Raw genomic sequence first — 66039 nt, 5'->3', positions numbered from 1 at the left:
TTCATCTCTTCTTAGAACCTATGTTGTGCAGTTTCCCACTCAAGAACTCCTTCACCCATTGATTTTCTTTTAAAAGAGTGCACTGGAGGCACAGTGGTGAACAAAACTGTTTCTATTCAAGAAAAGAGAATATTTTAAGAGAATAAAGCAACATTCCCAGGATTTAACAATGAGGATTGAAGGTGAGATGAAAGTCTTAGTTGGTCTATTTCATTTTTTTCTACCTAAGTGGTTCTATGGCTATGAAACAAATGCCATCGTCTTCTAACACAGACCTGTAGATGCAGAACCTGGATATTCATTTCTGAAACATGTAACTATAATGTATACTCTGTGGGCTTTTGTCACATCTAGAGTGTGTACTCATGAAGAAAAAAAAAAGGCTGCCAGGATGAAATCTGACCCAGGTTTGGGGATAGCTGTAACAACATAATGTCTCGGTTACAGAAGTTATAGAAGAAAGTCTGACCACCTTCTAGATCCACATATTTCTCTGTTTACTCCATAAAGGAAATGAAACAAGAAGATCAGAAGTTGCACCAAAGAAAATAAAGTTTCACGGCACCTCATTGCTTAAGACAGAATTTTGAGCAACTTTAGTGCCATAGTGAGGAAGGAGGAGGCAAAAGAAGAAACAATCTGAAGAGTAGCACCGACTACACATTCCAAAAAGCATCCTACTAACCCTGGAGAATTTCATATAAGGCTCTTTGATAATGATCATCCTCCTCCCAACATCTCCCAGATCTACCCTCTTCTCTAGTCACACAACATTGTGTCCTCCTTTTTGTTGTTGTTTGATTTTTATATGTGTCAATTTCAATTTTTGCTACCTATATATTTTGGATGCATGGCCTCCAACTAGAGCATGGTCAGCTTACCATGGGATTCACACAAATAAAACTGGCTTTCCAAACTCTCTCCTTCAGTTAGGTTTTCTCTGGCTGTGATAACACACTATAGCCAAAGTCACTTAGGAAGGAAGGGATTTCTTTCAGCTCATAATTCTGCATAGTTTACATTATAGTTCCCACTCAAGCATGGTGGCAGCTCTTAGAATGGCAACCTCCTAATTTGACAAAATTCAAATTCACAATATTTCTTTTAATTTCAGCTCCACTGTCTCTGTGCTAATTCAGACCCATATTATTTCTTATCTATGTTACTGTAATAACTACCTTCTCTTCCAAAGATGTTTATATATTTAAAATATTTTTAATAGTATAATTTCTTAGAACAATAAATAATTATATTATTTTCATGAAGATTATTTTATAAAAGTAATTTTGTTACTCTGTATAAGGTAAAAGCATATAGATTAATTAATGACTAATATGAAAAGTATATCATATAATTTCAAACATTTTATGCAACTTTTTGTCTCTCAATTCATTAAATTGGTAAAATGAAAATAATGGCAAAGATATTACTGGATGTGCATACTTGCAGAAAATGAGAACTGAGTTTTTGCTGATGTCTCTGGAGGGAAAAGGGACACTATAATATCATGAAAAACACACCTCATACAAGAAAGTCAGTGGAAGAGAAATGAAAGTCAGATTAGTTTATATATGAAAACAGCTGGAAGGTTTCAAACTTGAATGACTCCAATAGCTTTTTTGTTTATTCCAAGATATATGTATATGTAGTTAAGGTCATTTTAGACTGCCTCAAACACAAAGCAGAACTATATATATATTGAGTATTTTTACAATTAAATTGTTTATATCCATAGTCAAGAAGAAACTGTTGTTTTTCAAAATTAAAAGTATGCATTGCATTGAAAACACCTCATTGTAGTTAGGTTTATTTATTTATATTTTAATGAGGGCTTTTTATTTTATTTTCTCAGACAGAGTTGCTCTATGTAGCTCTGACTGGCCTAGAACTTGCTATGTAGACCAGCCTGGCCTCAACCCACCGAGATTAATAACTGCCTATCTCTGCTTCCCAGGTCATGAGATATAAGTCAAATGCCACCATTATACTAGAGGAAGTGGCAGTGGGATAGTAGCTACAGGCCTAAAAGTTTTGCTGTGACTAATCAGTCCCTTAAAGAGTGCTTAGAGAACCCTCCTTGACTGTGTGGTCTGGGGAAATGACCACATTTCTAACATTTAACGTTTTCAGGACAGTAACGAATATCCCAGAAATTTTTATTTTGCTGTTTTGAGGCTATCTAAATTAATGGGATACATTAATCCAATACAGCGACTGTCATTATTTTATCTTCATTACTGTTATTTGTCCTCCCAAAGCTAATTTTTTTTTAGAGGGTTGGTCCCTAGCTGATGGTACTGTATCATACGACAGTTGCTTTAGTCGATGACATCTAGTTGAAGAAAGGAGGTCACTGGTGTCCTGTACCTAAACAGAATGTTGGGACAAAAACCTCTTTCTCTTTTCCACTGTTACCTGGTCCCAAAAAAGAAGGAGAGTGGGCTGTCCACTGTATGGTCTGTCTCCAATGGGTACAAAGTGGCAGAGCAAGGAGACCCTTAACTACTACTTCTTAAACCAAGGCATAAAATAATTCTTTCTCCTTTCTAAGTTAAACAACTTTCATCTTTTAGCAGAAAGATGACTAACATGGTCATCACCATCATTTCTCACGTGGTTAGATGTTGGTCAGTCTTACAGAGTATGTGCTATGCTTTCTATTTTGTAGGCATTCTTAGATATTAAAAATTTACAAAGAATATTTCTATTATGGTATGTGGGAAACAAAACTTATTTGCACTATTACAGAGATATCCACAGAAGAGTACTCACTATACCTATATTTCATTGCCTAACATTTCTTTATCAGCATGGAACTAAAATAAGTCTATAATAGGTGCCACAAGTAAACATTTTCCAGATAAAACAGAACAATCAGGAATTTGAACATCATGTCATCAACAAATTCATGCACATAAGCATGTGTGCCGTCAGTGAGTCCCAAATAGCATGTAGATAATAATGTTAAAAATGCATTATTTATATGAAATTCGGTGCTTAGTAGGTGTCATATATTCCCATTTGATAAATATGTACCTCAAATCAGTGTTTAAAAATTTATAGGATTATTTTTTTTTCAATCTGGAATTGTCATGAGCTCTTACATTTTCTTGATGTTCCTATTCTTTTTTATTTGTGAGACATTCTAGATCATTCCTTACTCTTTATCTTTATTCAGAACACAAATGTTCCATTTGTTCCAACTATGCTAACAGGCTTTACCAGATACAGGCTTATTATGTATCCTTGTCACTTCCTATGGGTCCCATTCAGTGTATTGTGTTTCTATTTTGTCAGCACATATTAGAGAGTCCTTACATAATACAAAAAAAACCCACAGAGGAATCTAATTTTTACCAAATATTATATATATGCTTGTCTTATTTTATTACCTATACCATAATTAATTTAGAAGACAAATACATCTGATTTACCTTTTGGGGACAACCCCCTCTACTTCAGCCTCATCCAGGTATTGAAACTGCAGTTCGCAAGGAAGATGCAGCCTCACCAAGCTTAGGCCCATACCTGCAGAAACTGAAAATAAAGAATTAAAATGAAAGACAGAAGGCCACCAGCTCAGCAAGCTTTTGTTCCCTCCAGATCCTTGACATGCAATTCTCACCCTAAAACACTTCAATGAAAGATAATCAATTAACTCATTGTAGGAGAAACAGATGTACTTGAGGTAGCGTACACATTATGAAGAGGATATTTTTACAGGACCTCAAAGATACAATTCAAGATAGATACTTTCCCTATGTTTAATTTCTGATGTATTTTTTAAGCCCCACACTACCGTATACTTTATCATACACACTATTTTAATCTGGAAGAAGCTTTATCTTTTGTGACCTCAACAATATTCCAGGGACTATGAGCAACAGCCTGTATTAATTAATGTAAGAGGCTCCTGCAGACTTGGTGTGAACGCATGGGAAATCTAAAGGAGAAGGAAACCCATTTTTCACTGGCCCCAACAATAACCAACACAAATTGGATTTAGTGTCTATTTTATGAAATAATCAGCATATGCTGACACACCACTTAATGAGTCCCTTGATTAAGCAAAGAATGTATTTACTGTATCTAAGGCAAATTATTGTGTTTATGACTAACTGCAACCTGCAGTAATTATAACATTACAATAGAACTGTAATATTTAGCCAGGGAATCACAGATATGTACATACATTCACATAGGAATTATAGCTGAAGCAAATTAACAGTTTTTAATTTAAAGTTTTGTCATACACAAAATTTGTAGATAAGTACAATTAAAGGTTAGGTGGGAATAATTGTTCCTTAAAATAAAATTTTCTGAGTATTTCAGTTTCAAAAGAGTTTGCTGTTATCCGTTAAAATGTTACTTTTATGCTGAGCTTTTATATAACTATTTTGATATGGCAGAATTAATATAATATGTAAGGTGAACAGAACAACTTTTCCCCTTTAAGAAGTGAACTTGCTAAGGGGGGGAGGGGAGTTATAGCACGTGCTCAGATGGTTTTGATAAATATTTATCAACTTGCTGAATTTGAATTAACCTAAAAAAGAAAACCCTTACAAGTTTTCTAATATGACCTTCTCATAAATCAACCCAGGAAAAAACAGAGAACAGCCATTAACCTAACAATGTAAAAGAAGACAAAAAGGCAACCTACTGACTGGGAGAAGATCTTCACCAACCCCGCAACAGACAAAGGTCTGATCTCCAAAATATATAGAGAACTCAAGAAACTAGACTTTAAAATGCTAATTAACCTACTTAAAAAATGGGGCACTGAACTGAACAGAGAATTCTCAACAGAAGAAGTTCAAATGGCCAAAAGACACCTAAGGTCATGCTCAACCTCCTTAGCAATCAGGGAAATGCAAATCAAAACAACTTTGAGATATCATCTTACACCTGTCAGAATGGCTAAAATCAAAAACACCAATGATAGCCTTTGCTGGAGAGGCTGTGGAGGAAGGGGTACCCTCATCCATTGCTGGTGGGAATGCAATCTTGTGCAACCACTCTGGAAATCAGTGTTTCGGTTTCTCAGGAAATTCGGGATCAACCTACCCCTAGACCCAGCAATACCACTCCTGGGAATATACCCAAGAGATGCCCTATCATATGACAAAAGCATTTGTTCAACTATGTTCATAGCAGTATTATTTGTAATAGCCAGAACCTGGAAACAACCTAGATGTCCTTCAATGGAAGAATTGATGAAGAAAGTGTGGAATATATACACATTAGAGTACTAAGCTGCGGAAAAAACAATGACTTCTCGAATTTTGATGCAAATGGATGGAAATAGAAAACACTATCCTGAGTGAGGTAACCCAGACCCAAAAAGATGAATATGGAATGTACTCACTCATAATTGGTTTCTAGCCATAAATAAGGGTCACGGAGTCTACAATAGGTGAACTTAAAGAAGCTAAATAAGAAGGTGAACCCAAGGAAAAACATATAGTTATCCTCTTGGCTATGGGAAGTAGACAAAATTGCCGAGGAGAAAATTGGGATCTTGGGGGGGGGGGGGTAAGGGGAGATGGGGAGAGGAAAGTGAGAAGGGGAGGGTGGGGAGAACTTGGGGAAACAGGATGATTGGGATATAGGAAGGTTGGATAGGGGAGCACGGAAGCACAATTCTTAGTTAAGGGAGCCACCTTAGGGTTGGCAAGAGACTTGAACCTAGAGTGGCTCCCAGGAGCCCAAGGCGATGTCCCCAGTTAGTTCCTTGGGCAGCTGAGGATAGGGAACCTGAAATGACCCTAGCCTATAGTAATACTGACGAATATCTTGCATATCACCATAGAACCTTCATCTGGTGATGGATGGAGATAGAGACAGAGACCCACACTGGAGCACTGGACTGAGCTCCCAATGTCCCAATGAGGAACAGGAGGGAGAACATGAGCAAGGAAGTCAAGACCACGAGGGGTGCACCCACCCACTGAGACAGTGGGGCTGATCTATTAGGAGCTCACCAAGGCCAGCAGGACTGTGACTGAAAAAGCATGGGATAAAACCGGACTCTCTGAACATGGCGAACAAGGAGGGCTGATGAGAAGCCAAGGACAATGGCACGGGGTTTTGATCCTACTTCATGTTCTGGCTTTGTGGGAGCCTAGCCAGTTTGTATGCTCACCTTCCTAGACATGGACGGAGGGGGGAGGACCTTGGACTTTCCACAGGGCAGGGAACCCTGACTGCTCTTTGGACTGGAGAGGGAGGGAGAGAGGAGTAGGGGGAGGGGAAGAAGGGTGGGAGGAGGGGGAGGGAAATGGGAGGCTGGAAGGAAGCTGAAACTTTTTTTTCCTTTTCTCAATAAAAAAAAAAATAGATCTACTTTAAAACTGCAAAGTTATAAACTTCACCCTAGGTAAAGTGTTATTTTTATAATTAAGTCTACTTGTTATACGGCTTCAAATCACTGTGTAACATTCCTCTCTCTCTCCCAGAATTAGAATTGTTCTTTAATCAGAACAACTGAGGGTTCACAGTCTCTGTGCAGGAGTAGAGACTGTGGTCATGTGTCCTGGGGGCTGGATGATTTTATAGTGTGGAAAGGGCCTTTGGGGATGAAGACCTGGCCTGCAGGTCAGGTTCTCAGCAGTTTCAGAATGGTAAATAACACTCAACGTGGTACATTGATCCTCTTATCAGAAAATTCCTGGAAACTGACAGCCCACAGGTGTTACAGTGACTTCTACTTTTCTGTCCAACAATTCTCCATTCAACCTTCATTCCATACCCCAAAGATAGATAAAATAGGAAGGTGTAATGTACTATCATATTGCTTTGCTTCCTGCAGGGCACTAAGAAGGGGGAGCTAGCCTCTGTTCCCAGCATTTCAGGGAGCGTCAAAGGTCAGATTGTTTTTCACTTGATTGACTGTAGGGGATCTTCTATTGCCATAGTGCACTCCTAGAGAAACATTTTGAACGAGATAGTTAGACAGGGGACTACAGGAACAGGAGACTGAAGATTAGGGAACCTAACCACTATCCTATTGAAGACCTAGTGACAGCAGTGATTAATCCAGGAGGAAATTCTGTAAAAAATTTAAAAGATAGAAAATTTGAGTGTGAGGGTAAGGACGAATGGATTGATCAAAGGGAGGGGCCAGAGCATGTAAGAACATAAGCGCGTTCATAAGAAGCCTGTTATTGAATTGTTGTCTGGTCACTGTGTCTTTGAGCCCATCTCGAACCCATTTGGAATTGTTGGTATGGAAATAACATGTTCAGCCTGTTCCTGAAAATGAAACAAACCCCGTCCTTAGCAGTAGTCAGAGGCAACCTCTTTCTTTTTTAGAGTACCACAATAGCCAAAGAATCAATTTAGTCCCAAAGGATGCTAAGCTGACCGGAAATTTCTTTAAGATTTTCTAAGAGCTGGGGAGGAGAGCAAGGTTCATCAATGAAAAAAAAAATATATCCTTCACTGCAACTGTTTTAGTTCTGAGTCCTGAAAAAAAAAAAATGTCCAGAGTAGCAAAAAAGGATAATGAGTTAGATAACCCACTAGTCCCCTTTTCGGAGGTCACCTGAACTGTTTTAGGAGTTGGGGTAGGGCCCAGAGCTCTCTTTACTGCTTCAAGTTGACAAAGGGGTGATGTAGAAAGGGCAGCAGTTAGAGTGCTTCAGAGGATGGACCATCTCAGATCCACAATAAAACTTAACAGATGTCAGAGATCCAGAGCATACAACAGCCATTTAATGACAGTATGCATCCCTGGAGTATGTCATGGGAGGGAGGAGCATCTGTGACATACAAATGTGTGAGAATAGTAGAAATACTATCAATCCTTCTGAGGGTGTAGTTAAGAAAATAGTTGGAACATCTTTACTCCTATTGGAGTAAAAAAAAGAAAGATCTAAAACCACTTAGCAGGTTTTGCCATCGCTGTTAGAAAAATGATGATATTTGCCGCTTTTGTGCTTTACAAGATGTAAATCCATTTGGTTTGGCAGGAATTTGGGGATGCTCTTCACCGGCCAATCTAAGCTCAGAATCAGGCTTTTGTTGTAATTGGAGTGGGCTCTGTTGTGGTGCTAGTGGTGGGCTGTGTCCCGCCACCCGGCTAGCTTTACCAGAAATAATTACACGGAAACTGTATTCTTTTAAACACTGTTTGTCCCATTAGTTTTAACCTCTTATTGGCTAGCTCTTACGTATTGATCTAACCCATTTTTAATATTTTGTGTAGCACCACGAGTTGGCTTACCAGGAAAGATCTTAACCTGCATCTGTTTGGAGTGGGAGAATTATGGCGACTGCCTGACTCGGCTTCTTTCTCCCAGCATTCTCTTCTGTTTACTCCACCCACCTAAGGGTTGGCCTATCAAATGGGCCAAGGCAGTTCTTTATTAATTAACCAATGAAAGCAACAGATTAGAAAGAAATCACTCCCACATCAGGCTTTGGGTCTCCTTGATTATAATTTTGTAGAGAACATTAAGAATTTTAACATAAGTTTGCTTAGCAAGGTGCAATGTAATGTGCAGCTAGCTGGACCTTGTCCCACAGCCATAGAAGGAAGGATGAGGCAACTGTGTTATCAGCTGTGCATTACAACAGACTCAAGCATACAGAGCAAGTACCTGAAAGCTTTGTAAGAGAAGTAAGTTAGCTATGGATATTAGAATAGATTGCACCTAAGGCCTAGGCGAGTAAGCCCAAAGAAGCAAAATAAAGAAACTATGGAAAGAATTTCACTGTCTCCACTCAAGAAAACTGGATCCATAAGCAGCTGATAGAAGCCAGGATCACAGCAGGAGGAAGCTCTCAAAGCTGCAGAAGAGTTAAGAGGCAAACAGGAAAGATCTCTGAAGATCAAGTTCCTAAGGAACTTTCCCAGCCCTGTTCCAGGATGGAGAAAGCTTAGGGAACTGTGTGTAGAGGTTTGAGCAGGTAAAACCTGAAGTTCATAAATGGAGGCCTATCAAAGGATAGGAGTGAAAAGAGACCAGAAGGTAAGGGGCTTTAGACCCTTTGAAATTTTGTCTAAACTGAGAAGGATTTGGAAATTCAAAGTACTGAATTCAGGCCAGGTGTGGTCATTCTCTCACTGATGCTGGGGTGGGATCTGAATGGAGAGCCCCATAAGAAAAAATGAGAAATGGATTCAGCATGTAAATAAGGAAAGATAGTTTTTTAAAAGAATAAATTAAAATAAAAAATGAGTGATGGGTCTGAGCTTCCAAGACCCAAAGTTCTGGGGTATAATTTTAGGCATACCAAGGGAGTGTTCTTGGGTACAGGCAGTTTGGAACCCATCTCAGATGGCAGGGTAGAGGGAAACTACAATCATTTTCAAGTCATCACCTGGGCTTGGGGATGACAATCCTGATTTAGAGAGGAGAGTATCCCCTGCCTACGAAAATGGAGTGACGAAAGCAGAGGGCAAAAAACAAGGAACTCCCAGAGACCTAAACTTAAGCATAGATGATTGTGGTGATATTATGATTGTGTTCTAACAAATAAAGCTTGCCTAAAGATCAGAGAGTGGAGCTAGCCACTAATTAACCACAGAGACCAGCCAGTGATGGCACACACCTTTGATCCCAGTACTTGGGAGGTGGAGACAGGAATATGAAGTGGGTGAAAAAAGGTTCTCGCCCTTTTCAGTCTGAGGATTTCGTAGAGGCTGCTTTGCTTCTCTGATCTTTCAGCTTCCACCCCTCCCCACAACATCTGATTCCAGGTTTTTACTGATTAAGACTAATTAGATTCACACCTACATCTGGTGTCCAACTTTGGGGTATGAATTCACAAAAAGGCCTCTTGCTTGTGGCATTTGCAGCCACCAGCACAGACCAGAGCTACAGGTACTTGGAGTCACTGCCCCACCAACTAGATTTTCCTTTCTTTTCCCCAAGCCCTCTGAGCAGGTCTGTGATTTATCTGATGCAACCTCTCTGCAGGAAACTCCACACATGTTTGACACCACAGGAGTTAGCCGCTTTTGCATATTCCCCGTGCAGACAGCTGGCTCTTGGCTTCTTTACTGCAGGTAGGTTGTGGGTTTTCTCTGGACCTCTTTCTCTGGCTGCTGCCAAACAAGGTAGCTGCACTGAAATCCCCTCGGGCTTCTACTGTTCTGTGCAGCAGCAGACTGCCTCACACTTCACAGGCATCTGATTCGTCATCCTCAGAAGATTTGGCGAGACTATTGGGAATTCTTAAACCGAAGAGTTCATTGAAAAAGAGAGGTTTTTCCCACAGTAAAAAAAAAAAAATGAGAAACACTGTTATGATGGAAAGAATTGGGTCTCTGTATGATTATGCAATGCATGGTTTTAAAATGAAGCAATTAAATGAAGGGATAATCAACTTAACCATGATTGACATAATATTAATTATCATTTCTCTAATCTTGATTGTTGGTTTAATAATTCTTCATTTGCTTAATAATTCTTCATTTATCTCTAAAAAGTTGGTTGATAAGAGTGCCAAGATATAGGCCTTAGAAAAACAGATCATAAAGATATTCAGATCCAGACAGAAGAATTTAAAGAAGAACCAATTCCAGCATTGCATTATAAGGTTAGAGAGGAACAGCCTAAGATTTTTCAAACAGCCAATTTTAATTTATCCAGTAATCTTAAAGATATTGCCAAATGGTAGATATCCCCATGGCTGTATAAGAGCTGAATGAATTCATGTGGAAATGTTAGATTTAAGGAAATTCAAGGAAGTGATATTCTTATATGTTTGCATTCACCTTTTGTGAAGCAGATGTTAAATTCATGGTCAATTTATAATAGAATCATCCCTCAAGACTGGAGAGACTTGATTACAGCAGTCTTGGAGCTTCACCCGCAATTACAATGGAGGACCTGGTGGAAAGAAAAGACTAAGACCAATAAACAATGAAGTAGGGCTAGAGGTATGGAAATCTCAGAGCAGGAGATTAAGCTAATGTACAAAGGAAATCTTTATATGATAACCACATCCTGGTTTTATGTAGTGTAGCAACTTTGAATGCTTGGGACAGAACTGAAGAAGTAAGAAAGAAAATTAAGTCATTTACTAAAGTTATACAGGGTACAAGAGAAACCTTCATGGATTTCTTACATAGACTGAATTCAGCAGTAAATAGAATGATACCAAATTCAGAAGCTAGAAAATAAGCATTGAATCTCTGACTTTTGAAAATGCTAATGTGCAATGAAAAGGATAATTAGGGCACTAAAGGAAAGGTCAGTACCCTTGGAGAAATGGATCAGAGATACAATCAATATCAAATTTCATAGCCATGATGATACTTGTTTAGGAGTTGTGATTTCCAGAGGTTTGAAGAAAAATTAAAATGTCAAGTGTTAGAATTGCAGTAAACAGGTCACCTACAAAAGGACTGTAAACAGGGTGTTCAGAGAAACAATATTTTTTAAGTATATTCCAAACATGTCCTTCCTTCTGGATTATGCAGACAGCGTGGCAAGGGCAGGAATTAGGCTTATGAATGCAGTTCAACAAGGGACAGACAAGGTAACCCTTTGCCATTTTGAAACACTTTGAGGAGCCCTCATGCAGACAGCCCTGTCAAATTTGGTTCAGCCATTCTCTGTGGGGAAACTTCTTCCCCAATGCAAATTATTAAAAAAAAATACTTCTCTGGATGATATAATACCTACAGAAAATTTAAAAAATCAGGAGAAACCATAAAGTAAATATTATAGAGATCAGATTTGAACAAGAGAGAGTGCATCAACCAACATGACCATTCAATCTAGACTAATTTATAAGACTAACAAATACTTTACATTTGATCAGATATAACTTGCCAAAAGGGAAACTCCCTGAAGTTATTTTGGATCAGGGTTTTGTTTTTGTCTTTACAGGAAAATAAAAACAGCCACCTTGAGGAATTTAAAGACCTTTGGACAAATAAACATCCAAAGAATGAAGAACTACCTGGAAAAAATAACCAAGAAAAGGAATAATCTGACCTAATGTGATCTCTGAGGTCTCCAAAAAGAAAATGGGATCCCACAATGACGATCCCACCAGGACTATGATAACACCATTAAGCTGGAAAATGTCACCCAAAGATTGGCTATGGAGTACAAACTTCTCAGAACAATTTCAAGGTGGCTAGCTGAGATGATTCAGCCTCACAGACTACTTTAGCCAGGATTTGAGACAAGCCCTGCACTTTCCCATTACACAGAGACTGAACAACTAATGATACAGCCACTTCTCCCAGGACTTGACAAATTAATCCAAATTTTTCTTTTCAGGATCCCCTAAAGATACTGTTGCCCCCAGACAGCAGGAAGAGCAGAAAAGTCTGTCAGATATGCTAGACTGGAAAGTCGGATATGGATGCCCCAGTGTTACCCTTGGGTGACTGTCCAGGCAGCCAACTGTTTTTTCATTTCTCACATTTTTTGGAAGTCACATGCTTGTGCTTCCTGCTTACTCAGGTAATATTATTTCCTTCTCAAGTCTCTGATGGAATTGAAGACTTTATACTTATAAATTTTCATATTACCAGATTCAGAAAAGAAAATCAATAAAGAAATATAAAGTGTATAAGGTTGAGAGGCATAAAAAGATAGTTTTGGTAATGCAGGTTAGAGTAGAAAGTGAATAAGGTACAACACTTTGGACTCACCAAAATAGGATAGATAATGGAGTATTTTCTCTGAATTTGTCAAAGGTCAAATGAACTAGATATTGTTAATGTTTTCATTGCCTATATATATTATATATACTTATTGCACTTATTGTATATAGTTTTTCTTATATTAACTATAACCTTTTTTATTTTAGGCAAAAGGGGGGAAATATGATATTTTGTTTGTGCTCTAACAGATAAAGCTTGCCTGGAGATCAAAGGGTGGGACTAGTCATTAGTTAACCATAGAGGCCAGGTAGTGGTGGCACACACCTTTGATCCCAAAACTCGGGATCTTATGCCTTTGATCCCAGCACTTGGGAGCCACACACATTTGATCCCAGTATGAGGGAGGTAAAGACAGGAATATAAGCCATTTGGACACAGGATCTCCCCCTTTTTGGTCTGAGGATTTCGTAGCAGTTAGAACTAGTAACTGGCTACTCTGCTTCTCTGATCTTTCAGCTTTCACCCCCTACCATATGAATCCAGGTTTTTATTGATTAAGACTAATTAGATTCATGCTACATATGATGCTCTCCTGGAGTAAAAATAATCTAATTGAATCAAGAAGGCTGCTTTAAACTGGAAATTCTGCCTTTCAAGGGACAATAATGAATAAGATGCCTCATGGTATAAAAATGACCAAAGTTTCTAAATTATGTGTAGAGCCAAGCATAGTCAAACTTTGTCAGCTTCAGTTGCTGAGATTCTTTACATTTTTCTAGACTTGTCTGCCTAAGACATAAGGTAGAAACTGAATATCATTAAAATTTATTCACCAGCTCACACTAAATGTTCACACTGTGTTTAATTCTAATCTTTGGTAAAAACTTTTTGGTGGGTTTTTGTTTGCTTGCTTGTTTGTTTGTTTAGTTTTTACACAATTTCAAAAGGTCCCTGCATGTTTTCAGAGAGTTTTCTATTTTCTGTAAATAAAGAATACAAGGAAATAAAGAAAACTATGAGTATTTAGTGGAAACTATGTCATGAAAATCCATAATAGTAGTATTCAAATTTCTTGAACAGTAAACAAATTTTGCAAACTTCCCATTTGTTTTCAAAATTAAGGTGATCATTACAAATAAGCAGAAAGAATTAATAAAATAAACACCACCCACATGATATGAACACCAGCTGAGGAGAGAGAGGGCAAAAGTCACACACACTACCACCACCATCACTACCACCAGAGACACAGAGACTGGAAGAACTTGCAGCAAAAATTCAGGGAAAATGTATCATAGTTATGAGATTGATTTCTGAGACCTCTGGCTGTCAGGAAGATGACACTGGTACAAGTTTCCTAGCTGCCAACAGTTTCAGTGACTTGGTGACACTTCATGATGGTACTGGCATTGTTCCATTGACACCTTGTAAAAAAAAATTAATGTTGTAAGCAACCCATCACTTGGATTTAGGAACAGAATAATAAAATAAAATGTGCTCTGTATTTTTCTTGATCCACACCAAACAGATCTTGAAAACACTCATTTTAATGTTTAAAATTAATGGTGTAGGAATGACCCTCAACAACACTAATAATAAATCTCTGGAAGAGGATAACCAAGCAACAGTGTGAGCAAGTAGGCATGTATATGCACACATCTGCATTAGAATGGGACAGAGAAATGGATGACAAAGGCCCAGGATAACAGGCAAAACAATAAGCTCTAAAAAACAAAGGTCCAATTCAATCCCAAGTTTTTGCTAAACACTGTGGTGCATGGAAAAGCAGGTCTTTGAAAGGAAATATGGTAAACAACAAGAAAATACAAGGGAGAACAGAAACGAAATTGGGTCTGTAATTGACCAAGAAAAATCACATCTTAAGATAAAATGGGATTGTTGTCCAATAAAATTCATTTTAAAAGTCAAGCATTGAGTGGTTTGAGTCTGTAAATTGGGAGTTTTATGTGATGTTTGTGTCTTTGAAATAAACCTCCAATAATAAAAGTAAAATGAACATTTCAAAAAATGATTTCAAAGAGTTATTTTAGCTTTAAGCTGTCTTCAGATCACAGATGATTCCCTTGTTAAATAATTGGTAGTAATTTGAAGCTATCATCATTAGAAGCTTCATAAATGAATATAAACAGGGTATTACCCCTGAAGAATGTTTTTTTAAACCTGTCAAATGTTCTTTCTCTCCAGTCTTTTCACTGAGTGAGTTATTTCCGCAATGAGCAATTTATGCATTCTGTATCTTCATTTTTCAGGCTCTATAAGGGCAATAATTTTCTGATTTCAGATCTTTTGAAGAGGTATACTTAATGTGTCAGGTATAAAAGAGATTGATAAGCATTAACAGTTCTGGGTTATAATTATTAGAATATGATCATAGAATCATTGAATCTTAGAGTTGGAAAAGTATTCATCATGATCATTTCCACCTGAGAAACAATGCAGTCGAACAGCTTTAAACAGGAGCAAGAGACCTAGAAAAATGAGCATTTCTTAGGGTTTTTATTGCTGGGAAAAGACACCATGGCCACAGCAACTCTAATAAAGGAAACATTTAATTGGCATGGCTGGCTTACAGTTTTGGAGGTTCACTCCATTATCATCATGGCAGGGAGCATGGCAGTATACAGGCAGACTTGCTGTGCTGGAGGAACTGAGAGCCCTACATCTTGCAGGCAACAAGAAGTCAATAAACTGTCACACTGAGGGCACCAGCAAAAGAGACCTGAAATCCGATCCCCACAGTGACACACTTCCACCAACAAGGCCACAACCCCTAATAGTGCCACTCCTTTTGGATGTCATTTTTTTTCAAACCACCACAGTGTTCTACAAGCTTAAGTTAATAGTATTTACTATAAAATTAACTATAAGAAAGAAACTGCTTAGCTTCGTTTAGTTTAGCCTTTAAGCCCAGCACTTAGGAGGCAGAAGCAGGTATATCTCTGAGTTCAAGGCCATCCTGGTCTACAGGGGAAGTTCCAAGATAGCCAGGGCTACACAGAGAAACCTTGTCTTAAAAAATAGGAAAAAGAAAAGAAAAACATTTTATGAGTATATTATGTTATGGTAACAGCCCTACAAGCTTAGTCATGTTTTAACAAGCTGATTATCACCCAGATAAGCAATAGCAATTTCAAGGGACAACATCCTTAGCAATGTTTTTTGTGCATTACACAGTGCTACTACTCTGTCAGGGTTATGGTTCAACTATAGAACCTCAGGATCCCTACTAAAAATGAATACATCAGCAACTAATGATTCAGCATTTAATTCATATCCAGCAGCTCTGCTTTCAATCCAGAGTTCTAGAAATCTGAGTCACCTGAGAACCAAACATCATAGAAATACAGTTCTCTTCTTTGGCTGCATTGAAATAATATGTTTTAGGCATAATTAATATAAATGATACAATGGATAGTGAAGAATTAACTTAAGTCAGATTGAAAATAGGGATATGAAATACTAGAAACTTCTCATTGGTACTGAACTTTTGTTAATTTAAGATGCTAGCTGTTTAGTTGCTGAGGAATCCCATCAGGACGGGTGAGTGTGTGCTCTCCAGGGGCAGACCGTCCCGGAAGAGAGCACAAACCCCCTCCCCCAGCTCCTTCTGCAGGGCTGTCTTTCTTTTGCACGACCCAGCCCCCCCAGCACCCCTCCCCAACCCTGCCCTGCTGTATGCTAGGACCAGTGCTCAAGTTCAGTTTTAAGCTCCTAAACTAAGGCGACCCACCCAGAGTGGGGAGTGCCTGCCTACCAGGCAGGCCTAAGGGTCCCCTGTAAGGAAGCCGGGCACCTTCAGCTCAGGCGCGCCAGGCTTCCTGTGCGTTCCTGGATACCACCCCCCCTCCCCCCCTCCCGTTTCTCCATTCATCCTGTTGGCCCTGGATCATTGGGCTACTGGCGGCCCTGTTTAGTTGCTGAGGAATCCCATCAGGACGGGTGAGTGTGTGCTTTCCAGGGGCAGACCCTCCCGGAAGAGAGCACAAACCCCCTCCCCCAGCTCCTTCTGCAGGGCTGTCTTTCTTTTGCACGACCCAGCCCCCCCAGCACCCCTCCCCAACCCTGCCCTGCTGTATGCTAGGACCAGTGCTCAAGTTCAGTTTTAAGCTCCTAAACTAAGGCGACCCACCCAGAGTGGGGAGTGCCTGCCTACCAGGCAGGCCTAAGGGTCCCCTGTAAGGGAGCCGGGCACCTTCAGCTCTGGCACCAGGCTTCCTGCGTGCTCCTGGATACCATCCCCCCTTGCTCCATTCATCCTGTTGGCCCTGGAGCATAGGGCTACTGGCGGCCCTGCTTAGTTGCTGAGGAATCCCATCAGGACGGGTGAGTGTGCTCTATCCAGGGGCAGACTGTCCCCGGAAGAGAGCACAAACCCCCTCCCCCAGCTCCTTCTGCAGGGCTGTCTTTCTTTTGCACGACCCAGCCCCCCCAGCACCCCTCCCCTGCTGTATGCTAGGACCAGTGCTCAAGTACAGTTTTAAGCTCCTAAACTAAGGCGACCCACCCAGAGCGGTGAATGCCTGCCTACTGGGCAGGCCTCAGGGTCCCCTGTAAGGGAGCCGGGCACCTTCAGCTCTGGCACCAGGCTTCCTGCAAGCTCCTGGTTACCACCCCCCCCTTGCTCCATTCATCCTGTTGGCCCTGGATCATTGAGCTACTGGCGGCCCTGTTTAGTTGCTGAGTAATCCCATCGGGTCGGGAACGGTTCCTACTTCTACACTGAAGAGATATACCCAGAGAGTCAATCACAGCAAAGACTGGACCAAGAGACCAGGCCTCTCCTGGCTCCAGTTGAAGGAAGAGATGGGAAGGCGCCAATACAAGAATTCCTCCAACAACCTGAAAGGCAACATGACATCACCAGAAACCAGGGATCCCGAAATAAGAAGAATTGTACACCCTACTCTTGAAGAAATAGAAGAAATCGACTCAAAAGTTAACTATATGAAAATAATAGAGGACCTTAAACAGGAGGTGAAAAGCTGCCATAAACAATTAGAGATTACAAACAAAAAGGTAGAGGAAATGAATAAATCGCTCAAAGACACGCAAGAAAAACAAGAAAAACAAGAAAAAGCAATCGAACAGGTTAGGGAAGCGGTTCAAGACATGAAGAATGAAATGGAAGCAATGAAGAAAGCACAAACCGAGGGAAGAATGGAGATGGAAAATCTGGGTAAACGAACAGGAACGACAGAGACAGGTACTAACAACAGATTACAAGAGATAGAAGAGAGAATATCAGACACTGAAGATACCATAGAAAAAATAAACACACTGATCAAAGAAAACAGCAAAACCAACAAATTCTCATCACAAAACATTCAGGAAATTTGGGACACAATAAAAAGACCAAACCTAAGAATAATTGGAGTAGAAGAAGGAGAAGAAGTGCAGCTCAACGGTACAGAAAATATACTTAATAAAATTATAGAAGAAAACTTTCCCAACCTGAAGAAAGAGGTACCTATGAAGGTTCAAGAAGCATACAGAACACCAAATAGGCTGGATCAAAAGAAAACATCCTCTCGCCATATAATAATCAAAACACAAAATATACAGAATAAAGAAAGAATATTAAGAGCCGCAAAGGAAAAAGGCCAAGTTACTTATAAAGGTAAACCTATCAGACTTACACCTGACTTCTCTATGGAAACCATGAAAGCCAGAAGGTCCTGGATAGATGTACTGCAAAAACTAAGAGATCATGGATGCAAGCCCAGACTACTATATCCAGCCAAGCTTTCGTTCACTATAAATGGAGAAAACAAAATTTTCCAGGATAAAAACAAATTTAAACAATACGTAGCCACAAATCCAGCCTTACAGAAGGAAATCACTAACCAAGGAGTCCAACAATGCCCACAATAACTCAGTCATCTAGAGACCTTTCACCAGCGCATCTCAAAGAAGGGAAACACACAAACCCTACTACTAAAAAAGTGACCGGAGTTAACAACCACTGGTCATTAATATCACTTAATGTCAATGGGCTCAACTCACCTATAAAAAGGCACAGACTAAGGGATTGGATACGAAAACAGGATCCAACATTCTGCTGTCTACAAGAAACACACCTCAACCACAAAGACAGGCACCTACTCAGAGTAAAGGGCTGGGAAAAGGCCTATCAAGCAAATGGACCTAAGAAACAAGCAGGTGTGGCCATACTAATTTCTAACAAAGTTGACTTCAAACTTAAATCAATCAGAAGAGATGGAGAGGGACATTTTATACTCATAACAGGAACAATTCATCAGGATGAAGTCTCAATTCTGAATATCTACGCCCCTAATGTAAAAGCACCCACGTATGTAAAAGAAACATTACTAAAACTCAAGGCAGCCATCAAACCACACACACTAATAGTAGGAGACTTCAACACTCCTCTCTCACCAATGGACAGGTCAATCAAACAGAAACCTAACAGAGAAATTAGAGAATTAATGGAGGTAATGAAGCAAATGGACTTAACAGACATCTATAGATTATTCCACCCGAACAGGAAAGAATATACCTTCTTCTCTGCAGCTCATGGAACCTTCTCGAAAATTGACCACATACTCGGTAGCAAAGCTAACTTACACAATTACAAAAAAATATTAGTAACCACCTGCGTCTTATCAGATCACCATGGATTAAAGTTAGAATTCAACAACAATGCTACCCCCAGAAAGCCTACAAACTCATGGAAACTGAACAGTCAACTACTGAACCATACCTGGATTAAGGAAGAAATAAAGAAAGAAATTAAAGTCTTCCTTGAATTCAATGAAAATAAAGAAACAACATACTCAAACTTATGGGACACTATGAAAGCAGTGCTAAGAGGAAAGTTCATCGCACTAAGTGCCCACTTAAAGAAAACAGAGAAAGCACATATTGAAGACTTAACAGCCCACCTGAAAGCTCTAGAAAAAAAGAAGCAGACTCACCTAGGAGGAGTAGAAGATTGGAAATAATCAAACTGAGGGCTGAAATCAACAAAATAGAAACACAGAAAACAATACAAAGAATCAATGAAACAAAAAGCTGGTTCCTGGAGAAAATCAACAAGATTGATAAACCCCTATCCAAACTAATCAAACAGCAGAGAGAGAACACGCAAATTAATAGGATCAGGAATGAAAAGGGGGACATAACCACAAACACAGAGGAAATTCAGAGAGTCATTAGATCTTACTACAAAAGCCTGTATGCCACTAAACTGGAAAATGTAAAAGAAATGGACACTTTTTTAGATAAATACCATTTACCAAAATTAAACCAGGACCAGGTGAACAATCTAAACAGACCTGTAAGTCGCGAAGAATTAGAAGCTGTTATCAAAAACCTCCCTACCAAAAAAAGCCCAGGGCCAGATGGGTTCAATGCGGAATTCTACCAGAACTTCCAAGAAGACCTAATTCCTATACTCCTCAATGTATTCCACAATATAGAAACGGAAGGGTCATTACCAAATTCCTTTTATGAAGCTACAGTTACTCTGATACCAAAACCACACAAAGACTCAACCAGGAAAGAGAATTACAGGCCGATCTCACTCATGAATATCGACGCAAAAATCCTCAACAAAATACTGGCAAACCGAATCCAAGAACACATCCGAAATATTATACATTATGATCAAGTAGGCTTCATTCCTGAGATGCAGGGCTGGTTCAACATACGAAAATCTATCAATGTAATCCAGCATATAAATAAACTGAAAGAAAAAAACCATATGATCATTTCATTAGATGCTGAAAAAGCATTTGACAAAATTCAACATCCATTTATGTTAAAAGTCTTGGAGAGATTAGGGATACAAGGGTCATACCTAAATATAATAAAAGCTATATACAGCAAACCGACAGCTAACATCAAATTAAACGGAGAGAAACTCAAAGCCATCCCGCTTAACTCAGGAACACGACAAGGCTGTCCACTTTCGCCATACCTCTTCAATATAGTGCTGGAAGTTTTAGCAATAGCAATAAGACAACATAATGGGATCAAGGGGATTCGAATTGGAAAGGAAGAAGTTAAACTTTCGTTATTCGCAGATGATATGATAGTGTACATAAGCGACCCCCAAAACTCCACCAAAGAACTTTTACAGCTGATAAACATCTTTAGTAATGTGGCAGGATACAAGATCAACTCCAAAAAATCAGTCACCCTCTTATACACAAAGGATATGGAAACAGAGAGAGAAATCAGAGAAGCTTCTCCATTCACGATAGCCACAAACAGCATAAAATATCTTGGGGTAAATCTAACCAAGGAAGTGAAAGATCTATTTGACAAGAACTTTAAGGCATTGAAGAAAGAAATCGAGGAGGATACCAAAAAATGGATGGACATCCCTTGCTCTTGGATTGGGAGGATCAACATAGTAAAAATGGCAATTCTACCAAAGGCAATTTATAGATTCAACGCAATCCCCATCAAGATCCCATCAAAATTCTTCACAGATCTGGAGAGGACAATAATCAACTTTATATGGAAAAACAAAAAACCCAGGATAGCCAAAACAATCCTATACAATAAAGGATTGTCTGGAGGCATTACCATCCCTGACTTCAAACTCTATTACAGAGCCTCAGTAATGAAAACAGGGTGGTACTGGCATAAAAACAGAGAAGTCGACCAATGGAATCGTATAGAAGACCCGGATTTAATCCCACAAACCTATGAACACCTCATTTTCGATAAAGGAGCTAAAAGTATACAATGGAAGAAAGAAAGCATCTTCAACAAATGGTGCTGGCACAACTGGATGTCAACCTGTAGAAGAATGAAAATAGACCCATATCTATCACCGTGCACAAAACTCAAGTCCAAATGGATTAAAGACCTCAATATCAGCCCGAAAACACTGAACCTGATAGAAGAGAAAGTGGGAAATACCCTACAACAGATGGGCACAGGTGATCGCTTCTTAGGTATAACCCCAGAAGCACAGACATTAAGGGCAACATTGAATAAATGGGACCTACTAAAACTGAGAAGCTTCTGTAAAGCAAAGGACACTGTCACTAAGACACAAAGGCAACCTACTGACTGGGAGAAGATCTTCACCAACCCCACAACAGACAAAGGTCTGATCTCCAAAATATATAGAGAATTCAAGAAACTAGACTTTAAAAGGCTAATTAACCCAATTAAAAAATGGGGCACTGAACTGAACAGAGAATTCTCAACAGAAGAAGTTCAAATGGCCAAAAGACACTTAAGGTCGTGCTCAATCTCCTTAGCAATCAGGGAAATGCAAATCAAAACAACTTTGAGATATCATCTTACACCTGTCAGAATGGCTAAAGTCAAAAACACCAAGGATAGCCTTTGCTGGAGAGGCTGTGGAGGAAGGGGTACACTCATCCATTGCTGGTGGGAATGCAATCTTGTGCAACCACTGTGGAAGTCAGTGTTTCGGTTTCTCAGGAAATTCGGGATCAACCTACCCCTGGACCCAGCAATACCACTCTTGGGAATTTACCCAAGAGATGCTCTATCATATGTCAAAAGCATTTGTTCAACTATGTTCATAGCAGTATTATTTGTAATAGCCAGAACCTGGAAACAACCTAGATGCCCTTCAATGGAAGAATGGATGAAGAAAGTATGGAATATATACACATTAGAGTACTACGCTGCGGTAAAAAACAATGACTTCTCGAATTTTGCATGCAAATGGATGGAAATAGAAAACACTATCCTGAGTGAGGTATCCCAGACCCAAAAAGATGAACATGGGATGTACTCACTCATAATTGGTTTCTAGCCATAAATAAGGGTCACGGAGTCTACAATTGGCGAACCTAAAGAAGCTAAATAAGAAGGTGAACACAAGGAAAAACATATCGTTATCCTCTTGGATAAGGGAAGTAGACAAAATTGCCGGGGAGAAAAGTGGGATCTTGGGGGTGGGGTGGCAAGGGGGTAAGGGGAGATGGGGAGAGAAAAGGTAGAAGGGAAGGAGGGGGGACTTGGGGAAACAGGAGGATCGGGATAAAGGAAGGTTGGATAGGGGAGCACGGAACCACAATTCTTAGTTAAGGGACCCACTTTAGGGTGGGCAGGAGAATTCACCCTAGAGGGGCTCCCAGGTGCCCAAGCTGAGGTCCCCAGTTAGTTCCTTGGGCAGCTGAGGATAGGGAACCTGAAATGACCCCATCCTAGCGCAATACTGACGAATATCTTGCATATCATCCTAGAACTTTCATCTGGTGATGGATGGAGATAGAGACAGAGACCCACACTGGAGCAATGGACTGAGCTCCCAAGGTCCCAATGAGGAGCAGAAGGAGGGAGAACATGAGCAAAGAAGTCGGGACCACGAGGGGTGCACCCACCCACTGAGACAGTGGAGCTGATCTACTGGGAGCTCACCAAGGCCAGCTGGACTATTACCAAAAAAAGCATGGGATAAAATTGAACTCTCTGATCATGACGAACAATGTGGGCTGATGAGACGCCAAGGACAATGGCACGCAGTTTTGATCCTACGCAATCTGCTTGCTTGGTGGGAGCCTAGCCAGTTTGGATGTTCACCTTCCTAGATATGGACGGAGGGGGGAGGACCTAGGACTTACCACAGGGCAGGGAACCCTGACTGCTCTTTGGACTGGAGAGGGAGGGGGAGAGGAGTGGGGGGAAGGGGAGAGGGGTGGGAGGAGGGGGAGAAGAGTGGGAGGAGGGGGAGAAGAGTGGGAGGAGGGGGAGGGAAAGGGGAGGCTGGGAGGAGGTGGAAATTTGTTTTTTTTCTTTATTCTTCTTTTATCAATAAAAAAAAAATTAAAAAAAAAAGATGCTAGTCCAGCACTAAAGGAGATAAGCTACAGTCTTATCTGTGCCATCCAAACCATTTGGAAGATTATTTTTCCATATAAATATGGCAACTGGCTCCCACTAGAGTGAGAAAAAGAGACAGAGTTAGCATTAAAACTAGGACAGAGCTGACACTTGAGACTGCACCACTAATAAGATTTTATTTCCATTGAAGAGATAGCAAAACAAAACTGTATCTTAAAAGGCAATACAAAGGTTTTCTTAAAAATATAAGTAATCAGTTGTACTGTTAGCTAAGCTATGTAATAACAAAGTGTAACACTCCAAACTGCTCAGTCTAAGAAAGAACTCATGTTGAATAACATCTGACACCAAGAGCTGCTAGAGACACTGCTTGCATGTGGGGACTCCATAGCGGCTTTTGTGTTCACAGTTAGAGAGATTCTTGAAAAGAGGGCTAACCATAGACACGGATTATTTTATTCTACTTACAATATCTTGTCCATATGTGCTAATTGTTCCTAAGTACCAGAAGGAATGTAAAATATGCGTACCCCAGGTACTCAGATGGGGACACACTTTTGATGAGTCCGTTTGTGGTTGCCAGATGATTCCTGGATATCAGGGTCCTCTTTGGGGTTCTTGGTCTCAATAATAAAATAACTTAAAAACAGATTCAAACAGAGGCTGAACAACAATTTTATTAGTTTATCAAGGATAGAAAATAGAGCAGGCCAAGTTGTAAATCTCAGCAACTATGTAAAGGAAGAGACTAAAGGAGAGAAGTGGGGGAAGTCATGCCATTTGATTTATGGTGTCCTGCAGAGAGGCAACAACGTGACAGGGAAAGGTTCTTTAGAACAAGGAATCCCAAAATGCTGGAGAAGCATTCTTAGATGCAGACAGAAAAGAGGCATGGGGTTTTGATCCTACTTCATGTTCGGGCTTTGTGGGAGCCTAGCCAGTTTGGATGTTCACCTTCCTAGACATGGACGGAGTGGGGAGGACCTTGGACTTTCCACAGGGCAGGGAACCCTGACTGCTCTTTGGACTGGAGAGGGAGGAGGAGAAAAGTCAGGGGAGGGGGAGGAGGGTGGGAAATGGGAGGCTGGGAGGAGGGGGAAACTTTTCTTTTCCTTTTCTCAATAAAAAAAAATTAAAAAAAATAAAAAAGAAAAGAAAAAGGAGGGGAACATGCACATTTCTAAACCAGGAGTCAGAAGGATGAGCAGCCCCCATGAACCTTGACTACACTATGGGACCAGGATTCTATAAAGAAAAGACACATCGTCTCACTAAAGGAATCATTTATTCTGCCTGTCATTTTAGCACACTTTAAGGTAAGCCTGCATTCCTAGAGGTGGCCCTGCCTTCCTGAGCGATGGTCCTATCATGTGACTCACTTCCAGTCCTTCTGAAAATTAGGTCACCCAGGCCTGTCTCTTGAGGAGAAAGAAGTAATTTTCCCTGAATTCCTTTTAGTAAAAATATGTCAATTTGTGTAAATACAGCTGCTTTTCTTGCTTTAAATATCTCTGCCCATCATATCCCCTAGTATGACTCTTACACTATCAAGATAAAACATGTCTTAGTTAATCTTGGCTTCTTACATAAAGACAATGATTAATAGCAAAAATCAATTGTGGGTCTAGCAGTCACCAATGGGATTTCATGGAGGGAAGTGACTTGTGATGATAAACCTAGCTGAAACTTAGGTTACCAGATATGAAGCATTGGAAAAAGTAAGTAAATCTACCATATAAATATTTTGTGAGTTCCAAATGAATATGAAATAGGTCAGAGCCACCTCACCAAGCACAAGTTCTTACTTTTTGGTAGGACTCTCAGAAGTTGTGTTGGCCTGTGTTTAAGGAAGCAGAGAGGTTCAATTCCCAGCCCCCACAGAGCAGCTCACAACCACCTATAACTGCAGTCACAGAGATCTGATACCATGTCCTGACATTTGGGAACACTAGGTATGCAAGCGGTACACAGAAAATGTTGTTTTATCACTCAGTTCAGTGGCTGCCTCTTCAACAATTGCTGTCCTAATCAGCAACTGCAACTCCACAGCTATCAACAGCGGTTTGGCTACAAGGGCTGCAGCCAGCAAAAATTCTGTTCCCTCACACACCCGCTCTCTCAGAGACACTAAGGGAAACTTTATCTAGATCTCTACTCCTCTGTAGAACTCAGGATTCAATACTGCTAATGAATCAAAGCTCCTGCCTCTGTAACCACATATGGTCTAATACTCAACCACTTGAAATTATGATTTTGAGATCATTCTTTGATTCTTTCATCCATGAGGAAATACATAATTTGAACTTTAGAAAATGGAAAGACTGTGTCTTTCTAGTACTTACTTGCCTAATTTTTATGACAAATACCAAATGAAAAAGGAAGATCTTACTTTGGCTGACAGATTGAGGGGTAGTCTATCATGATGACAAAGTCGCACTAGCAAAAACAAGAGCCAATTGTTCATATTGCCAGAGCCAGACTGCTTGTGATCAGTTAACTTTTGCTATTCTATGGCAGTTTGGGACCCCAGATTAGTTAGCTTTCTCTATTCTATGCAAGTCTGGAAGCCCAGATCAGTTAACTTTCTCCATTCTACAGCTGAAAAAGTTGCCATTCACTTTTAATGTGAGTCTTCCTACCTCAATTAACCTAACATCACAGGCATGCCTAGAGACTTGCCTCCAAAATACTAGGTCCAGTTAAGCTGAAACACAAGTCATCACAAATCCACTCCTTGCCATCTTCACACCGCAACATATCACTTTTAAGCCCCAGCTTTCCAGTCATTGTCCCCACAGACTGAAGAAAACCCTCAATGCAAAACGCATGCATTAAGTCCAACTTGAAATATCCCCATAATTTTAACAGTTTTAACATTGTTCAAAGGTGTTAATTCCAAATAGAGTCTCTCATAATACTCAAGTAATATCTGGAACACCAGCCCCTGAACACCTATAACACCAAAATAGTTCATATGTTTTTAATATACAGTAGAACAGAACACACACTCCCATTCCAAAAAGGAGGACAAGAGGCATAGAAAATAAATATCAAACCAATGCAAGTGCAAAGTCCAGGAAGAAAAAAAAGCAAAATGGAATCTCTATGACTAACATGAAAACCTTATGATGTAATTGTCTAAGTTCAAAGGGTTGAAGCAGCACGGACCTTGCAGTTCTGCCTCTTGCAGCGTACTATCTTGAACCAGTCTACTATGTGACTACAGCTTTCCTCCACAGATTTCCACAAGCCTGATATCTCCAGTGTCTTTGGGTGTCTATAATAACTTATGCTTCACCTTCATGGCTTCATATTGGAGCCCTCAGAGTCTCTTTCAAGGACTCCAACTGTCTTAGTTAGGGTTTTATTGCTGTGGAAAGACACCATAACTATGGTAATTCTTAAAAAGAAAACCATTTAATTGGGACTGGCTTATAGTTCAGATGTTTCGTCCATTATCATCATTGTAGGAAGCATGGCAGCACATTAGCAGACATGGTGGTGAAGAGGGAGCTACAAGTTCTACATCTGTATTCCCAGGATACATGTAGGAAGATTGCTCATTTGTTCCCGGCTTCCCAGACCCAAAATAATCACACAGAAAACTGTATTATTACAACACTGCATGGCCTATTAGCTCACGCTTCTTATTGGATAGCTCTTATATCTTAAATTAATCCATTCCTATTATTTTATATTTTACCATGAGGCTCATGGTTTACTGGCAAGGTTCAGGCCTGTCTGCCTCCTGCAGCAGTTATATGCCATCTCCCTGAATCCTCCTGCTCTCTCCTCCTCTCTCTACTTGAAATTCCTGCCTTACCCTATTCTGCTCTGCAATAGATCCAAAGCGGCTTCTTTATTAACCACTGGTATTCACAGGATACAGAGGGGAATCCCATATCAGCAGCAGAAAGAGACAGTGCCATACTAGGCCTTACTTGAGTTTCTGAGACCTCAAAGCCTACCCCCAATGACACATTTCCTCCAACAAGATCACACCTACTCCAATAAGGCCACACCTCCGAATAGTGCCACTCCCTATGAGCCTAAGGATGCCATCTTCATTCAAACATATTGCCTGGCATCAGAAGCATTCTAAGACCATGGATCAATACTCTATGATTAACTCAATCTTGCACTTTTTTTTAAATTTATTTATTTATTAAGGATTTCTGCCTCCTCCCCGCAACCGCCTCCCATTTCCCTCCCCCTCCCCCGATCAAGTCCCCCTCCCTCATCTGCTGGAAGAGCAATCAGGATTCCCTGACCTGTGGGAAGCCCAAGGACTGCCCACCTCTATCCAGGTCTCGTAAGGTGAGCATCCAAACTGCCTAGGCTCCCCCAAAGCCAGTACGTGCAGTAGGATCAAAAACCCACTGCGATTGTTCTTGAGTTCTCAGTATTCCTCAATGTCCGCTATGTTCAGCTAGTCCAGATTTATCCCATGCTTTTTCAGACCCAGGCCAGCTGGCCTTGGTGAGTTCCCGATAGAACATCCCCATTGTTATGTCTGCAAAACCAATGCCTCTTGGATGACCAAGTTCTGTCAGCCATATAAGTTGTAGACCACCTATCCTAGATTATAGTTTTTACATTGTCTTTCTGATTTGGTGGTTGGATCTGAAAAATCTCTTTCTTAGCTAGTCTTTGGAGGAGGGAGCCATTTCTGTGTCATTCTTAGTTTGAATTTTTTTCATTTAAAATAATAAGTGTCCCCAAGTTACAGCTGATGAGTGATATCTTTCCTTTAGTATTTCCTTACCTATGGTACCAATGCTGGTGTTTTTTCTTTAACAATTATAACAATCTCTTTCAGATTCTCAGGGCACAGGTAGAAGGCAGCTAGATTATTCTCAGAATATAACTTGAGTGACTCTTAGACCCGTTTCTGATGGTGTCTTTGTTTCTCCGTGAAACTTAATGAACTGAGCGTTACTTGTCTACATTTTTCTCCAATCTTCTGGTCTTCTAAATCCCATGTGATTCGTCCATTAAACTCGGCTTCCATCACCCAAGAATTTTCCTAACTTTAAGTGCTGAGCTCTGCGGCATTCTTCCCACAAACCAGGTCCGAAGGCCTAAGAACAATACAGTCAGGTTTATCACATCAACGGCCCCACTTCCAGGTTCAGTTTTCCATATCAGTTATTTCTTTTGTTTCTGCAATAAAATCCCTGACAATGTAATGAAAGAACGGTTCATTTTGGTTTACAGTTTGTGGGGAAGTATTTTGTGGCAGGGAAGATGATAACAAGATCATGAATCTGCTGGGCATAGTGCATGTATAGTCAGGAAACAGTGATGAATTCTTGTGTTGAACTAGATTCTTTATATTTATGTAATATGGAACCCCAGTCTATGGAATGGCATCATCCACATTTAGGATGAGTTTTTCCACATCCATTAGCCTAGATTAGATAATCCTCACGGACACGCAGAGAGATTTGTATTCAAGCTGATTCTAGTTCCAGTCAAACCAGCAATCGATATAAATCATAACACCACTTTCTGGGTGACACCTTAAACAGCTAAGACATGGCAGAAACAGGATTAAGCATCCTGAGTATAGAGCTCTGGATGAATCTTTACTTTTCCTCTTCTGTCAACTAGTTAAGAGTTTGAGTAATATGCTTAATTTCTCTGCTCTCTAACCTTGTGTATCTCCAGCCTTTGGGGCTGAAGGGAAAATTGTCTGTAATAAAACTTTAATCAGGCTTAACATAGTGAGCCTTGAATGAATAATTAGGAAGCACTATTCATCACTACTATCAAGTCATATGGTTGCATTAATAGCACCTAATGTCTATCTTATACATCTAAGGTTTTTTATAAATATCTTCTTCTAATCTATGATACACTTGAATGAAAACTTATATTGACAAAAAAAACTTAAAAATGAAATTATTGTGAAATTACTATTAATTAAAAATGAATTGTAATTTGTAGAACTATAATTGTAAAATTCCTTTTGGGATCCCTTAATCATCTGTAAACCCTGACCTTAATATTATGCTTGCTACACCACAGAAATATTGAAATTATAATGAACAAAATAAGGCATGTGTGAGGTCAGACTATAAAAGGTCTAGTTTTTAATCTACTATGTCATGTGTCAGCTGTGATATTTTTCATAAATTACTCAACTATGAAATAAACATAGGTAAAGACATAGATGGATAATAATATCTTTTTTGTAGAAGTGATGTGGGAATTAGAGATGTTTCTAAAGATTCTAACATAGAGAATAGATGTAACAAATGACAGCTATTAATAGTAGGCCTTGAAGAATTGTAAGGCTATAAGCAATAAGCCATCCCCTCAGGGCATTTTAATCTAGATAGAAAATAAGAACATATGCCCTTGTCTTCATTATTTTCATACATACAACTCTTGATGTATAAAACCATGGGAGAATTATGGCCCTCTAGTCTAAAACAGGAAATAAACGGCTTCGTGCTCATAGCTCTTCATTAACACTTGTAACTATCAGTAACAGTAATGGTGTCCTCTGCTTCACTAGATCATCTCTGGGTGGTTCAAAGAAAAGTTCAGATGGAAAGGTAAATGGTTCCATTCAGGATGAAATGGAATTCCAAACAATTGATAATTAAAGTATAATTGAAACAGAAGTTTTAATGAGATATGAATCAAGTCATGAACTATTTAGTGCATTCAAGATGCATCATTTTGATCCTATTTGGGCCTCCGTGGCATGTATTTCTAACTTGTCTCATTGCAGAAAATATTGGAGTGAGGACTGGATGTGTTATAAAAATCAGAAATATTTTCTATTGGCTAGCTGTATACATCTTCAAAGGGTCACTCCCCCTCTCTGGGATGACTGCTGGGACGGTACTTCCCACTCCCTACACACAGGTGACGCTGCCATTCTAATCGGGTCTTCAGAGTCATCTTAGCAACTCTAATACAAATGGAAATTGTAATCAAATTGAATAATAATATCAGAAATGTGTAGTTAGAATAGTCTTTGTTTTTTAATTTTTTTAAACTTTTTAAAATTTTTAGTCGGTGTTGTTAAATGTGTCTTTAGTTCTGAACCTCTAAAACAATGACTCAATATGCCAGAGCCCTCCTGTTGCCCACGGTAAGAATCCTGTTTCCACATAAATATTGTGGAGATGATGAAACTTCAAAGCCAGGGGACAGAGTTCACAGGAGATTTCTTCATCACCCTTTCTCTCTTTTCCTCTAGAATCCTGTTTGCTAAAAACCAGACTCAGTGTGTTTCTAAATGGGGACTGAGTTCACTCCAAAGCAGGGTGCATTGCATTGTGTTGCCTATTTTCTCAATTCCAGTAATGTTGGTAGTGCTAGCTTGTAGCTTGGTTCTTCATCCCAAGGGACATACATAGTTCACTGCTCCACAAAACATTTTATGATTTATGGTAGTTGTTTAAACTAAAAATGTAAACATTTCAACAATCTCTTAAATATAAGGGAAGAACAACACCACACTGTAATTTGTTTTACAGGTCAAGGGTTTCCATGGTTACCAAAACTGTGATGATGATACATAGCAAACTCACCTAATTAGAGCAAGACAAGGTTTAAAAATGAATTTTACCAACCCATATGCATGAGACTTTATTGTGAACTAGTTAGTTGCCCTCAGTTATTAGTGATATTTCCTACATGTCGTCAGCAATCAGTTTTAGCCTTTGTTTTCCTTATTAGACTTACCCTAACTCTCTGTGCTAGAAGAGAAGATTGGGGGGTGTATGGTGTGCATGTGTAGAGGCTGGGGGAGATGGTGAATGCTGAGCTCATAGTAAATAGGCTCATAAATTAAACGTAAGTCCCTTCACCAGCTTTGGTAACACACTTTTATTTAGTTCAATTCCCTGGACATATGTTGGGATTCCTATAATAGTGATATATGTCACCATAATTACTTTACTCTTATCTTGATTTTCAAATATGAATAAATGAGTTGGTGACTGTAAGCATCACAACATGACTAGGTTTCAAGTGATTTTATCCTTTCCTTCTGTTTTGTTTTGTTCAACCTGTAGGGTTCAAGTTTCTCCAACACCGTTGTCAGCTTATTTTCAGTGTGAGTGAAACAGTTAAAATACCAGAGTTCCCAAAATACCCTAAGAAGCTTTGGTAAGAGGATTCTGGGAGGTTTCATTTTCATTCAGTGGTATTCCCTTTATCATTGACTTTTTTAGACTCCTCACTTGATGCTGTGTGTTAATTACACTATATTAGTCATCTGTACCCTGGAGTTTTACACAAGCTCATACAGTATTTACAATCGCAGACCTTCCTTTCCTGAACAAACAAGAATATTTCCACTGTTAGGCTGTATGAGACATGCATGCAGTTCAGAAAAGGAAGGTAATTTCAAATAGTAAAATGCAAAGAAAGGATTAAAGACACGACTTAATGACTTCAACAGTAGTTCCGGTGAGTGTCTTTTTGTTTTACTTATTTCCACCTTAACAGCTTTTTTCAAATTTGTTTGTAAGATGTGGAAGAGGTCTGTTTTAGTTTTGATATTTTATAATCAGCTCTCATAGAGAAATGTAAAGAAAGAACAAAGTAGAGCAATAGATGAATTTGTTTAAAGGAACCCAAATTGTGGTCATGGTTTCTTGATTTTAATTCTTCTTAGGAAAGTTGACTTTCCTGAGCTTGAGATTCAGAATCAAATCCAGCCCATCCTCATTTAGTAAGCGGTACCTATGCCCAATAGCCTGATATTTGTTTTACCTTATTCTCATTAACTTCTGCCTTCTCCAGCTAATCAAGCTCCAGAGAAATTGACTCTGTTCTCTACATGACATACGCGCATCAGGAAGCTTTAGGCTCTAGCCCGTTGGGGCTGTGTTTGACGAGCCTGTTGATTTTACTTTAATGTCTCCTGAGCCACAGCTCTCCCCTTCACTTTCCCAGTTATCACTTGGGAAGTTGCACTGAAGGCGAACACTGTGAGTTCCAAAGTGTCTCCTTATGTCATAGGACACGCATTTCTTCAGGGTGGCCAGTACCACAGATGGGGAATGTCCACAGCAATGTGCACGTGTACGTAATAATAAATGCTCCCCGTGATTCTCCTAGTCAGAGGCAAGGGTCTTCCTCAAGATTCTCTGTATGAATGAATAACTCTCATAGCTCTCGCACAGTTTTCCAACACTTTACTCCAGGTTCAAAACCCAGGTCAAAGGTCTGATTTTGCATATTCTCTTGACTTTGGGTAATTTTGTAACCGTCTTCTATGGCTTTGATGGCTAAACGCTGGCTCTGCCTGAAGAAATAGTGTCTAAGAAAGTGGATTAATCCTCAGATGGATTAGAACACAGGAGGTTTGAGGACTAGAATTTTCACCACCTTAATCAGGCGTTACAGCTTTTGATACACCTCAGCTCCTAGATTGAAGCCATAGACATTAAAGAACAAATAAGAACATAATAGAAAAACATGCGGAATGTAATAATAAGTGTCACCTTCTAGCTTATTCTCATTCTGAGCCCTCACAAAACCCACTTTTTAGTGGTGGAGGGTGGTAGCGATGAATCCACGGGTCTCATGCAAGACATCATGTGTCAATCAATGAGCTCAGTACCAGTTCCTCTCAGAAACCTTTGACACAGGATCTCAGTGTCACTATGATTTTTTAAATTAATGACAGGGAAAACATGTGGATGATCTGGGTCAGAGTCACCTGAAGGACAGATTAACATACAGACTCTGTTCCTCACTCTGTCCCTTTACCAACTGAACCTTAGCCTTTCAAGGGAATGTTCTCAACTGGAGTCTTTCCTGAACTCTGACCCTTCCATAGTCTTTTTTTCAAGTGTCAAGAAAAATAATACGCTTTCCTGAGAACAGAGGTGTAACTCTTAAAGCAAACCTTATAAAGGGATAATTTGCCCAGGATTAATTTAAACCTACATAGAAGGTGAAAGAGTCCACAATGATATCTTTGGATTTTTCTTGAGGGAAACTTACTCGATGAAAGCCATCTTTTGTCATAAAAGAATTTCTAACTAATCCTTTTTTATGTTTTGTTTCCTCTAGAAGAAAGCTTCCCTATGAGTTTCTACATGATTCTGTGAGAAATTAGCAGACTGCTATATTCTGCATTATCATGTCTTAGACAATAAAAAGCTACAAAATCATAGCTATAATAGTATACAGAGCTTTCCAGGGATAAGGGAACTCCTCTTTAGTGAAACTATTTCTATCATTCATCTTCATTTGATTACTCCAAAGACTAAAATTAATCTCTCTTCAATACCATAGCCCTAAAAATATCCAGAAATATTGTTAGACTTAAACTTGCTCACTCAGAATCTCTTCTAGTTCATCCTCAGAGAGGTCTCCCAATGGCCTTGCTGGACACACTGCTATTTCCTGGAGAGATTTCAACTCTCAAAATCCACTCCAACTTCTGGGTGTACATCAGCTATAAAGAAGAATAAGAGAAAGTGGTGACTCGATTTAAGTAGCCAGATCTCTTTTTATATATTAAGACCATTCTTTCTTTTTGTAGAACCATCTTGGTATAACTAAAGAGCACAGACATTTGTCAAAGTAAAAACAGATACTTAGATTCCTCTTCATGTTGGTGTTTGAAAAATCACCAACTAAAGAACCTTTTAAAATAGGTACATAGGGACATAGACTAATACACTAATTTGTATGGCACAAAATTTAAAAGAAAAGTAAAAAGGGGAATGAATTACTACCACCAGAAGTAGATTTAGTATATAAATTCTGCAAAATCCACATAGTAATATGCTACACAGGACTTAAGGGAAATAAATAAAATGCACCTAGGTAAAAGCAAAGTAGCTAAAAATCTGTAATGACTGTTTAAAAAACAGCAAAAAAGAATAATTTACAAATGTTATAGGGACTTGAAATGTGTTATAAATAATGCGCTAAAATTAAATTTGTGAGTTGGGGGCTGATACATATGATAAGAAACATTTGAAATAGCTGAAAGAATATTCCTGAAAATTTGTATTTTGATTCTACCTGGAACAATTATGAAGCAGTAGGAAATAATTTTTTATATATACCACTATAAATATATTTATTAAACTGTGGAAATAAAAATGTAACAAAGTAATGGTCAATACAGAAATAGCATGCTTATTTGCTACATTATTTTCTTAAGTTCCAGCACATTTTTGTTTAGGTCACTCTCAAACAATAACTTTATTTTAAGGATAATCTCAGATAGAGTTTGAGATCAAAGGGAGAAAAACTAGTAAGAAAGCATTGTAGGACTGGCTCTTGCTGTGGACAAGTGCATTTCAATCCATTTGTAAACCAATTCAAAAAACATTCTATAACCACATAGAATGTTTTTCCCATGCCCTTCAATTTTACGCATTCATAAAAGCAATGCTTTCTCCTCTCTTCAGAAAAGCTCTATGGCCAAAAGCAAAGAGATGCTGTGGTGAGCTTATGAATGGAATGGGACTGTAGGAGTTTGGGAAACTGTCCTCTCCAGCAACAATGAGGCAGAGAGAATAGAAGGAACTCAGCTCAGGGTATCACAAAGAAGTAAGATCATGTATGCAGAAACTTCTTACCAGATATAGAGTTTAATAGGTATGGTAGTTTATCCCCTTCCTCCTTGTAGCCTTTTTAAGTTAAAATATTTTAAATCAAACTACATGCTGCATCAATGTTCTCACTTTTAAAGGTCCACATTTCTCTGATTCCTAATCCTGTCACCTGAACTCACCATTGTCTTCCAATGAATTTTGAGTAGATTAATAAGAACATTTCAAATTCAGTTAAAATTTAACATATAAGAGAAACTGATATTTATGATGCTAATAACTTACATAAATTGGGTTGGTATTTTGGGTAAAGGACTGTATGTTTATATGACATATATATGATATGTAGGTCAAATATATCCAGTTAAAATTAGTGTTTCCATAGTGGTAACAAGAATCTTATGTATCCTGTCAATGTTTGAAAAGCATTTTAGCATATCTGTTGGTGCGATCATTGTTCAGGTCTTTTTTAAGCAGCCAGGTTGATGAAACTTTATGGCTGTAGCTTCTCTGGCATTTCTAATAAACACAATCTCCAAGAAAATTTCCTGTTCCCCTAGCTCATACAACATTTCCATCTCCTCTTCCACAATGATCTGTGAGCCTTAGGTATGGAAATTGTGCTGTAGATGTATGGGTTGGGATGGAGCATCACATAATCTCTTGTTCTCTGCAATTTGTCCTGTTACAGCTCTCTACTGAATGGCCTTTTAGTCAAGGAAGAAATTTTAAAAAAAGAAGTTAAAGACTTCCTAGAATTCAATGAAAATGAATACACAGCATACCCAGACTTATGGATCACAATGGAAGCAGTGCTAAGAGGAAACTTCATAGCCCTAAGTACCTGTGTAAAGAAAATAGAGTGATCACCTCCCACATGGTCTAGCGGTTAGGATTCCTGGTTTTCACCCAGGCGGCCCGGGGTTCGACTCCCGGTGTGGGAATGTGGGTGAGCTCTTTGGATCGTCTGGAGGCATTACCATCCCTGACTTCAAACTCTACTACAGAGCTACAGTATTGAAAACAGCTTGGTATTGGCATAAAAACAGAGAAGTTGACCAATGGAATCAAATAGAAGACCCTGACATTAACCCACAAACCTATGAACACCTGATTTTTGATAAAGGAGCTAAAAGTATACAATGGAAAAAAGAGAGCATCTTCAACAAATTGTCCTGGCAAAACTGGATGTCAACCTGTAGAAGAATGAAAATAGATCCATATCTATCACCATGCACAAAACTCAAGTCCAAATGGGTTAAAGACCTCAATATCAGTCCGAACACACTGAACCTGATAGAAGAGAAAGTGGGAAGTACTCTACAACACATGGGCACAGGAGACCACTTCCTACGTATAACCCCAGCAGCACAGACATTAAGGACCTCATTGAATAAATGGGACCTCCTGAGACTGAGAAGCTTCTGTAAAGCAAAGGAGACTGTCGCTAAGACACAAAGGCAACCCACTGACTGGGAGAAGATCTTCACCAACCCCGCAACTGACAAAGGTCTGATCTCCAAAATGTATAAAGATCTCAAGAAACTAGACCGTAAAAGGCTAATCAACCCAATTATAAAATGGGGCATTGAGCTGAACAGAGAATTCTCAACAGAAGAACTTCAAATGGCCAAAAGACACTTAAGGTCATGCTCAACTTCCTTAGCGATCAGGGAAATGCAAATCAAGACAACTTTAAGATACCATCTTACACCTGTCAGAATGGCTAAAATAAAAAACACCAATGATAGCCTTTGTTGGAGAGGTTGTGGAGAAAGGGGTACACTCATCCATTGCTGGTGGGAATGCAAACTTGTGCAACCACTTTGGAAAGCAGTGTGGCAGTTTCTCAGGAAATTCGGGATCAACTTACTCCTGGACCCAGCAATACCTCTCTTGGGAATATACCCAAGAGAGGCCTTATCATACAACAAAAGTATATGCTCTACGATGTTCATAGCAGCATTGTTTGTGATAGCCAGAACCTAAAAACAACCTAGATGCCCTTCAATGGAAGAATGGATGAAGAAAGTATAGAATTTATACATATTAGAGTACTACTCAGCAATAAAAAACAAGGACTTCTTGAATTTTGCATGCAAATGGATGGAAATAGAAAACACTATCCTGAGTAAGGTAAGCCATACCCAAAAAGAGGAACATGGGATGTACTCACTCATAATTGGTTTCTAGCCATAAACCAAGGACATTGAGCCTATAATTAGTGATCCTAGAGAAGCTAAATAAGGTGAACCCAAAGAAAAACATATAGGCATTCTCCTGAATATTAACCTTCAGCAAGCAATGAAAGGAGACAGAGACAGAGACCCACATTGGAGCACAGGACTGAAATCTCAAGGTCCAAATCAGGAGCAGAAGGAGAGAGAGCACGAGCAAGGAACTCAGGACCGCGAGGGGTGCACCCACACACTGAGACAATGGGGATGTTCTAATGGGAACTCATCAAGACCAGCTGGCCTGGGTCTGGAAAAGCCTGGGATAAAACCGGACTCTCTGAACATAGCGGACAATGAGGACTACTGAGAACTCAAGAACAATGGCAATGGGTTTCTGATCCTACAGCATGCACTGGCTTTGTGGGAGCCTAGGCAGTTTGGATGCTCAACTTACTAGACCTGGATGGAGGTGGGGGTTCCTTGGACTTCCCACACAGGACAGGGAACCCTGATTGCTTTTCGGGCTGAAGGGGGGGGGACTTAATTGGGGGAGGAGGAGGGAAATGGGAGGTGGTGGTGGGGAAGAGACAGAAATCTTTAATAAATAAATAAATTTATTGATAAAAAAAGGAGGGGAGTGGGAAAAATATATAGTTCAATAAAAACAATTAATAAAATAAAAAAGGGAAAAAATAAATAAATTACATAGTATTCCAACATTTGAGTTTACCATCACTGAAAAGTAGAGTGATATTGCCTACATTGTATTTCATGCTGTGAGCTGGAATGACATGAATGAGAAAATGCAGTGCGCTTTGAGTTTTCAATCTAATAAAGTGTTTGAGTGACTTACTACCATGAGCAAATGCTGGAGATGTAGTATGCACACAACAGAAGAATTCCCACTGAGAAGAATGCAGAAATAGAGACGTTAAGTAAATCAACTCAGTACAGGATGTGAAGAACAGCAGCGATGTTAGCATTGTCACCTACTGCCTAGTTAGGATGACTGTTTAGGGATGAGAATTCAGTCTAGTTTCCCTACATGGATCCTATCCACCAGATGAATCCAGCAGAGAGTGATGCATTGCTTTCAGCGTGTTCCCACCTTCCTCCTGCAGGTGTGTATGGGATAAACATACATATTCCTATATTGAGTTCAAATCTGATTTCTTTGTTGGCTCAGAATTCTTTAGTGAAGAAAATAGTAATTGTATTTACTGCATGCAAAACTCCAGCCCATCTATTGTGGATATATAAAGATCAACAGAGCACACACATCTTCCATATAAGGGTCTAGCTTATAAACATGAGGAAGAAACACACTTTTCTGACAAAGTATTGGTACTTGTAAGCTTGACCATGATAATACATATAAAGTCCATTTCTGTAAGTGAGCATGTCATAGATAAGATTATCTTCACATATAGCAGGGGATTGCCTACACAATACCTTGTTCACTGAGGACTGAGCAGAGAGGGTGTGTGTGTCACATGCTTTTTTCATATCGTAAGTGTGGTGATATTTTGTTTGTGTTATAACAAATGAAACTTGCCTGAGGATCAGAGTGCAGAGCCGCCCACACTAGGCAGTGGTAGCGCACACCTTTAATCCCAGCACTCGTGAGACAGAGACAGACAGATCTCTTTGAGTTCAAGGCCACCCTGACCTATATAAGATTCAATCAGTCTAAAAGAGAAATAGAGCTCAGACTTTTTGTCCCAGCATTTGGGATCCCAGGGCTTTAATCCCAGCACCTCCACAGGGAGGTGGAGACAGGAGAGATATGACTGGGCAGATAGAGGAATATAAGGCTGGAGGAGACAGTAGTTCAGAACATTCAGTCTGAGGACCTGTAGAGATAGGAAAGCCCATTTGGTCTGATTTCCAGAAGTCATACATCAGATAACAATGCTACTTGTTCATTCTTTCTGTGGTTTCACTGCAATTTTCCCCTATTTAATTTGTTTCCCTTAACAAGCACATTAAATTGTACACATTTAAATTTGATGAGTTTAATACATACATACACATACTCTTAGAATCACTACCAGAGACAAGAAAGTCCCCAAAGTTTCTTCCTAACCCTTTCTAATCTGTCAGTCCTATCTATCTGTAATGGTTCCTCAGTCCCCAGCAAGGAGTCTTTTGTTCTTTGTCACTATACAATGCTACAACTTCTGTCATTCTCCATACATACACTAATATGGTATACACTGTACATTTTGAATGAAATGTACTGAGAATAATTATTATAAGATTTTTAATGCTGCATACTCCAAGGGTTTGTTTATTTTAATGCCAAGTAGCATTATATTTTGTGGCTATACCACAATTTATCCACTTATCCACTGATGACCATTTGGGTTGATTCCTGGGTTTGACTACTACAAATTACACTGATACGAAGATTCATGTGTAAACATATTCTTTAGCAATGCTAAATTGAATGAGTAATGACAGATTATATTCAACACACAGAGTACTGTATGTTTTCTGTTAGCAGCAAAGGCAGGAATGTTCCCTCTATATCCTTGTCAATATTTGGTATGCTCTGAGTTTTTATTTCTATAACAGAAATGTGGCAACATTTTGCTGCATTTTTCCATTTTTTTCTACTTTTGAGATTAGATTATAATTGCATCATTTTTTCTTTCCCTTTCCTCCATCATCCAGACAGTCCCATATACTCCTTGTTCTCTTTCAAATTCATGGCCTCATTTTTTATTGTTATATCCATATACATATTGTATACATACATATACATATATTGGTAACTATAACCATCCCAGTCTGTATAATGACACTTGTGTTTCCACGGCTGACCACTTCATATTGTATAACCAGCTGATGTGTTCTTCCCTGTAGAAGACTGTTTCTCCTACCATCACCACTCCTTAGATATGTAGGCTTGAGGCCTCCTAGGCTTTCCTCCATCCACTTTGGCACAGCTGCTGTTATCGTTCTTGTTCAGTTCATGTTTAGACAACAATTTTGGTGAAACTTTCTAGTGTAGTTTCTGACATTACTAGGAGACACAAATTCACAACAAAATCCATGATCCTCTGCTGCAGTTTTAACTAGCATTTCCCCGATGATAAATTCCCTTGGAAAATACTTAATGCTTCTGAATGCCTTAGAAAAATGGGTACTTTTTAAAAATATTTATCTTATATGTATGAGTATTTTGCTTGTGTGGCTATGCACCATGTATATACCTCATGCCCACACAGGCAAGTAGAGGGTGTTGGGTCCCCTGAGACTGGAATTAGAGGTAGGTTGTGAGACACCATGTGCCTGCTGGGAACTGAACTGAGATGCTCTGGTGTAGCAGCCAGTGTTCTTAACCACTGAACCAACTCCCTAACCATTGAACTATCTCTCCAACCTCAAAGACAGGCATCTTTTAAAACCACTGAACATTTAAATGTAATAATGGCCTGTTCATTCTTTCAGCATACCAGTGCACACTTTTAATATGATTCAGGTGATTTAAAAGAAAATAATGCCAGTTGGTTATAGTTGCATTCTATTTCCAAGAACATTGTGCCACATATGAACGAATACCATGTGAACACGTCATTAACACTTTCACATGGGTCACTACTGCAAAAACTATCTGATTTTCAAGGCTCTTAATGCTGTTATTTGCCTGATGGGACTGTTGCAGCTACACCTGGTTTTCTTTCCTTCTTGAAGACGAAATATAGCTGTACTATTTTGCTATTCTAATTAAATCTATGTAGTATAAGGATGTGGGAAAGATTAAAAAATAGTACAAAGAAGTAATATAAAAATAGTTAAGGAAAATCTGAAATATGATAAAGAGGGCAAAAAGTAAAAATAATGGGAACCAAAATGGTTTAATAAAATCAAGAAAATGTGGAAAAATTAAATGAGAAAGGGATCCTTTATGAATCCAGCAGAAAGTCCCCAAGCAATACTGGATATGGAGCCTGAAGTGGCCATGTTCTGTGATCAGATTGGTGAATACCCCAATAGTCATCAGAGAGCCTTTATCCAGTAATCGATGGAAACAGATGCAGAGAACCTCACCTAAACATTAGGCTGAGCTCAGGGAATCCTGCTGAAGATAGGGAGGAAGGGTTATAGGAGCCAGAGGGATCAAAGACATTACAGAAAACTTACAAAAACAGCTAACCTGGCTCATAGGAACTCAACCAACAATCAGGAAGCCTGCATGGGACCAACCTAGTCCCTCTGCATATGTGTGGCAGTTGTGTAGCTTGTCTACTTGTGGGACTCCTAATCACGGGAGCAGGGGCTGTCCCTAACACTCTGGCTGGCCTTGGGAACCTATTACTCATACTGGATTGTCTCACCCAGCCTTAACACAAGGAGGGGAGGTGCTTAGTTTCACTGCAACTTGATATGCCATGCTTTGTTGATACTCATGGGAGGCCTGCCCCTTTCTGAATAGAAACAGAAGAAGAGTGGATGAAGGGGTATAAGCGAGGTGGGGGAGGGCTTAGGAAGAGAGAGGGAGAGGAAAATGGGGTAAGGATGTAGAATAAATTTGTTTTAAAAAGAATCTAGCAGAAAGAGCTAGGAATGTATAGTGGTGGTGAATAAGAGTGTGGGTTCAATGTCCCTCACTGGAAAGATGAAAATAAGGAGTTGTCCACATGAAGACTGCATCTTTGCTATGGCAATGTGCCTCTGAAACCATGGAACTCGGGAGACCGGACAAAGAAGAGCCTGCCTCTAACACTAACCTGGGCTAGCCTAGGCTGGCAAGACCATGTCCTGAGAAGAGCTAGAAGAACCTAGTGAAGTCAACTGGTGAAACCCCTGCCTATTCCCACCCTTGAAGAGAGAAGAATGGAGTGGAAGAAGGAGTGAGGAATACCAAAAATTCCTTCACCTGTCTATGTATGCACTGAGTCCAGTGCCTATGTTCCCCAAGAACCGGGCTTCACTTCAGGTTAGGCATGTCAAAAACAGGGCAAAATTCAGACCTCCTCACATGAAAAATCTTGTTGCTCAGTCTCCAGTGCTCCCTAACTTATGTAGGTGTCCTATTAGGAAAAGAGAAAACCTCAGAAAGCAGTAACACAAAACTTACAACAGAGCCATTGGCAGGACACTTCCTTGAGATTGTTTGGGCAAAAGCCGCAGTTTATTCGTGTCTTACAAACATACAGAGCTGGCACAAAAGAACAGACACCACCTCCCTTACACCATGCTTTCCTCTGCATCACTTCTACTGAACTACGACAAGTCAGTCACTGAATCTCACAGTTCTTCAGACACGGCAACCTCCCTATCTGGGTGGTTAGACTGGCTAAGCAGACAACAAATCAATTTACATGTTTAGTACAGTGCAGGAATTTTAGCAGAGTTGGGTATTCACAATGATATTGTAATACACTATAAACAGTACAGTTTTCAGAAATGATGAGATCACTTAACTCCCTGTCTGTTCCAACTCTTCTCTTGCTTTTCTTCTTTCTTGCTTTTCTCTTTTTCCCTTAAAACCAGTTGTAAATAGTTACAATCAACTTCACACCTTCAAAACACTTTAAATTGTGAAACTAAGAACTATTTACAAACAATTTAATGTGATTTTGAAGTATTTTTGACAGACTTGTTTCCTATATTTTAAAAAATCCTTTTCCAATAAACATCCTATAAGTTGGATCACCATCAACTTCCTGCCACTCTGTAGGACACTTGGAAACCATGCCTCATGATATTAGAGCTCCAAGTTAGAGTTCATTCCATGGCCTATGACATCAAATGTGCATCCATACAAAGGCCATCTGGCCTCCCCAAACTCCACACGGTTGCAGTTCATTCCATGTTGGTGTCACAGACTGCTGAGTAGACAGAGATGTGAGATGACCTTGTCACTGGATGACAATGAGTGCGGGAAAGCATAAAAGAGATTGATTTCAGTTTTGTACATACAGAATGAAATATATTTCCTTACAGAAAGTTGAACTTCTTCATAGTCATTAAAAAGCACAGACAAGTAGTTCGGAAATACATTTTCATTGAATTTACAAACACTGTGATATCAAACACATTCTCAAAAATGGCTAAAGCACTGACACAAAGCTTGACTCAAATGGTAAAGTTTTCAGTAGACATCATCTCTAACTTGCATATTTAATAATTCAGCTGGACCTAAGTCACACTCATGATTCTCTAACAATTCAGATATAAAGACATCGCCATCATCGAGTTAAGTCTTCCCAGACAACGCTAGAGCTCTGCTTGCGTCAAATGAGTTTGGCAAGAGTTTCAGAACTTAGCGATTGGGAATGGCACGAGACACGGTTCTGTGTCTTAAAAATAACAGCTCAAGACAAATTGGTCTCAAAAGACAGTGTAGCACACACTGTCCATGCTAATTTTACAGCTTCAGTCTATTTTGTGAATGTCTGTAGATTCTGATAGGCTTATTAGTCTTTTGTCTTAGTCTTTTTACTTAATGTGGTTGATTTCAACCTGACAATGTACAGAATTTAACATGTTTTCTTTTCTTTTGTCTCTCTTTAAGTAGTTTAGAACTTCCTGGGAGAGACTAAGTTAAATACTTAGGTAGCCATGCCCTCTCTGAGGGGGAAAGACAGCCTTGAAAATACACTCGTACACTGATACAGATTTTTATATATATATTTAAAAACTGTATTCCTAACTGAAAATCTAGCTTAAGTTTATTTTTTTCCACTAGTCTGACAGCTTCACAAAGGTAAGTAGGAGTATCTTAGGCCACACTGAGGCTTGGAATGGGCAGTGAATAATTCAAGACCATGATTCTTATGTGAAGTTACATTTTATATGACTGACATGTGATCTCAGGGAACAAAAAAAATCTCATTGCAACCACAGTGTTCTTCAATTCAGCCCTTTAATTAATTAATTTCTCAACTTGTTTGCTGTCTTTGTAAAATGAACCTAAGTTACCTACCCCTTTTATGATGAGATTGTATCAAATAATTACAAACCGAATGGAAATGACAGCATATCTTTGATATATAGGACAACTATTTGTACATGAAATAAACTAGAAAACAGACTGGAGGACATTTCTGTAATATCTTTGGATTGAAATAAAACCTTTTCTCCCCAACCTGAAGAAACATGGGTTGATTTTCATACAAAAAGGTGTGAGTTTTCATCTTGAACTCTTAACGATTACCTGGACTTCCACTACCAAGGCAAAAGTGACATTATCATCTACAACACACACCTACCTGCGACTTGAGATTAAACTAGAGTACTCACAACAGACTTGCTTGGCCCGCTTAAGACCAGACAGAGGGAAATTGAGTATCTTATGAAAATTTAGTCAACACCTCTAATAAAGGAGGATATTATCAAGATACACATTTACAACTGTTTTCTGGTCTACTACTTTAATCCACTTCTAACCTAAATTATTTAATAAATAATAAATAAACAAATAATAAAGTAGCTTGCTGTGCCACAAGCTCATAATCATGTATAAGAAAGAAACTTTCTTCTTGCCTAGCAAAAGCCTTTACGCTCCGGCTCAGGGCCAGGAAACTACCCATCACAGAGCATGTGCCACTTAGCAATCTGCCTCCTGGGAAAGTCACAGATCTCCTTCCAGTGCCCCCCACTGCTTCCTTCTGCGGTGGCGCCCAGGACCAACCGCCCAATCACCTCATTTCGGGATCCCCTTTCTGAATCCAAAACTAAAAATTCAACACTGATTTCTTCAAGACTCTCACAAGGAATATCAAAGACAAACAGTTCATTGAACACTGCATTGGGAGTGCATTTTTTCACGTGAGTCTTCTTTTTAGAGATTCTCTTCTTGGCGTGGTACAGGTTCACTTTGACGTAGGGATCTGCAATGACATACAAGGGTTAAATTGTCAAAAGGGGAAGGAAAGAGAATGCTGCATATTGCCTAATCCCGAAAGCAAGATGAAGGCAGTGTCTGAGCTTGCTGATTTTATACTCTCAGTGAGTCTGTCTCCTGGTGAGGGCCGCTTTTGCTGTTGAACAGGGATTTAAAACCAGGTCATGTCCTCTTTAGCTTTTCTACAGGTGGTTAGCCACTTTCAGGGTTTGCTTTTAGTTTACAAGAGTTGATCTCTCCTGTGACATTCTTACTAAACTGGGTTCAGGATCATGTAACTTTCTATATCACATAATTATATTATTTTTGATTGCAGTATATACATCATTTATCTTCATGATCTCAAGCTTTAAGATCTTGTCTTCAATTTCTTCAATCAAATAATAAGAACAATATCACTCAGCGATTCTTTATTAAAATATACATTTATAGTTTTGAAAAAGCCCTTCAAGTATTATTGTGTCCAATGTCTATAGTGTTTAAGAAACATAAAGAGGATACTCTATTAAGAAATGGAAGGATAAAGGATTTAATTAAGATCATTTTAACTTGTAACTTGGCTCATTTTCTTCCTCATATTCTACAACAAATACTTTGTTTTTCAGTTATTCAAAACTAAAATTTTATTCTTAAAGCCTATGTATTATTAGAAAAATAATAAGCTCACCAAAGAATGTGAGTAAGTCTTTTGACATGCCAAAGTTCAGAACTCTTTCTGAGCAATGTCAGGCTGCGTTGTTCCTCTTCTTTTGTCATTGCTTTAAGTCATCCACTCAAATGTTCCCTCCTCCACTAACTTTGTGTCACAGGCATATGACTTTCTCTGTATTGCTAGCAGAATTGACTCATAATTTTTTCCCACAAAACTCTGCAATCCCAGTGCTCATGATTGAGACTGACCAAACCAGAGTCCATTGTTAGTTGACAATACATAAGCCAGTTATAGACGGAACTCTGGGATTTCAGAAGCGTTCTCACCTGAAAGTCCGGACACATCAGACTTCGGCAGGTGCCGGGCTTTTAAGACAACCACGGTGAGCGTGTTTGTGGTGGACTGATAGCATAGAGACACCAGAAGCTCGCCCCGTCCGGAAGACTTCTAAACGAAGACAAACACAGCAAACGTAGTACTCGTGTTGAGCTTTTGTGCCCTCATCACAAAACATACAGCAACATAATACCCTTGTTATTTTAATGCCGTGCTCCTATTTATTTTTATTTTACCAAGCTAGAGAATCTGAGAAACGCTTGGCCCTATGACGACTAAAACCATTGACTGCCATCTTGTGGTTGTTTTAGGTACTACCTAATACTAAAATTTCCAAGGATTTGACCACACCCAGTACTTACACATGTTTTGAAAGGTATTTATAATTATATTCCCAAGAGGATTTTTTTCTTTAGTTTTTGCTATTCAAAGATATCTTTAATCTTTTAAGTTATTAATATATGTCAACCGATATGTGTAGGATCACAAGGCTGATATTTGATTTTAGTTTAAATTCTTCATTATTGACATTATTAACATTTGAATTCAAGCCAAAGAAGACCTATTCTGTATCCAGCCACTATTTTGGACCAGGATCACAGAATTCTTGTCCTACATAGCCAAAGTACTTCCTCAATCTAAGGAGGAAATAAATGAATTTAAGTATTGGAGAGAACTGGCTCAAGTTTTAGAACTTGCTTTTGGACAGTAACATGGACTCCTTCATTGCAAAGGTGTTTATATCTTATTTTACATTAAAGACATTATCTAAGACAACTAAGGATGCAAAATACAAGCTTTAACTAAAACTAACAAAACGGCAACATAGGACTTGCTTGTAATTAAGAACAGCTAGAGAAAAAACATGCCAAAAAATAATATATAGCTATATTCTTGTGGCTGAGGAAGACCACCTCAAACTAAGCAACTGTACAAAAAGGAGCAGCAAAGACAGTGGTAAAGAAAACAGCAAAGGTCCAGGGAGTTCTCTGACACTAAAGGGCCCAACCAGTTAGATGCCTCAGTCAAGCCACGCAGCCCTCTGGACCTGAGCTTTAACTGTTGCCAGTGTGGAGAAGACAGGAAGATGGCTATAACGTGTTCTAAAGATATTTTTAACTCTAAAATGTGATTTTAAAAAACATAAGTAATGTGACTGTTGTTTTTCTTAAATTATAGCATTAAGAGAACAAATTATTTCAAAATGCCACTTTTAGGATCAATGACACTATATATTTAAAACAGGAAAGGGTTCTGGGTGCTAAGTTGATGTCATATCATTTTCTAATCACCCAAGAATTGTCAAGGAAGTACAAGTAGGAAGGCAGAGTAAATAACTTCCTTTAGGTAGCAGGAGAATGGACATTCATAAGTCAACATAACAGGACGATCCCTTGTTCAAAAGTAATTTCATTCAAATTCCACATCCTGAGAATAAATTAATTTGATTTTTATTTCACTTTTGATAACCTGTGGTAAGAGATGAAAACATGAATTTTAAAGTAGCAGTCTTTTGCAAAATATTTTAGTAGAAAGTAAAAATGCCTTTTACATAAATGATGTATAAATATCATAAAGTGTGGCCTCTTGTTTTATATCATTAAGATTCCTTGAGCATTTCAGCTGTGTATTCAATTTCCTTTGCCTGCTCTGTTCTCTTGTTCTCTGTTTGCTGTCACCTACAGTAATTAAGGATAATGTGGACCAGCTCATCATTTGAATGAAAGCACCACAGATATTTTTAAAAACTTATGCTAAAGTTTCCTTATAAATACTTAAATGCTTAAACGATTACCTTAGCGTTTCTCTTAATGATCTCTCTAGTCATTAGCATTTTCCCATCTGATAATTCAATCCCTGAGAGAGGGATCAGGACTTCTCCAATGATGTCATCTCTTGAAAACCGGTCAAAACTCAAAACGGTGAAATGCAAGGACAGCTCTTGGATGTGGGGATAGGGAATCCCATAGAATGTGAAGGTTTCATCAAACACGGGGTCCAGGGTCTTCCTCAGCACTCTGGTCTTCACTTTATGCTTCTTCTCTGGTAAGATTGTCATTTTGATGTATGGGTCAGAGGTCATGGATTGCTCATCCATGGCTGGTAAGCCCTGGGCTTCCTTGATGTTCACCACAAATGCTTTCTTCTCAAAGTTGTACTCTAGAGACAAGAAGAGTGTCCCCAGCTTCTCTTGCTTCTCTTCTGAAGTGAGGGAGGTACTGGACTTCAAGCTCTCTGGGGAAGCAGCCTCCTTTTCTCTCTCTGGGAAGAGCTTTGGGGTCACATTCTCTAGATCAGGAGGGCTGCCAGCTTTGAGATTGGTTTTGGGGAAATTGCCGTTGAGATCTCGCTTCTCCAGATCAAGATGCAGTGAAACTTTTGGCACAGCTGACTTATTCTTGGCTTCATTTTTATCCTCTCCTCCAAACTTCTTCTTGCTGCTCAGGTTTTCAGGGTAGATGTCAACTCCTTTGAGCACATGCACGAACTTGTACGGAGGAGTCTTGTTGGACTTAGACGATCTTCTTTGGCAGCAAATCCAAGCGAAGAGAGAGACAGTGAAGACCAGACCAAATGCACTGAAGATCCCCACGACTGTGGGAATTTCATCTGTAAAACCAAATGACAAATGACGTCCATTAAATGATCAGAGTGGAAATGGAAGACTATAGGAAGAGCACAATAAAGCACTAGGTATAAGTGAAGAAGCTTGAGTTACTTCCCCACAGTTCTGGGCATGAGTAATAGTTTCCCACTAACTTGAGATCTAAACATAGCCCTGTGTGACACACAGGAGATACATTATGATTTAAAACTCCTTACTTCAATAGATTTTTATAAATAAATGAAAGTGTATCTGGAACAAATATGGGGTCATATTTAATATTCTTATCTAACTTTGTTTTACTCAGATAGCATGAGTCATAAGTAAATGAAAGTGTATCTGGAACAAATATGGGATCATATTTAATATTCTCATCTAACTTTGTTTTACTCAGATGTCATGAGTCAATATGAGGAAGTACTATTTTTATTATTTTTTATTGACATTTTGAGATTTTTCAAAAGCACCAATCTACTAATTATGAATATATATACACATTTATATACATATATAACCAACAAATATTGGGGAACTCTGTCCTTTGAATACATCTCTAGTCACCCAGGACTCAAGCAGAAAAAAAGAATACCTAAAGACAGTAATCTACACAACTAAAAAATTATGGGAAAAAATATGCTAGTCATTGGTTATTGTTACAAACCCATTATTTTTTTATTTTAATTGTGGAATGTGATAAAGAGATAAATATCTATTAATAAGGAGAAAATAGTAAAAGAAAAACAATAGTTTGATAATAGCATATAATTGTAGCATTGTAATCCTTTTGTAAATATGAGCTTAAAATTCTTCAAGCCCTGGATTATCAAAAGCACAAAGTAATTTATGTGGGTTAAAAGAGAATAATGGTCATAAATCCATAGCCATTCCCAAAATGTGAATGAAAAGTGAATATAGGCAATTTAGAGTTCAATTTTGCCCTTGTCTATTTATATATGGCAAAAGGTGATAAAATTGAAAATGGCATTGTTTTCTTAACTTTGCAAACATTAAATCATTGGCATCGAGTGACATTCCAACAGTGAGCGTGCATGAAGCAGATATCATCTCATATGTACGCAGACTCTTCTAACAACTGCTTAGCAGCTGTACTACCACATCTAAAGAGCAAACCTTTGCATGAAGTGAATATAACATGTTGTGCACATTTAGCTCTATTTTATCCATGTTTTATTTTAAATAGTGAATACTAAACATACACATCCCAGCCCAAAAAGGGTTAACACTTTTTAAGACCAAGAAGACTAATCTTCCTTATGTCCCTTCTCCATCTTCTAAATATTCTGTCCATTTACTTCCTAATCATAAAAATGAACTCAAAGGAAATCAAATGAATTAAAGGTAAGAAAAATATGTGAGGTTGAAAACTAAGGCAGCAATAAAAATTCTATAATGTATTTGTATGACTAAATTGAATAGTGTAAAAAAACAAAAAGTAAAGCTGAGAGTCTCCTAAATCAGAAAAAAAAAAAGTGAATGCTACCGAAGAAAAAGAGGAGGAAGAGTTAATCAGCTAAACAGTATCAGCTTCTTCCCTTCTCTTCAAATCTTTGTGCCCCCACACACACCCACACAATCTAATAACTCAGGGCAAGGCAGCAAACGCAAGCTCAGGAACTAAGAAATGCTTCAGCCAATATAAAAAGAACAATAAAAGCAGTTGAAATCAATATTTTCTAAGTAGACAGACAAGTGAGCATGAACATACGTTCACAAAGATAGTCTCTGAAGATGCCACACTATGAGAAAATTTCTGAAATTTCACTTCAAGAACTGAGTGTATCTCACACACACACACACACGCACACACATGCACACATACAAATCCTATGATAAAAGGCTGAGAAAATCATTTACGCATATTTTATTATCTCTAATATTCAAAACATGGACTCATGTTCTGTTAATGTAACTACTGATACCGTACTTAGTTTTTGAGAGCAGAGATTATGCCATACTAGTCATTTTAATCACAATTATGATACATCTAGAGATACTATTCGAAGATGTCTCCATCCTTTAATTAAAAAATACTTATAGATGAAAACCCTGGTCTTTTCCCATTAGAATATAATTGGACCTAGACATGTTAATTGATTTTCTAAAATGCACGTCTAGTTTGCTTACCGAAGCAGACAAGGATACCTTAGTGACAAATTTTTGGAATATGAACAGGAAAAGCAATCTAGAAAGCAGGATCTCTAATCCAAGTTTTGAGCAGCTTTTACTTAACTGTACAGCACTGAACTCCAGAAAGCTCAACCGGGGACATTAAGCAGGCCAAAGCCAATTTGATTTCAAAGTCCCCAGAACTATGCTATCACAGAATTCTGTCTGTCATTAGCAATATACTTAAGGGATACAAGAAAACATAGCCAAGAAAATTATGACAACATAATAAAATACTCATCTCAAATCCTCAACATACAAGTTATTTCATGTCACACCGAACTCTTATGTAACCAAAGGCGTATGTGGCTTCCTTAAAAGATTTACACACAAATAAGAATCATCCAGAAAATAACTGAAGCAGCGTTCTAACAACAGATGTCCTTGTCTTTCCTCAGCTCAGGCTTACAGAGCTCAGTGAACATTCGGGAACTTCTGGAAGGTGAAATCACAGAAGGCGATGTTAAGGAGAAAGATACCGAGAAAAGGAAGTAAGCCACAATTAACCATCTGCTGTTCTCGTCTTCCTTTCAAATTAGCTACTTGAAAACATACATATTCAACATCCCCAACATCCCGAGGAGAGCACAGCCCTGAGCCCAGCCACAGCCCCAAGTTCAGCAACTTGCTTACCGAATTCCACGCGGCTGGTAGTGATAGGAGCCATGTTTTCTGCGTGCTCTGTCCGAGGTGCTGAAAGAACTCCAGACAGATTCACCTGGAAAGACCCTGGAACAAGGCTTCCCGAGGAAACAGCCTGATCCACGGGCCGGCACCTGCAGCGGGAGGGGCTGGAGGAAGGTCCGCGCTTTCTATCGGCAATGTGCCACCCTGCCCTGTTCCTGTTTTGGCTCTTCTGAAAAGCTTGTCCCCGAGACTCCAGACGTGGCAGAAACACGAATTGACGCAATCCTGACGCTACAGGGCTGAAATCAGCACCTGCCCTCCCCCTTCTCCCTTCAGCCGCTCCTCCTCACCCTCCTCCTCGCACCCTCCCTCCCCTCTTGAGGATTCAGCGCACACTCACCAATTATTTTAACTGTTGGGCTACTAGATATTAACTATGCTATTCTCTTAGGCTCAGAGACATGCGGAGACACGTCCTGAAACGTATCCTTGACAGTTTTTAATCCAAAATTCTCCTGATCATCTACAGACATTAAAATAAATGTGTCCTAGTTATCAGAATATCATAATTCATAAAAGAAATAAATGGTAAGGAGAGGAAAATGTCCATATCAAATATCCATTGTAAGATGCATTCTTGTTTTCTAAAATATTCTGTGAAAAAATTGAATGCATACCACACGTATCACATTTCAGGGAACTCCACCAAAAACTGATATATTAAAAATAGCTATGTTCCCTCTACCATCCCTAATATTTAAACAATTTATAGTCGAAACATTTGTTTGTTGTTCCTGTTTTTCTGGTCTGTCCCCTATTTCCTCTTAATATCTGACATTTGAACAGTTAAGATTCTTGGGAACAGTTGGAATGTGCTAAATTTGTTCTTAGATATGACTTTTAATATTTTGACATTGCTGATATAGTCATATTTACAGTTAAAGACCCTAGCTTCTAATAGGTTTCTGCAAACAAATTACAAGAATTGGACCAACTACTGAAATAATATTATTACCAGATACTTTCAAAGGAATGCTATTCTTTGAAATGAAGATCTGGAAAAATATGCTATCATATTTCAATTAATTTGAATCTTAATGGTATTACTCTTTAAGACACTGAGCAGATTTATAAAGAAGAAACACACAGCTGTGACTTGCACCTATTAGCTAATGCTTCACAGATACACACAATGTCCTTTGCTCTGAAATTCAATAAACAAATGGATTTCAGTATGTGCTGTGTTGAAGTAAGATGACACATGAGGATGTCTCAGAAAACTGAACACGAGACAGGTGTCTGCGTTCTGGCGAGCAGCTGCCCCGAGCATCAGCATTGTGTCTGGGGAGACATTGGTTTCAGCCCTCTGCATCATGGAAAATTTCCTAAGCCAGAGCCTCTTTTCTTTCCCTTTCCAGCAGCTCCCACACACTTGGCACTGTGGCATTCTTTGAATAGACGGTTTTTAAAACCTCACATGCTCGTGCTATGAAAACACAGAAACTAAGTTGCTGCCTGGAATTTTCCCATGGCAGTGTCTGTGGTGGGGTCCTAAACACTCGGATCATTTGCAGCACTTGCCTTCTCAGCCCTGTGCTTGTACCAGCAGAATCGCTCCGTGAGATGACAGTGTCGCTCATTTGTGATGCATTTCAAAGTAATCTGATTAGATGATGTAAATTGTATTAAAGTATATGGCTTCCAATCAAAGTTATTGTAACATATGGCTAAGCTCATTTGTTATAAACAGAAGTATATTCTGTGTATGTTATATAAAAATTAATGCCTCATTAACTATACCTTCAGATGGTAAAATGGAGTATAAAACCTGTCTAGACTCTTTAAAGAGCGTTTCTCCACAACCCAACTCATTGTGTGCCTTCTTATTTCAGAGAGTTCAATAGGATAAGATGACCACTTGCCCAGGGCTGATGGTATTGTAACTATTTCATTGCTTGCTTCAAAAGCAAACTGAAAATAAATGCCATTAATCAAACTCTGAAGTTTCTTTTTCATTTGATGAATATCACCTCAGCATTTATACAATCGCCAGACAAGCTTCAAGCAGCATCAGATAAAGAGTGGAATCCACAGAGAAAAACCTGTAAGTTTCTTATGATTGAGAATTGCGCCCTACCACGTTATTGCATTGTTCTTTCAGATCTAGCAAACTAGTAATCAATTTACTGACATGCCAAACTGCTTCTTGCAGTACAGACAAGGGAGGAGGGGCTGTTGCTAGGTAACCACCCTTTTACCACCCAAAACACACAACCTCAAACAATTTCAATCCTGAGAAGCAGAAGGTTCTGTCCCAGCAACTGTGTTTACTTCAGTGTGTTTCTTTCATTGCAAATTTCTTCACATACTATACTCAGAAATAATTAGCAAAAGCCTTGAATTCGACTAAGTATTTTTAAAAACTCAGGTAAATTTAATTGATAATTCTCTGATTGATTTTTTATTCTGTTTTATTTATTCAGTTAATTAAATTTAACTTAGTATGGAATCAGATTGGTAAAGTCCATAGTTTATTATATATACTTTATGATTTTAGCATTCCCTTATTTAAAAAATGATATTTGTTGATATACTAATATAATTCTGTTAATCACGGGGAAACTTTAAAAGTTTGTGAAATGTTAAACTGCTCCTCAGTACATTTGGGGGATACAAACACATTTTTCTGGTATTTGGAGTGGACTGAATATCTGGATATAGAAAATGAATTCTTGTATCAATGTGCCAAGTCATTGTAATAAAAAAGATTGGCTCTGACACAAATGGGAAGGTTTTAGATTACACACATACCTGATTCTATTTTTCCATTTTTGCTCCCAAAGTGTCTTTATGATTTCCTGTTGGAGTTTCAAAGAGTCAACTTTCACATTAAGACCTTTGATCCATTTTTAATTGACCTTTGCACAAGATGAATAAAATGGAATTCTACTTTCATTTTTATACGTGTGAATGAACAAACAGGATTGTCATTTGTTGAAGAGGTTTTTTTTTTCTCCAATGTATATTCTTTTTTAGCCACTGTATTGGAACAGATGTCTATAGTTGCGTAGGTATCTGTTCTATCCTCTGGGATCTTGAGCCACAAAGTTTCTGCTGCTAAAACTCCATATGAAACTCCATCTCATAATATACCTTGAGATCAACTGTTGTGATACACTTAGCATTGTTATTTTTCCTCAGGATGTCTTTGGCTATACTAGATCTTTGGTGCTTTCATATTAATTTAAGAAATACTTTTTTATTCCTGTAAAAAGTTATTGGAATGTGTGGTTATTTTAATAAAATGGTCTTAACAGGTTTATTAGTTTGGATGTTTGGTCCCTTGGGTAAAACTATTTGGGGAAGGATTAGGAGGTATGGCCTTGCAAGAATAGCTGTGTCATTGGTGGTGGGCTTTGGCCAGGCCCAGTATCTATCTATCTATCTATCTATCTATCTATCTATCTATCTATCTATCTATCTATCTATATCTCTATCTATCTCTATCTCTATCTCTCTCGCTCACTTGCTCCTACTTGAAGATTAGGATATAAGTTCTTTGTCACTGCTTCAGTTCAGTTCCATGCCTGCCTGCTACCATGCTCCACCATTGATGCTCACTGACTCACCCTCCAGTTAAATTAGCTCCTTTACAAGTTGCCTTGGTCGTCTTGTCTCTTCAAAGTCAAAGAAAAGTAGGAAAGACAGAATGCTGCTTTAAATTGCATTTATCTTTAGATCATCTTCATTAATGTAGCCATTGCTACTACATTAGCTCTTACACTCCATGAACATGAGAGATCTTCCCATCACCTGGTGTTTTCATCAAATTCTTTCCCCACTGTTAAAATTCCTACCACATAGATCTTTCACTTTCATGGTTATTATTATTTCCATTTTTCTTCTACTGTGAACAGGATTTTCGCTAATCATGTTACTTATTGTTATATAGAACAGCTACTGTTTCTTAATACTGTTTTTTATCTTACTAGTTTTCTAAAAATGTTTACCAGAACTATGAGTTGTTTAAGGTAGTCTTTAAGGTCTTTACATACAGGATCATATAATTAACAGAGGGCAATAATTATTTTCAATTTGCATCCTTTTTCTTTCTGTTGCCTTAATAGCCGTCTAAGAACTCAACCATTATATTGAATAAAGTGCAGAAATGGGCTTGTCTAATTTCTGACTTGTGCAAACTGGTTTTACTTTTTCCATACTAAGGAAAATTATTTCCTTTCCTACTTAGTCTTCTAAGTCATCTTGGCACATGTTTGATCTTTATACCCTTAATTCCACGAAGATGATTCATGCTTTCACCAATACAAATACACAATTTTCCACAAGACTACAACTCATCTTTTTTTTTATTTTGAAGTTTTTAAATATAAATTCTTGATTGATTCTTTGGGAATTTCACATTATGCACCCTAATTCTGCTCACCTCATGGTCCCCCCATATCGTCCCCTCACCTCCACAGCACCCCCAAAAGAGAAACTAAAAAATAAAATCAAACCAGAGCAAAATAAAACAAGGAAACAAAAACAAGAGCAAAACTCTTCATTTCTCCTTCTTTTCTGCCTCTCCAACACCTCTTCATTTGTCCTGGTGCCATTGGGAGCAGTGTATAACATAGTATACTCTTTTGTTCAACCGGCTTTACTAGCCAGTGTTCATTGCAATAAGTCACAGGTCTGGCTCCTGCGGAACAATAGCAACAGGATCTCCATGACTCCAGCAGCCCCTATATATCCGGGGGGGGGGGGGGTGGTTAGTACCAGAAACCAGAATCTATAACTCATCTTGAAGGTGTGCCCAAATGAACTTCTTCAATTTGTAGATGTTGGCATCTTGATAAGAATGTGGCTTAGAAATCTTTACAAAGTTTCTCCTTTCGGGTCACCTTGGAAGGGCTTCCTTCTAGCTCCTCGAGATGCCCATATTCCCTTTTCCAACTCTGATCATAAATGAGATTTTCTTATGCTACTATAACGATGAAATGTTGGGATATTTTATATGGGTGTTGGGGAGTGTAGCGAAGGTAGAAGCATTCTAAGTTTTCTATCTTAAACAGTGGCGATTCAACAGATGCTTTATTATTTAATAATAGCTATTTTCACATGGTAAAGGCAAACATGGGGAATGTCAGGAGGGACTAATGCCATAGTCACTGGGGGATAGTTATGTTCTAGTATAAAATTTACATGATAAAAAACAGGAATAAAGAATAAAGTTACATGTTAATAATGATAGCACCAGAAAGAAAACCCAAACAAATTAAGTAAAATGTAAAAATCATAAAAATTTTACAAAACTCCAGTGTTAGTAAGAATTCACTTTTAACATAAAGCTCATAGTGGATTAAAAAGTACAATTTTAATATATTCTACTTAAAGCAAAATATACATGAAAATATTTGAAATACAATATGTGTTAAATAGAATGAATAAATATTTATTAAAATATTGAGATAAATTGAGATAGGAAATTAGGAATGCCTCAAAAGGAAGAAAAGGTTGAATTTGTTTTAGAAAGCGTTTACCAAAAATAAGAGTCCAACAGCATGTAAGCTTATGTTTTAAATGACTTACCATCTATTTCATAAAGCAAAGTTGTGGGGCATACTGAAGAAAACCAAACAAAAATATATAAACTGAATAGAGGCTTTATTCCTTCCATTTCTGAGTTGTGTGGTGATTCTAGGGAGGCTGATGCACAGCCAGGGTCTTGCTTTTAAAACATAAACACAAAATAATTTTTAAAGCATGAAAACTCTTGAGGAACAGTGAAGATTATTCAGATATATATATATATATATATATATATATATAAAGTACGGTGGTAACTTAGAGAAAATATTCCTAAAGAGTATCATAAGAAATGGCTCCAAAATTAAAGCTGAGTGACTTTCAGAGGTTGCAGGTTAGAACACAACGGGAGAAGTAAAGAACCACGTTTGTATCCTGCTGAACCGACAAGCCCTTCACATGTTACAGACATCCCAAAGATGCTCTTATGCTGGCCCAAGAGGTAGTTCAGACAACAGTGCAGATGACAGCGTCTTTTGTGATAACAAACAGCTAAAGGCAAAACAAAATTGTCTTTCCCACATGAGCAAATAGATTTCTCAAGGATTCTGTCGTTAAAAAAAAAATCAAGATACTATATAAATTTCCAACATGATTTTATCTTATAAAATATTATGCCTAAGAAACAAAATTAGTTTTTTCCTTCTTTATATTAAGTTTATTTTAACTGAGACACAAACGCATAGGAATCATACATATTTATGTGATGTCATGTGACATTTCTACATGTGTTTACTTTGTGAAATGTTTAAATCATTTCAAACATCTCTCTCTCCAAACATTTAGCATTTATTTATGGTGAAATCATTTAAACTCCTATCTTCAGTGTTTGAAAATACATAGTATATTATTACCATTTATAGCTACTCTGTTTTTCAAGTGAACACAAGAGATTCTTACTCTTTTTTTTAATTTTTTGAGAATTTCATACATGAGTTTTATATTTACATTTTACCACTCCCTCTTTTCCCCTCCACTTCCTTCCGGGTCTTCCACTTCCTGTCAAATTGTTGACACCGGTGTGTGTGTGTGTGTGGTGAATAAAACCTGCTGAGTTCATTTATTGTTGCTCATATGAGTACATGTTTAATGCTAAATACTTTGTGTTATAATTTTAAAACGACAGGAAAGAGAGACGAACCCCGTGCGACAGAGGTCATGTGGAGAGCTTTATGTGGGAGGGTAATGGCCTCTGGAGACTAGAGCCGCAGAAGAGAAGACACAAGGCAGGCAGGGACCGCTTCTTATGAGGGGACAGTGCTATGTAGCCCATGATGACATTTTCAGGATCCGAGCAAGCCAGACTACTACCTGACTACTGGCAAGCCCATGGGCGCAGAGATAAACAACCTGCCAGGTTCCCAAGGGACAAGCCAGCATAATGCCTGAATGCTAACACTTTGGATTGAATACTAGGGGTCTCCACTCTGGATAAGACCCTCTCTCAACAGCCACCAATTCCCCTTAGCTCTTCAACTAAGAGTGGGGCCTTGTGAGATTTCCATCATCCACATTGGGGTGTCAACTGATGTTACTGTGAAGGTCTTGTTTAGGTGACCATATTGAAATTTCATGGGCACAGCTTCCCTGCCATATACAGAAGATACTACCAGTAGCCATCGCTGTCCTCTGACTCCCTTCCTGCCACCTCTTCAGCAATGCTCCCCGAAACCTATCTAATCTCATGTTCTTGGCCACCCAAGCAGTGTCAGGTATGGGTTCCATCTCCTTGACTGTGACTAAATCAAATCAGATATGGTTGGTTACTCCACAATATTTGTGACATTATTTTACCAGTCTATCTTGCAGATAGATCACCACTAAGATTAAAGGGTTTGTAGCTAGATAGGTGTTTAGCTTCCTCCTTTGGTAGCATGCAGAATATTTTCCAGTACCGTGAACACTAGCACAAGGGGGTAAAGGCTCTAGCAAGATATGGAATGCCTCTATATATACTGTGAATATGTTTTATTGCCATTGGTTAATAAAGAAGCTGCTTTGGCCTATGGCAGGACAGAATATAGCTAGGTGGAAAAGCCAAATTGAGCACAGGGAGAAAGAAGGCAGAGTCAAGGGGATGCCAGCAGCCACCGGAGAAGCAAATGTGAGATAAGTCATAAGCCTCGTGGCAAAATATAAAATGATAGAAATTTGATAATTTGAAGGGGAGGGATGAGGGATGGGAACACGAGAGATCAAAAAGACTGAGTTGGGGGAAGGATGGAGGGAGAGAGCAAAAAAAAGAGATATTAAGATATCTTAATATCTTATAGAGGGAGCCATTATGGGGTTAGGGAGAAACGTGGTGTTAGAAAAAATTCTCAAGAATCCACAAGGATGACAGCTAAGACTCCTAGCAATAGTGGAGAGGGTGTGTGAAAGGGCCTTCCGCTTTAACCAGATTAGTTTCTAATTGTCAGCTTAGAACTCATATCCAGTAACTGATGGAAGCAGATGCAGTAATCTACAGCCAAGCACTGGGCTGAGCTCCTGGAGTTCAGCTGAAGAGAGGGAGGAGGAATCATATGAACAAGGGGAGTCAAGAGTTTGATAAAGCCAGGAGGTGGTGGTGCATGCCTTTAATCTCAGCACCCAGAAGGCAGAGGCAGGCAGATCTCTGTGAGTTCAGGGCCAGCCTGGCCTACAAGAGCTAGTTCCAGGACAGGCTCCAAAACAACACAGAAAAATCCTGTCTCAGAAAAAAAAAAAAAGAACACTTTGATTGATGGGGAAAAAATCCACAGAGACAACTGACCCAAGCTACTGGGAGCTCATGGACTATGGATTGACAGCTGGGGAACTTGAATGGGACCGAACTAGGTCCTCTGAATATTGGTGACAGTATGTGGCTTGATCTGTTGGGGGGCCTGGCAGTAGCACCACAACCTATCCCAGGTGCATGAACTGGTTTTTTGGAGCCCATTTTCTATAGTGGAATATTTTGCTCAGCCTTGATACAGGAGGGAGGAGGGCTTGGCCCTGCCTCAAGTTGATATGCCAGAATTTGTTGACTCCCCAAGGAAGACCTTACCCTCTCTGAGAAGTAGATGGGGATGAGAGGGGGAGGGGACAGGAGAAGAGGAGGGAGGGGAAACTGGAATTGGTACATAAAATAAAAAGTAAATTTTTAATGGAAAATATGAAAAAAGGGATGGGTTAATTTAAAAGTAAGAGCTAGGAGCTGTTCACACACCTTTAATTTCAGCACTCAGGAGGCAGAGGCATGCAGATCTCTGTGAGTTCAATACTAGCCTAGTCTACAGAGTAAGTTCCAGGACAGGCACCAAAGCTACACAGAGAAACCCTGTCTCAGAAGATTTTTTTAAAAAGTAAGAGCTAGTTAGTAATAACTCTGAGCCATTGGCCAAACTTTTATAATTAATATAAGCCTCAGAGTGGTTATTCAGGAACTGCAGGCAGGAGAAAACTTACATTTACATTAGGTAGTCACCATCTCTACTATTCCATGTTCAGTGAGCTGTATATTATTATCTTCAGCTATAGGACCAAACTATTCTATCAGTTTGTAGAGAGTAACCTATATCCTTAGCAATAGCCTTGGTATTTGGAGGATTCCCATGGGACATCTTTGACCAACACTAGATTAGATAAAACCCATTCCCAGTACTGGAAGCTTCATTTGGTGTCAAGAGATATCCAACCAGGGCTCTGTCTTCCTGTGATTTTATTTAGAATACCTACATATATGTATATATTTTAAGAAGTATCTATAATATTATTTCCATGTGATCTCTCAAATAGCCCTTAGTTTTAGTATCCCACCCTCTTTACCTCCCTCTTCCCTCCCTATCTTCACTTGATCCTCCTGTTCCAGTCCATGAACAGATGACTATTCTATTTCCCTATAGAAGGCCATCCCTCCCCATGCACTTCCTAGTCCCTCTGTGGTTACATAGATTGCAGTTTGCAATAATCCACATATAAGTAAATACATACCATATTTATCTTTCTGGGTCTGGATTACCTCATTCAGAATTATTTTTTATCTCCATCCATTTAGCTGTAAATTTCATTTCTTAACAACTGAATAATATTCTGTTGTGTAAATGTACCAAATTTTCTCTATCCATTCAATCATTGATAGACATCTAAGCTGTTTCCAATTTACGGCTCTTATGAACAGAGCAGCAATGAACATGGTTGACCAAATGTCTCTGAAGTAGAATGATGGGTGCTTTGGGTATATGCCCAAGTAGTATAGCAGGCTCTTGAGGTAGATCATTAACCAACTTCCTGAGGAACCATCACACTGATTTCCACAGTGACTGTACAAGTTTGCACTTCCACCTGCAGTAGATGAGAGTGTTCCCCTTCCACCACATCCTCACCAGCACGAGCTGTCATTTGTTTTATTTATCTTGGCCATTATGACTCATGTAAGATGAAATCTCAAAGTAGTTTTGATTTGCATTTCCCTGATGACTAAAGATGTTGAACATTTCTTTAAGTGTTTCTCTGCCATTTGAGTTTCCTCTTTTGAGAATTCTCTGTTTAGATATGTACATCATTTTTATTGAAATATTTGTTTTCTAGATATCCAGGGTTTTTTTTTAGTTCTTTATATATTTTAGTTACTATCCCTCTATCAGAGATGTAGTTGGTAAAAATCTTTTCCATACTGTAGCCTGCCTCTTTATCCAAATGATAGTGTCTTATGCCACAGAGATATTGCAGTATTGTGAGGTCCCATTAATTAATTGCTGATCATAGTATCTTTGCTACTGATGTTTGTTTGGGAAGTCTTTTCCTGTGTCAATGATTTTAAGAATATTCCCCCACTTTCTCTTCTGTCAAATTCAGTATGTCTGTCTGTATGTTAGGTCTTTGATCTATCTGGAGTTTTGTACAGGATGACAAGATGGATCTATTTGCATTCTTCCACATGCAAACATCCAGTTTGACCATCACCATTTATTGGAGATACTGTCTTTTTTTCAGTGTGTATTTCTAGATTATTTATCAAAAATTGGATGTTGGTAGTTATGTAGACTCATTTCTGTGTCTTCAACTCAATTCTATTGATATACATGTCCTTTTTGTTCTAGTACCATGCTGTTTTTATTATTATAGTGTTGTTGTACAATTTGAAATCAGGAATGGTAATATGCCCAGAAGTTCTTTCATTACTCAAGAGTGTTTTAGCTATCCTGAGATATTTTGTGTTCCTACATGAATCTGGCCTGTGAAGAATTATGTTGGAATTTTGATGGGGATTGCATTAAATCTGCATATTCCTTTGTAAAATGGTCATTTTACTATATCAATTCTACCAATCTATGAGTATAGGAGGTTTTTCTATTTTCTGATTTCTTCATCAATTTCTTTCTTCAATGTCTTAAAGTTTTTATTATAAAAGTCTTTCATTTGCTTGGTTAGAGATATCCCAAGATATTTTATATATTTGAAGCTATTGTGGAAGGCTATTGTTGCTTCCTTGATTTATTCCTCAGATTATTTGCTACTTGAATAAAGCAAGACTATAGATTTTTGTCTGTTAATTTTGTAACTTAGCTGAAAGTGTTTACCAGCTACAGAAGTTTCCCAGTGGGATTTTTTTTCTCTTTTTTTTAATTGATTTTTATTGAGCTCTATATTTTTCTCTGCTCCCCTCCCTGCCTATCTCCTTCCCCCTTCAACACTCCCCCAATGTCCCCAGGCTCCCAATTTACTCAGGAGATCTTGTCTTCTTCTATATTCCATGTAGATTAGATCTATATAAGTCTATCTTAGTGTCCTCATTGTTGTCTAAGTTCCCTGGGATTATGGTTTGTAGGCTGGTTTTCTTTTTTTATTGCTTTATAAATAATACCATTCAAAATTTCCACTTCCTCCCCTCCTCCCATTTCCCTCCCACTCCACCACTCACCCTTCCCTAAGTCCCCCTCCAGTCCTAAGAGAGGGCAGGGTATCCTGCACGGTGGGAAGTCCAAGATCCTCCCCACTCCATCCAGGCTTAGGAAGGTGTGCATCCAAATAGACTAGGATCCCAAAAAGCCAGTACATGCAGTAGAGACAAATCCCAGTGCCATTGTCATTGGCTTCTAAGTCTGCCCCAATTGTCAGCCACATTCAGAGGGTCCAGTTTGATCCCATGCTCTTTCAGTACCAGTCCAGCTGGCCTTGGTGAGCTCCCATTAGATCAGGCACACTGTCTCAGTGGGTGGACCAACCCCTCATGGTCCTGACTTCCTTGCTCATCTTCTCCCTCTTTCTGCTCTTCAACTGGACCTTGGGAGCTCAGTCCAATGCTCCAATGTGGGTCTCTGTCTCTATCTTCATCTGTCGCCGGAGGAAGGTTCTATGGTGATATTCAAGATAGTCATCAGTCTGACTACGAGACAAGTCCAGTTCAGGCACCCTCTCCTCCACTGCCCAGGGTCCTAGCTGGGGTCATCCCCATGGACATCTGGGAAACCCTCTAGAGCCAAGCCTCTTGCCAACCCTAAAATGGCTCCCTTAATTATGATATCTTCTTCCCATGTCTGCCCTTCCTCCATCTCAGCCATCCTACTCCCCAAGCTCTCCCCAACCCTCCCCTTCTCCCTTCTCTCTCCCCTCTCCCCTTTCCCTCACCCCACCCCCACCCCCATACTCCCAACTTTTGCCTGGCGATCTTGTCTGCTTCCATTTTTCAGGAGGATCTATATATGTTTTTCTTTGGGTTCACCTTATTACTTAGCTTTTCTAGGATCATGGACTATAGGCTCAATGTCCTTTGTTTATAGCTAGAATCCACTAATGAGTGGGTACATACCACATTCGTATTTTTGGGTCTGTGTTATCTCACTCAGGATAGTGTTTTCTATTTTCATCCATTTGCATGCAAAATTCAAGATGTCATTGTTTTTTTACCTCTGAGTAGTACTCTAATGTGTATATATCCCACACTTTCTTTATCCAAAGCTAGTATCTCCAGTGCCACCCCTGGCCAGGTCCATTTACTCAATGCCAGCCCCCAATGCCAGGCCCCATAAGTTCTAGACTTTTGACACCCATTGTTATAGGCCCACACACTGTAGAGTGTGGGCTCCCATACGCTCCAGGTCCATATGCTCCAGGTTGTTGGTGCCCACGTACTCCAGGTTGGTGGCCATATGATTCATTACTGTTCCCATGTGCTCCAGACAGGCCCCTGTGCTGGTGGGCACCATGCAATCCATACTTAGGCTATGCGCTTAAAGGCAGGGCCCATGTGTTCTACACTAGAGCCTACATACTCAATGGTTTGGCCCACTTTGGTCAGTGGGTGCAACCATGCAGTCCAGGCCAAAACTCATGCTGGCACCCATGTGCTCCACGCCAGAGCTAGCGTTGACCAAGCCATTGAGATGGAGCCGAACATCTTTGAAGGAAGCTTCACAGGTTTCTTTGGCTGAACTGGAGGTCATGCACCTGGAATAGCCTGGAAGGCCTGCCAGATATTTGTGAGAAATCTCCCATTTGATTATACAAGAAAGACACTAAAGGACAAATTCAATGAATGTGGTCACATGTTGTACGCTGACATCAAGATGGAGAACGAAAAGATCAAGGGGTACCATGTGGTTAAGTGGGAGTCTCCAGAGTGGCTGAGAAAGCCTGCCAGGTGATGAATGGCATGAAGCTGAGTGGCCAAGAGACTGGTGTTTGAATGGATAGAAATGCCTAAGCAGTTGTCTTTTTTAAACACCAATACCAGACCTCTAAATTTGTATTTTTTTGTTAACCATTTTAATTTGTTGACCTGATGTACAAAGATGCTTAAAATTCAGTTGCTTTTTGGGGTAATCTGAATTAATATTTTAATGATTATGGTTTCATTTGACTGTTTACACTGAGATTGCAATGTGTACAATTTTTTATAATTGTGGCATCTTGCTGGCATTGAATATGACTTTGATAATAAATAAATTCGTGAAAGTAGAAAAATAGCTATCTTATCAAAAGCAGACTACAGATTCAATGCAATTGCCATCAAAATCCCAACACAATTCTTCACAGACCTTGAAAGAACAATACTCAACTTTATATAGAAAAACAAAACAACCAGAATAGCTAAAACAATCCTGTACAGTAAAGGAACTTCCAGAGGCATCACCATCCCTGACATCAAACTCTACTATAGAGCTATAGTAATGATAAAAAAAAACAGCTTGGTATTGGCATAAAAATAGACAGGTAGATTAATGAGATCGAATCAAAGGCCCTGATATTAACCCGCACACCTAGGAACACCTGATTTTTGACAAGGCTAAAACAGTACAATGGAAAAATGAAAGCATCTTTTACAAATGGTGCTGTCATAATTGGATATCAACATGTAGAAGATTGCAAATAGATCTGTATCTATTGCCATGCACAAAACTCAAGTTCAAATGGATCAAGGACCTCAACATAAATACAATTACATTGAACCTGATAGAAGAGAAAGTAGAAAGCAGCCTTGAATGCATTAGCACAGGGAACCACTTCCTAAATATAACCCCAGTAGCACAGACACTGAGAACAACAATCAATAAATGGGACCTCCTGAAACTTAAAAGCTTCTATAAGACAAAGGAAACAGTCAACAAAACAAAATGGCAGCCTACAGAATGGGAAAAGATCTTCACCAACCACATGTCTGACAGAGGGCTGATCTCTAAAACACATAAAGAACTCAATAAACCAGACATAAAAATACAAAACAATTCCATTAGAAAATAGGGTACAGATATAAATAGAGAATTCTCATCAGAAGAATCTCAAATGGCTGAAAGACATTCAAGGAATTGCTCAAAATCCTTAATCATCAGGGAAATGCAAATCAAAACAACTCTGAGATACCATCCTACACCTGTCAGAATGGCTAAGATCAAAAATACTGAGAACAGCTTATGTTGGAGAGAATGTGGAATCAGGGGAATACTCCTCCATTACCAGCAGGAGTGCAAACTTGTATAGCCACTTTGGAAATCAGTATGAAAGTTTCTCAGAAAATAGGAAATCAATCTACCACAAGATCCAGCAATACTACTCTTGGGCATATACCCAAAGGATACTCAAACATACCACAAAAACACTTGCTCAA

The 66039-nt window shown here is 39.0% G+C and overlaps 1 protein-coding gene and 1 non-coding gene across 2 annotated transcripts; one reads left to right on the top strand and one right to left on the bottom strand.

Annotated features, from left to right (window-relative positions):
- The first annotated feature begins 35809 nt into the window (after positions 1-35809).
- On the top strand, positions 35810-35882 carry Trnae-uuc (transfer RNA glutamic acid (anticodon UUC)). Its single transcript has one exon. It is a non-coding gene; the product is annotated as a tRNA-Glu (tRNA).
- A 6345-nt stretch (positions 35883-42227) lies between these two features.
- On the bottom strand, positions 42228-51751 carry Syt4 (synaptotagmin 4). The gene is made up of 4 exons (XM_075969087.1): positions 51387-51751; positions 47757-48571; positions 45952-46072; positions 42228-44959 (listed from the first exon to the last, which is right to left on the bottom strand). The coding sequence occupies exons 1-4, from the start codon at positions 51418-51420 to the stop codon at positions 44652-44654; spliced, it is 1278 nt and encodes a 425-aa protein (XP_075825202.1). The 5' UTR covers positions 51421-51751; the 3' UTR covers positions 42228-44651.
- Between the last annotated feature and the right edge of the window lie 14288 nt (positions 51752-66039).

This window comes from Microtus pennsylvanicus, chromosome 4, assembly GCF_037038515.1.
Source record: "Microtus pennsylvanicus isolate mMicPen1 chromosome 4, mMicPen1.hap1, whole genome shotgun sequence".
Classification (NCBI taxonomy): Eukaryota; Metazoa; Chordata; class Mammalia; order Rodentia; family Cricetidae; genus Microtus; species Microtus pennsylvanicus.
This window is presented reverse-complemented; position numbering and strand designations above follow the sequence as displayed.

Coding starts and splice junctions, on each gene's coding strand:
- Syt4 (XM_075969087.1), bottom strand. CDS start 51,420: ATGGCTCCTATCACTACCAGCCGCGTGGAATTCG. Junction 48,572..51,386: donor TACCAGCCGCGTGGAATTCG/GTAAGCAAGTTG, acceptor TTGGTTTTACAG/ATGAAATTCCCACAGTCGTG. Junction 44,960..45,951: donor TGATGTGTCCGGACTTTCAG/GTGAGAACGCTT, acceptor ATGTCATTGCAG/ATCCCTACGTCAAAGTGAAC.